This window comes from Oreochromis niloticus, linkage group LG16 (genome assembly GCF_001858045.2).
Source record: "Oreochromis niloticus isolate F11D_XX linkage group LG16, O_niloticus_UMD_NMBU, whole genome shotgun sequence".
Lineage (NCBI taxonomy): Eukaryota > Metazoa > Chordata > Actinopteri > Cichliformes > Cichlidae > Oreochromis > Oreochromis niloticus.
The window spans coordinates 16823412-16893988 of NC_031987.2; the positions used below are offsets into that span (position 1 = coordinate 16823412).

The window sequence follows — 70577 nt, forward strand, 5'->3', positions numbered from 1 at the left end:
ATAGATTTTGAGATGGTGGTCAATTAGGTGTGGACAATGATAACTACAGTATAAATCAGATAGCTGAAGGGCTATCCCAAGTATTGATTGTACTTAAATAGGCCTTCAATTTGCCACCCGATAAAAATCATCACACCACGCAAACGCTAGTACCAGCGTAACTGCAACACCTCTAAAGGCAAAGATGTTAAACAGTTGAGACCACAATTTTACTCTTCTCCCTGCGATCATTCATCTGTCTGTGAAAGTCTTCATGCATCAAAAACGACATAAGAAAAAACACAAAACTGAAAGCTGTTACGCAGATTTGATAACCCCACACACAATAATTTCACTGGCTGATATAATACAAACTGTCATGAAATGATTCAGTGCTTTGGAATTTAAAAAAAAAGTATATATACACACATGTAATTTTCAAACCACACAGCATCGAGATCTTTCATGAAATATTACTTGTGATGATTCACACACACACACACACACACACACGTGCAGGCTTTGTATACTGAACAACCTCCCAGTGGTGCGAAAACATCCAAACATCGTCCTATTGATGTCCCATTTTTTTTCCCCCGTTTGGCTCTTGTCAGAGGTCAACCTCAAACAGCATGCGGTGGAATCAGGCGTTACTGTTGGTGTCAGATTGATGCATTACAAGGCCCGGGAGGTCACGTCTCTGTAAACATACATTATCAAAACCCATAGAAAATGTGGGATGTTGAACTCACCAATAGTTTACGGTGTATCTTCAGGGGAAAAGGGTCATGTAACGGTAGAAAACAACTTTGTAGCCGCAATGACTTTGCTGTTGCAAATGAAGAGGGTCAAGCAATCAAGACTGGTCAGGCTCTGTGTCAGCACCATTATCTTACACTGTCTGAAATGATCAATGAGCTAAAATAAAATGATCACAAGCTAAAACTGGCCTGCTAATGAAAACGGACTGCTTAAATTTGGGCCTGATTGAGAAGACGGCCAAAGAAGAAAATGGGTACCCATTTAAAATACAACATATACAAGAAAAAAACACCAATACAGGTTAGAGAGATCCCGGGGAGTTGTTTCTCATGTTGTTGCTCAAATGTTAATTTAATGCTGATGTAGAATCACTTTTAAAATACAACAGAAATAAATGGTGCTTTCATAAATATAGCAATGAAGACAAAGTGGTTGTGATTGTGAACACAGAATAGATTTTCTCAAAAGTTTATTTAATATTATTTATACACACATACATACCGAGAACTTGTTTAGCAAACAGATGCTGCCGTTTAAGACTTAAAACAGCTGAATGACTTCACCATCTATATGTAAAAACATTTAATAGACAATTTTCTCAAATAGGGACTTGACATATAAAAAGGCACTTCCATCAGTATAACAGGACTGACAAACCTGTTTTCCTTCTTTAGCAAAAAATACATAGTGCATGTGCATTATTATTATTATTATTTTTATCATTCTGGTACCGTGGTAGTGTAAACATGTAAGCACCTCCAAGCTGCAAAGCATTCCATTCAACACTGTCAGAAAAAATATTTATAAATAATTTCCTATAAATAAATGTTTTCCACAAAATATTTCTGTTTCTGAAGTTGTACCTTGTTAGAATAAAGACAGAAATTCCTTCAAAATCCAGTTTAAAAAAAAAAAAAAGAGAGACTTTTCCTATGCAACACTGAGACACGCTTAACCCTCATAGCTCTGTTATTGACCTGTAAACATGTTAAAAATATAAGAGTGTTTGGCAGTTACTATCAAATGCTACTGCTATGCAAGTTCAATGTTTAATTAGAAAGAAAGAAAGAACACTCTGTAAGCTGAAGATTGCATTAACATCTGGGCTGTTATTGCGCTCTTCAAACTTACGGCATTTACTTGGAAGCTAACCATTTCTACATTTCCTCAATGAAAACAAAAATGTTCCAGTCTGACTTGTGGTGAAATTACCGCTCCGCTGTTTTATTCCACTTCCATGGCAGACAAATCTTGCTCTCCGTCAGATTTCTCAGAGGGCAGGTCTTGCGACTCTGGGGTGTTTTGGCCATCTGATGCAGAACTGGGCTCTGTGGCTGTTGGTATAGCCGGCTCTTGGGTATTTGAACCAGCAGGGACATCAGTAAGCTTCGTGTTCTCTGATAATTAGAAACAGTTATTTCTCTTTTTTTACGTTTAGATTTGAAATGCATATGAAACAAGTATTTATTTATTTTTTTTAAAGGGTTTAGATAAGAAAATGACTACTACTGTATGTGTAGAAAAGAATGCCATTTTATCCATTTTAGATCTGTATCTGTATTAGATTAATTAATTTAACATTTTAGAGTAATACACCTTAATAACTTGATTTACATTTCATTATTACCTAAAACATTTTGGTCATCATCTGCATCAGTACCAGTCGCCTCTGGTGACATCTTATGGTTACCAGCGACCTCGGTGAGCTTGGGTGCCTGAGGCCTCGTCTTTCTCGCAGGGTTCAAGAAATAACAATACGCACATCGAAAGGCTGAAAAGAAACAAATAAAACCCCACGCATATATTTTATGTACCCACGCTAATACATTGTGAAACAGACATAGATTAATATACATGAATATGAACCAATGGGAAAAAAATGCCTCAGATGCATAAACATTTCAGATTGATGTGTAGCACTACTTTGCATATTCAATCTTGCTTTCTTTTTGCTTACAGGAGTTGGTAGTGGCAGAGGCATTTAAGAGCCATATGATATACTATGCTGCCAAATGCTAGAGGGCAAATGAAGGCACAGTGTTTGATGGAGACTGACAAAGTGTGCTGTGATTCTCAAAGTCTCACCAATATATTCAAATTCTTCTTTTAATGCCATGCCGTTATGGGACAGACACTGCTGACATATGAGAGCGTATCTATGAGGAAGGGGAAAAAAACAAAACCAACAACAAACAAACAATCTAGTAAGACATTACATAGCATGTGAATAGGCACTGGATAACTCAGTATTACCACTCTTAACACAAATCTACAAAGTGGATTTAAAATTTCCAGATGAAGTAATGTGCAACATAAAAAAAAACAATGATTACAAACTGTAAAAAAGTTGTTTTAAAACGGAAACTATATGATTTTAGCTGATAAAGCTACAACTATTGCAGGCTACTACAAAAGAGTACTACTAGTACACATTATTTCAACACAGCTAGATTCCAATCATCTAATATTTATCAAATTAATGCACTTTAGATGTTTACAGCTTCTTCATGACATGATACACAGGTTGCATTTACTTTACTGCATTACTGAAGAGACTCATTTTCCCATTTTATTTACCTGTTCTGAGGGCCATCTCCAACAAGATACTCTATGACTCTGTCCAAAGCACCTCTCTCCCTTGGGATCACAGGTCTGGCCAGCGGTGGCCCTGGGGGGTGCATGCCTGTTAAAGCATAGCATCTTTGCCTGTTAGATGCACTCTGCAGCTTGGAATACATACTTCAGTAAACAGGTGCTTCTTACAGTAATAAATCTGTGAAATAGTTTGGTGGACAAACCATGATTAATTTTACAAAAAGCTGCCTCTTTTTCTTAATGACTTAACACCGGATCACACTTGCAAAGCACGTCCCGAATCCCTGCTGCGTTGGTGAGTAGTAATTAATATAATCTAACATCAAGAGCAATCATAGGAAGATGACTGGTCATTTCTGTGAGACTTGGCAGAGTCTCAGTATCCTGCTGGTTATTAATTTACCAACATATGGAAACTCTGTGGTGACTCTTTGTATCAAATTGCTTTTCACTTTCAATTTTCAGCAGAAGCAGGTGATAACATCAACTCATGTAAACCATTTGTGAGGTGTTCCCAATGCCAAAAGGCAATTTCACTAAGCATTAAAAGACATTTAGTGAGATTCCACCACCATTGCCCAGAGAACAAATGCCGGTCTGGCTAATTAATCATAGTTAATGTAATACTGCATCGTGCATACCTCACAGTTGGCATTCCACATGGCAATTACAGCATACAGCTTCCACTACTCTAGGAGCACATTTTCCTTTACCGTTTGCAGTTATTTGCATTTTTTTCTAGTGAGTGGTCAGTCCAGAAATTACTGATATTGAATATTCAATACCCCTATACCCCACAGATGTCTTCCATATAAAACAACTGCTTTATGAGAAATGTTTCATCTATTTTTCTGGTTGTTCCTTTTCAATCTTTAAAAGGAGCCAATGATGATAGATCATATCCTCTTGAGGTAAATATTATACAAAAATTATGCTCATAGTAACAAAAGTTATCAATTGCAATCTCAGGCCCAAGTAAGACACTTAGTGGAGAAAAGTTAGACCATATAGTTAGATATTGTTATCATACATTTTCACAATTATCCACTACCTTACTGTACAACATACTACAGCCTTTCTGACAACACACACCACAGAGCTTTGAACAACTGGGGACAAAGAGCCAGGAAAGAGTAAATCACACCTTAATCGACCACATTATGATCTGGTCCCCCTGTGTGCAGGTAACTCACCGACTCCTGGAACAGGTGTTCCAGGGGTCACAGGCTTCCTCATCAAGCTCTGCTGAGCAGCTATAGCTGACAAGCTCCTCTCTGGGGGTCCACCTGGAGCAGAGTGGGAAGATCTTCCAGGATAGGTGGGCCTGGAGGCAAGAGGAGGGCGGGCAGCAGCTTCGCTTGCAGGATTTACCACCACTGGGGGGGTCTTTGGGATGACATTCCGATGGCGGAGTTCTAACACAGAAAACATTGCATGATGCTTTAATAGCATAATAGGAAATGCCAGAGTCAAAGTAGGGCAAATAGTATTGTCTCGTGAGAACGTTCACAACTCACTGCTACCTTGTCCTGGTTTTGGAGTTATCTGTGGAGCAACTGGAGTAGATTCAAGCTCCTTCATACAGAACAGAGGAGTGTAAAAGAACATGCTTTAATATAAAAAAAATATATAAACCAAAGGCAATCAGACAATTTATACAGCAGAGAAAAACAAAAAAGAACTCACAATATTTTTCTTGCAATCAGGATCAAATCTCTCCAGAATCATTTTTGCATTTTTATATGTTTCAGTTTCCATAACTTCTTCAAGCTGGAAAAAAAATGCAAAAACATTATGGAATAAACTTAAATGATCTTTTAATTTGTTGCCTGAAAGTATTTATCACTGTTAACATACCGGAGTAATCATTTGCTGATCATGTGTGTCATAAACTGGCATTTATAAATACACACAAATATCTTAGAATCACCTTCAATAACATCGCATGTCAAAGTGACTGAGAAAAGAGCCCTTAAAGCAACTTCACTACATTGTACATCTTCATTTAGAATAAGTACAGAACATTTCTTAATGTTTACATATAATATGAGGAATAATTACATTCACTACTTCGATAATGGAGAGTGTGAAAATCCATCAGCCCTAATTATTGAAAGTTATTAGACTTGACAGAGGATGACAAGCAATTTCTCAGATTTATTTCTTTCCTGTAGTAAATGCAATTAATTAAAGTGACATTAGAAGAGTAGTTTACTGGATCAAGGTTTTGTACCAATCAAATGTTGTCTTCACAGAGCTTAGAGTATCTTACAGCAAATTGCTGAGAAGATAACCAAAACTAATTTTATAAGGCATTAAATGTCAATCCTGACTTTACGAGTGGACCGTTAAGAATCAAAATTACAATTTTTTTTTAAGTGGACTTCAGGCTACAAGTAAAAAAATGCCAAACTATATTTAACTCATTCATTGTTTATGTCATATCAAGGATGTAGCAGCACAAGACAAGACCAACTGAGCTGTTCTATTCAATTTCAACTCATATATTCATAGCAGACTTAAGTTTCTTAAGATTGACAAATACACCCATCAGCTACTTTACAAACTTGTTCAGCTGCTCTTTAACACAAGTATCTAATCAGCTAATCACATGGCAACAACCCAGTTTATTTAGCCATGTAGATATGAAAACCTGCTAAATTTCAAACTGAGCATTAGAATGAGGAAGAAAAGGGACTTTGAATGCAGCACAGAGGGGCTGGTCTGAGTAGGTCAGAAACTGCTGATGTATTGAAATGTTCCCATGCAATAACCTCTAGTTAATAACCTCTAATCTGCAGTGTGTGATGTTATCATATAAAAATGAATATAAATTTCTGAGAAATATCTCCAGCACCTTGTTGAATCTGTGCCATGAAGAAATGAAGTACTTCGAAAAGCAAAAGAGGGTCCAAACCAGTACTAACAAGATGTACCTAATGAAATGGTTGGTGGGTAAACACTAAGTGTAAGGAATGTAAAAGCCATTTCACTTATAGTTACAACTCTAAACCACTGCAAAGATTATAATTACCAATATAAATCACCATCCCCCTAAACAGAAAAAAACAAAACACTAACAACAAATACTTGATCACACTTTCTGTGGCTTTCAGTGATCAAGCCTTTGAAATCTTACATTACACACTTAGGTAAAGTCACAGACCATTGTGCAAAGATGCATGACAATATCTTTTTTCAAATGTGTTTTTGAATTTACATAACTGATTGCTGACACTTGTGTTAGATTTTTGGGATGTCACCCGTTTAAAAGAGGTTATTAACTTTGGCTGAATAGATACAATCTTAGAGGCTTTATAACTACTTGAAACAATCAAACACAAGAAGCAAATATAAAAATAAATCATCTTCAAAGACAAGCACAGGGAGCCTTGTAATAGATGGTGTAGCACAGGTTCTCTATTGTGCCAAGCCCATCTTCAAAAGCTCCCGAAGAAAAAAGGTCATATTCAACCTCCAAAACTTTTTATGAATCATCGACATTATGAAAGAATTCATGTTCAATTTGAGTCAAATAAGATTTAGCACAACAGCATCAGTAAACATAAATCATATCAGGCAAACTTATTATTTTCACTTCATAATTTTCTCCCCAGGCATCCAACAGTGTCTCAATTCTGCACAGCACTGCACATAAAAATATTTCTGTATTATAAATAAAAAACATCACTTACTATTTTCCTCTTTTGTGCTTTAAGATCCTCTAACTTTTCATCTGAAAAAAAGTTAGGAAATTCAACATTCATTTAAACATAAATTTATAAAACAACTTGTACAACAGAGAAAAAAAAACTTACTATTTTTTTCAGTTCTTCGGGAAAAAATTTTTATCAGCAATTTTCGAAGTAACCAAACTCTAAAAAGAAGAGAAAAAACAGCCATCTCAATAAATCACAATTACAGTTTAGTGAAAATATGATAGATTATCTCTTATACGTACAATAACGGAACTATTAGAAAGGGAAGGGACAATATGAGCCGTCCCATTAACTGTTCGGGCAGGTACCAGAAATACACAACTACACAAGTGATCAAGTAGAGAAGCGATGAGTAGAGAAGCAGTCGTCCAACCCATATCTTCAGCTGCCTTTGATTTTTCTCACTATATTCTTCAAGAACCTGTATGTCCTGTGGAGAAAAATGAAAAAAACAAAACAAACAAAAAAATGGAGTTTGAACTTCAAACTTCTATTAACATATTTATAAAAATAACCATTACTGTTTTAAACATATTTTAACCTTAGTCTCATGTAATGCAGGTCATTCAAGTGCAGTTCATATATTTATCAGGAAAACTATTCATATTTTGTTAACAGCATTTCACCTATTTTGGATCTTTACTAAAACTGGTTTTCTACATGCCATCAAGTTTAAGTTTAAGTTTTATTTGTCGCATACAGATAACATTGGCACACAATTACTGGCAATGAAATTCTTAGGCTCAGAGCCCCCTCAATGTTGTACACAAACTGCTGTTTTTTTACAACTTTTTACAGAGATGAATGTGAAGAAAAAAAAAAACTGTTGCTATTTGTGTGGTAATGTTATGACAATACAAGGACACTGTAAAGTCCACTTGTGTTCTAGGAAGGAAGTCATTGTAAATCAGTATCAAGTTATTCTGAGTTGTTGTTGTTGTTTTTTTTAAAGTGTGGTTTCATTTATGCAAAACATACATTTTGGTTTATTGTCAGCCAGAAATAACAGCATAATGCTCACTCTTCAGTTAGCTCATGTAACAGACTCTTTGACTAGAAACCCCTCAAAGGCCCACTATGAGCCAGCTATGGCCTTCATTATATATTAACTAGTTCACAACCCAATTTAACATGTACTGAACATTTGGAACCAAGCCCCATTGCCACCATACCAAATAAATCTTTTGGAAAACTTGTGCCAAGTTTCCAAGACTTTTAGAATCAATGCAAATACACACTGACTCTGTCTCTCTGTGGTCTGCTTTTCTCGTTTTGCTCACACCCCAACCAGTAGACGGATTGCCTCCCTGAGTCTGGTTTATCCTGTTAAAAGGTAGTCTTTTTCTTTTTTTTCCCTCTTCACTGCAGCCAAGTGCTTGCAAACAAGTGATCACTGCATTTCTGTCTTTATAATGATAAAATAAAAGGCCATAAATGCCCTTTTGGTTTGGTCTAATATAAATAAAATTGTATTGAAAATTTCACAACAGGCTTTTCCATTACGACTTGGGCATGATCCTGCATTATCTTAATTTAATTTAATAGAAGGTAATATAAATGCAGTAAGATGCTGTGGAAAAACAGCTAGATGCAATCATGCAGTGGGGAACCGTTAGGGTTATAAATACTGGAACAGTTCTATTTTTCTTAGACGCAAACTTTAAGTGCAGAATTTCATCCAACATTCAGCATTTGCATCACTCCCTTTACGATATTTCTCTCACTACATTTTAGCAAATGACCTAAGCTCACCAGACTAAAGAGATGTGTAATCTAACACAGGGATTAACTGGAAATGAATCATTTGGTCAGAACATGAGTTTTCTCTCACCCTCAACCATTATTACTTCACACATAAACAGGCACTTTATGCTTTTTTAAACTGAAATGTGACACCACTGCTTCAGGCTGCCTATTCTAAAAATAGCTACTGGACAAAAATGGGACCACTCTTGGCCACTATGGTTGCACTGTAACATGTGTGTGTGTCACTCTAAGCACAAGCTGGTCTCACATTTAACCTTACAGTGGTCTGTTTGTGTTTGCGTGTGTGCTGTGTGCTATAAGTCACACACACACACACACACACACACACATCTTTCACATGTGAAGAATTGAAGCTAAACAAAAAGCACCAACACCCATTGCATTGCAACTTCAATGTCACTGATGTCTTTGTGACAGGAAGATGTCATAATGTCCGTGCTCCAAGGACAGGATCTTTAAATAGTCTGACACTGGCTGCAATGCAGAAGAGCAGTAAAGCTCTATCACTTAGCAAATAAGGAGCTGCTATGGCAGTCACTGAAGGTCGGTGCTTATACAACACATTTAAGTAATTTTTTTCTACATCAAAAACTGGCTTGATTGATCATAAAAACCAATTGTGCATTCTCACTTGATTCCATATGTTGCCACGCTGTAGGGATACTTTTGATAACCAATATTTATCTTACATTTGCATTAATAAAAGACAGAAAGTTCATGATGTAGCTTGAAATTCAAAAAGAAAAAGCTGACAGTGCTGAAATTAAAATTTCACAGGCCTTAAAATGACTTCAGGTGTTTTTTTTTAAGGTTATGCGTACCTTGTCAATTCCTTCCAAAACCTCCACAGTGGATGGTTTCGCCTATAAGACAAACAGTTTGAATAAGAGGTATTGTACAATTACGATTTCCAAAACAATAGCGTTCTTTGTAAGGAACTTAAAAAAAAAAAAAGATCTGGAAACTTCCTTTTTCTTCTTCCTACTTTTTGTGTGTTCTTCTATTACTAACAGGCTACCCTGATCATGCAAACGTGCATTATGTCATGCCAACTGGAACACAGAGATACTGTTTAGACATACAAAATTTATGTAAATCGATCCAACCATGAGATCATTGCTTGTGTATTAAGTTTGGTGTGGTAGAAATGGTGCCTGCTAAAGTCATGCTTCCAAAGTAAAAGTTTACTGAAAATGATTCAAAAGTATCAAAAAGCAGAAGTAACACTAACTAACTGCAGTGTAATTTGTTTCACATGACATGGCTAATAAAGGTTTGAATACAAACCCTCCACCGTGAGACCACAGCCCCCATGTTGATGAAGAGGAAGGAGTGTAGGTGTAGGTTACTCTATTACTGGGACCCTCCTCTGATGCTGTTTCACAAATTACCTCTCCACCTGTTGACAGCAGTAATGAGTTGTGAATACACACTCGGTTGCCAATGCATTAGGTACATTAGGTAACAACTGCTGTAGTACAATACAGCATTTCTGAAATAAATCCAACAGTTTTAATAATACTGTTTCTGTGAGGCTCATTTGTAGTTAAACTGTAGAGCTATAGAGCATGTACTTCTGTACATGTACGTGCAACAGCAGCTCCAAACAATCACAGAGGAGCGTTCACAGCTTCAGCGGCTCGCTAACAGCTATAGGTACATGTTTTGACTGACGTTTAGAAAACGTACACCAATCCTCTTAAGTCACCTGTAAAACACACTTAAACGCTTTTTATTAAACTTCATCAGTGACTAAGCTGAAGTAGGTTGTCCTTGCTAGCTCAAATTAACAAACCTAAACAACTTTCCGGAGGCGTCAGCAAGATCCGAGCTGACGTTAATAGTTATCTCACAGGTTTCTTATATCGCTTTTTTCAGCCAACATGTACTAAATAGCCTATAATAAATGACTGCGCATATACATTAGCTTTGAGGTGTTGCAGCTAAGTTTGTGTAATCGCTAGCTTGCAGGGCTAACACTACTGCACCCTGCAGTTCACCGAAATAACTAAAACAAGGTCGCCAAGTTTCGCCAGAGTTTGTACACACAAGCAAGGCCAAATTATAGAAGTGGTAAGTGAATGAATAACAGCTCCGTGTTTTGACAGAGACGGGTGTATTTACCTTGAAAGTTGTGTTGTCCCGTTCCAACAGCCTGTGGCAGTCGCTCCTGTCTTTGCACGGAGGGTGTGTGAGCCAAGATGGGGGAGTGTCCATTCAAAGAGCCAGCATGGAGCATGACCACACCGGGGCCTTCACGGGAGTTTGGTCTGTGGCTCATGAAGCCTGGTACAAAGCTGTGAGAAACTAAAACTAATTTTAATTTTAGACAAATATAACACGAGTTAATACAAAAATTAAGTTCTTAAATAATGATTTCATTTATTAACAGGCGGGGGAGGGGGTTAGTAAAATCTACCTGCCTTATGGGAAAATGTAATTGCCCCCTAAACCTACATTAAGTTCCCCCATTAGCAAGAATTCCAGTCAAGTGTTTATGACAACTGGCAATGAGTCTTTCACATGGCTCTGGAGGAATTTTGGTTAACTATCTTTTGCATAATTTTTTTGTAATTCAGCCACATTACAGGGTTTTCGAACATCAACGACCTGTTTGAGGTCATGCCAAGCATCTCAATCTGACTTGAGCTAGGACTTCGACTAGGCCGCTCCAAAACCTTCATTTTGAGGCGGTTCAGATCATTGTCCTGCAGCATAACCAAAGGGTGCTTGGGATTCAGGGCTTTTTTCTTCAGGATTTTCTGGTGGAGAGCAGAAATCATGGTTCTGTCAATCACAGCAAGTCGTTTAGGTCCTGAAATAGCGAAGCAGCCCCAGACCATCACAAAACCATTACCATGTTTGATTGTTGGTGTGTTAGTTTTGGCCACATGTAACAGGACATAAACTTTCCAGAAAGTTAAAGTTTTGTCTCATCAGTCCAATAATTTCTCAAAAGTCTTAGTCTTATGTTGGTCATCTGGGAATTCCTGGGAAGGTTCCCCGCTGCTCCAAAAATTCTTCATTTGTGGATAATGGTTCTCGCTGTGGTTCTGTGGAGTCCCAAATCCTTAGAAATGGCTTTGTAATTACTTTTTCACATAGGACCAAGTAGGTTTAAATAAGTTTTCCCCTTAATAGATAACCATTTAAAAACTGCATTTTGTATTTATTCTGGTTATCTTTAGCTAATATAAAAAATATGTTTTTTTGTTGATCTGAGACATCTAAGTGTGAGAAGATCAAGCAAAAAAAGAAATTAGGAAGGGGACAAATAGTTTTTCATAGCACTGTACATTTTACTGTTACAATTAAGAAACTAAGCTATGTACACCCTGTAGACATATGCAAGAGAGAATTAATCCCCCTCTAACGATTTCTTGATTTCAGTGACAGACTGAATGGTAAAAACTGCACATGTGATCCAACAAATGAACTAACCAGTCTGACATGCACATGACATGAACATAATGCTGATACTGGATAGTGTATCGCCATTAGTAGTACTTGCTGGTCAGTAATTGAAACGTTAAATACAAAATGGTTATTGTGCATGCACTGTTACATTTTTATGCCGTAAATATATATCTCCAGGTAAAAGTGTCTGCCAAATTAATGAAATGTGCTAGTGGTTCTCATGCTATTATAAAGTACAGATTTTATAGTAGGTGTTAACAGGTTTTACAGTGTTTCACTGTGCAACAAATGATTTTACAAATGCAAAACAAGCATTATATTTATTTGGTTTGTGCAATATGTTCCCATATATCCTTCAACAAACATTACAAACTGCCAATAGCTGAAATTTCCCATGTTTATATTTTCATTTGTGGTTGCACATAAAATTACCAATATAGCTAACTATATAGCTGTGATATTCATTAGTAGGAATGTGAACACAGCACTAGCCTGAGGGTGCTCAATAAAAGCTAGAGTGGATAAAAAAATGCCCGTTATTTGCTGGAAACAAAGATGAAAAAGTGGAATTAATTAAAGAAAAAAAACATGTTCCAGTACTTCCAGTAAGTACATTATAAATTGCTTTGATGGCAGACACCATACCGTTTCTGTTTAATTCATGAAAAAAAAACTGCTTTGAAAATCATCTGTAATTCATTCATTGGGGGGAAAAAAGAGGTAAATATGTTTATGATTTCTCATTATTAAACTTTGTTTTTTCCATCCTTGGGCAGCCTGTACAGAGCATGTGAAAAAATATGAAAAGCATAAGTTTGCTTTCACTAATTGCTATATAAATACTAATTTAGTTCCAATGAAAGGAATGTGCACCCAAGTTTGTTTTAATGTCAAGTTTATCTTGAATGCAAGTTAGATTGCTGAAGCACCACAATTAATGCATGCAGAATTTATTGGAAAGCCATCCAAGAGTTTTTGAGACATTTCACTCAAAGTCAAGTGTATGGTGGTTTCAAAGAAAAGGCAAGTCAATTTTTACTGATATAAAGATTTATCTAAAAAAAAAATGTTGCCATCATTCAACAGTTGATGAGTTCACTTTGGAGTGAAGTAATGGACAGTAAGTAATCACGTGGCCAAGCTGTTGTCACTGGAGTTAATTATTTATTTGTTTGTATATATAGGTGCATGTTTGTGAGAGTGAAAAAGAAGAAAGAAAAGCTGGTGGCCGAAATGGCTGACAATCATTTACACATCTCCCAGGCCACTGCCTGACCAAAAAGACTTTCAGCATTGCATTTTGGGTCTTCGGTCTCTTTCCCTGCTGGAGATTCATTAGTTGTCCAAACTGTGGCATTCACTCATTCTGGATGATGTCCTTTTCACCTTTTGGACAAATGTGATAAAACTAACAGATATGTGCTTAGACTAACATGATGGAAGAGTTGATAACTACAATGGTGTCTTAAAATCAGCGTCTCGTACAGTGCTTTCAGAGATCTTTTGGGGGAGATAATAATGGTGCTGCATGTAGATGAGCTACAAAATGATGGAAATTAAATTTAAATGGCTCACGTTTTCCATTAACCGTGCTCTAATTAAACTTTGATGTGATGCACTGGTTTCCAACACAATGTGACCTGAAAGTTCTGTATACACTTGTATGCCCACTTTCCAATAAATGGATTAGGCACAGAGGCTTGTCATTTGTGGGGCTTCTAGGATCCTCTGTCTAGACTGAGGAACAAGTACACTGTATGCATGTTAGATTTATGTATTTATTTTAAATATATTGATTTTTTTAAATATTAATTTAGCTTTCCAGTCTTTAATGAGATTATATAGAATGTCTATAAAAAAAATGACATGCCACCATGTTTTCACCTGCTGGTTTGTGAGCTACCATTTTTGAAGCCTTGACCTGAGAAATTACATATAGACGCAATCTAAATTTAAAACTGAGGGACGTTAAACACTCATACGGTAGTGATTTGTCCGACGTAAAGTAGAACTTCTTCAGTAAAACCTGACATTGGTGACAGAGCCCTCATCAGGAGTGTTAGAATGGCCAATAGTGGCTGAATTAAAGTAGCAGGCCTGAGGCAGAGATAAGGTGCAGTCAAACCAAGTATTGGTCTGCACCAGTAAAGAACACACAAAATAATAACTAAATAAAATAAAGCGATGCTGTGCACAGGTGGCACTTGTTTTCTGCAGCTTCTGATGTTAACTGGCAGCCTTTAATAGACTGCTACTAATTGAACCCCAAGCCATACCACTGTTTAGTGTTACATGCTGAACTAAATCAATCAATTGGCCTAACCAAACTTGCCATGCTAATCTATATTTCAGTTCCTAGACTAGAACTTCACCAGTCCAAGCTGGGAAGCTACCAACAAGAAAACACGTACAGAAAATCTCAATCAATAGAACATAAAAAATTCCTTTGTGTGACTGTATTCTTTTTTACAAATAGTATCAAAGTCACCCATGTGTAAATATATGCTTTTTATCTAACTCATGAAACTTACCTTCATTACATGGAGAAAGACAAACAAAGGGTTGTTTTGTCATACACTTCTGTGCAGTCAGAGTTCCATTTGCAACTTTAGAGGTTACCCACTGTTAGCCATTAAAAGTAATTACAGTTCTTATAGGCATATTGTATACATGTACTTGTGATATAAAGTCTTGTCTGGTAGTAACTCTGAGGTACTTTCTATAGACCCTCTAGCCAAGACTGTGGCAAAATTTGACTTAAGACTTCTATATAGACTAGACTATATAGTCTAGACTTCTATAATGATGATGACAGCAGTCCAGAAACCTCACGTGGACCAGGGATACCGGGTCCTTACCCTGCAGCCAGTTCTGGGGCATGGGCTTGTTTGGGAGTGTCCGATGCTTTGTTGACTGGGCAGAAGTTGGAGGTGGGGGCCTTGGTGGTTCAACTCCCCTGCTGCTTAAACTGGTTTTGGTGACATTGAACATCACTTCTCTGTTGGAGAAGGATCAAGTAGACAGCGGGGTCACCTCAATGCACATCATGAGTTTCCTGCAGAGGGGTGGATTTCATTCTGCTCTGGAGTCCGCAATGGTTAAAGGTTCTGAGCAGGATGAGTATGCTTACATCCAGAAACACAGAGCAAACCCCTGTATGTTGAGGTTTTCCACAGTAGATGGAAAAGTTTTTTCCTTGTGCCTTCAAGTCAGAAAACAGTTCATGACTGTTGTTAGTGCTTGTTTCTATGTTCAGTTCAGTTGGATACTCAGTTGGAGTCCACTGGGGAGCTGGACAGTGCACCAGAAGGGATGCCATTGTTCTACTGGGGGACAACAATTTTATGACAATGAAACCTAGAGGGGTATGACTGGTAGGAATGGGCTGCTTGATAAGAACCTGAAAGCGTTCATATGTGCACTTGGCTGCAGGTTAATAACAGATTTTGCCATTTTTATCATCAGAACTGTGATCACATGTCTTGAATACTTGAGGTGGAGAGAGGAGCTGAGCTGTCAACTGATGAGAAGTATAAGGTGGTGGGGAAACTGGACAGGCCTAGTGTGCCAAAACGTGTAGTGAGGGTATGGGATCATCTTGAAGAGGCCCTGGTCAGGAGATCTTTAGTTCATATATCCAGTAGTGTTTTGACAGCATACTGAGAGGGAAGCTGTCAACACTGAGTGGACAATGTTCCATACCTCCTTTGCTGTAGTGGTGGAAAATAGTTGTGGCTATAAGGTGATTAATGTCAGCTGTCATGGTAAGACCTGGATTAAATAGTGAACACCAGAAGTGAAAGGAACTATTATTGTGAATGAGGAGTCTCATCAGGTTCAGGTTTGTGTTACTCTGGAGGAACCTGACAGTTGCCAAATCGAGTCTCAAGGATCTCCTTAGTTCCTCTGACATACCTTCAGTAGAGGAAGCATCGTTCAAGAGTGAGGGGGAGACTTACTTATAACTGAGGCTGAGGTCAACAAAGTAGTAAAAAAAAAAAAAACTATCTGAAGACCTGGTCCCTCAGGTGGATGATGTTCACACTGAGTTCTTCAAGGTTCTGGATGCTGTGGAGCTGTTCTGGTTGACATCTTAAACTTTGCCTACAAGGCTTGGACTGGCAAACTGGCAATTTAGGATCATCAGTTAACCTAACCCCACTAATTACAGGTCTTCGGACTGTGGGAGGATGCTGTAGTACTCTGAGATAACAAACTTAGGTGGCATCGAACTCAGGAACCTTCTTGCTGGGAGGCAACAGTGCTAACCACTAAATCACAGTGATGCTCTGCACTGGCACTGAATTGTAAAACATTTAATGCTCTGAGGAGGCATAAATAGTATATTGATATCAATCTGGTTTGGGTTTCAAAGTAAAAATCTCCTAACTCCAACATTAACGATGGATTTGAAAACTGAGTTCCTTTTCATTTATTTTACATTTAGTCAGGAATATCCTTTCCACTCTAGTTTGTCATACATTTGTGGTGCATTCCATTTACCTTGGAAGTTGGCTGCCAGAGCTGGGAATAATGTCACCCTAGAGTTGATCATGTTCCAGTAGTAGTAGTAAGAAAAGCAAGCAAAATTGGATTTACTTTGGTCTTTAACCAGGTACCATTCCTCTATCACTATCAATACAACGCAATGTCTGTTTTTCTGCAGTAACTTCATAGATAGAGCCTGGTCAGTGCCCTGTGCATGGCTTGGTTTGGGAAATCAGCTATGCAGGCCAAAGAAAACTTTTTGCTAGCAGTAAAAATGTTAATTTCTGACTGGTAGGCATGTTAACATGCAATTCTTAAACACTGTTATTCTTTTGGACTTTTTTGGCCTTAAATGTCATTTTGGCTAATTACAGATTTTGACACTTCTGTGCTGGCCTCAGATTTCAATCTTAGCTACTGCACTTATAATATACTAGCTAAAGTAACTGTAATTTAAATTCACGACATAATCATAGCTGTAACACACACTTTTAATTGATGTAGCATTAAGTGTATTTATTGCCATATTAAGGTAAGATAATTTGTTCTGGGCAGTGTTTCACGATTATCTTAGGTATTGCATCACATAGGCAAATAGTTTGTTATATTCAGAAGTCACAGTAGTAACCAGAGCCACAGTTACAGCTAAAACTACAACTGTTGTTAGAGCAGCAAGTTGTGTTTTTGTGCCAGATGCTCAGCAAGCTATAAGTTAATAATAAGTCCTGACAGAGTGACAAGAAGTGTCCCTTTTAAGACTTTTTCCATTTGCAAGCCACAAATGGTGTATTCTTTGCAACCATTGGCACCTGTAGCTGAATTAGTGGCAGACATCCATTAACTGAATGGTCAAGAGAGATATCATATGCCATAGCTGCAAATGACCAAACTGTGCATCAAAAGAAAAGTTGACATTTTGTCTATAGCTTTTATATCAGGTTATCTTTCCTTAAGTTAATGTTGTGTAAAACTTACCTTCCCTTACATAATTTCAATATTTAATTCCCAATAAGATATTGTATCTCTGTCTTTATATCAGCTTATTGTCTCTCTATATCAGTCAGTATTTTATTTATCAGAACAACAGCTAAAATAACATGTAAGCAACTAACAACAAAGGCTCAGTATCCTGATATGCCAGCAACTCTTATTATCTTCACTTCATCGGTCTCTTGTCTCCTCCACTCTGTGTGTGCATTTTTATCAGATTGTATTTTTTCATTATTTAAATCAAGTCTGACGTCGTCCACAAATAAGAATGATCTGCTGTCTTTTGGTCACAGTAAACAATATAGCTTATAATTTTTCCAGTGGTATTGGATTGGTACTTACTACTTGGCTTATAGCCAAAGACAAGGTGACTGTATTGATATCTGGACTAAAATGTTGGATCTATGCTTCCCTGATAGTGGGATTTAGTGCATCACAGTGTATTTTGTATTTTGAGGGTACCAGTAACATGTTCCTTTTTAATAGGTCACAAAAGAGCAGGTGTCGGGATCAAATGTGAGATGAAGTTAATCAGATCTGTGACTAGCATAGACATACTGTATATACTGGACCTGGCTAAGTGTGAGCAAAATCCATTCTGTGTTTTTATATGAATATCTGAACAGGACCTCATTATATCTCCGACCCATCCTTAACCTTTCTAATATGGAAGAGTATAGACACTGCTATACGTCTTGAAAGGTTTGTTCCACTTGCCATTTATTCAGTTCATTTCTTCAGACATGGTCAGTGTGATGACTATTCATTTAAAGAGTAAGCATTTGGCTGGCATATAATGATGTGAAGGAAACAATTAAGGAATCGTCAGAAATATTATTATTTGTGTAACTAATTTCATTGCAATCTGTGAAAGATGCAACATGTACATGTCACACAGAGCCTCAGATTTTTTATGGTACTCTATATGATAATGGGATTACCAAGGACATAACATATTTAGCTTGACACACTGGTTTAATGTTACTCGTTGTTAAAGATAATTGTAGGGGTAAATCCTGGATTATCTAAATGTGATGGCACAATCCACACTAAAACCAGTTGTATTGGGCCAATAGTTAATAAGAACATTAATCAGAAATAAATACAGTGTTGAAAATTATCTTAGATAACATTGGCCAGAATTTTTGAGCATTTAGTCAGTGGCTTGTGCTTTATACAGAGGGAATTATGTGCAAAGTTTTACTTCACAAGTCCAAAAATAACTGCGTATTTGAAAAACAAAACAAAAAACTTCTGCATACTGATTGAAAATCCATGTAGATCCAGTTCTTATTCAAAAGTAGCAATTCTACAGTGTAATAATAATCTTCTAGAAAGTTTCCATTTAACAAAATCATAAATACAATAGTATGAGCGTTGAAAATGATGAAAATATAGGTATTTACAGTAAAAACACTCGTTATGCAGAACAGCTTTATATAAATAATTTATATGATATTATTAAGTCATCTACTAATACATTACATATACATTAATGCCCTTTTGTTCCACTTTTATGTTGAAACTGGAGCAATTTTGTATTACTTTATGCATTTTTGTGTTTAATCTTTAGTAACATTGCTTAAGTTATATACAGCAAAAAAATATAAGTAACACTTTTTACAGCAAAGTATAGTGGAGTATCAGAATATTTATACACTTAAAAATGGAAAAACGTTCACTGATTCAGTGGCTTTGGGATGGAGGGAGCACTCTATATTCCTGGAAGTGTGGGCTGGGTGGGGGTGAAAGGGCACCCCCAGCCCCTTTTAAGACACGCCCCTGGAGAAAGCTATCAATTTACAGACGTTTAATGACTACATGTATATGACACTATAACCACTGTGGGTAAAGTATCTCCCCAAATACACTTTCTCTGGTGCTGACTCTTCATTGTTGTGTTAAACAACAGCTAATCCCGTCTTTTACTGAAAACGGTTTGAGGTTTTTATCTTCCATTTACTTTTTCTGTGGCACTCTTTAAAATTGTAGCCAATTCATTTAAATTTCTGCTTTGTATTCCTGCCTCTAAGTAAGTACAAACTGACGGGTCACTCTGTAATCAACTCAAAAAATAAAATAATACAGTGTATTTTATACATTCACGCAGAATGTTTGTAGAATACGCGTGTCCTCTTTCGCCTTTTATTTTGGCTTTAACGTGCTCAGGTTCTGGGGAGAAGTTATCAGCGCAGAGAGCAATTTTCCCATGCAAAAAACGCCCAAAAAATTAAATGTACACTTTTTCGGATTATCTTCGTGTATAGATGTTCCAGTGATGGAACTATACCGCCAGTCAATGGTTTCAGGACGTTTTTTTGTTTGTTTTTTAAAATATTTGTTGCATACTGTTCTATCCCCGGAGGCTTTCAATATATCTTGTTGCTTCATGTTTGGTCACTCAAAAAAGTAAGTTTTGGAGAAGCATACTGCAGCAGAAACAAGTCTACAACACGCTGTCTATACTGAAAACACTGCTGAAAATAACTGGTCTGCTCAAAAGAATATTTATAATCTGACTCCGGTCAAATAGACCTGAAACTAGTCTAGATTAGCTAGGGAACCAATATTGGTACCAAGGCAGCAATTTCAGTGAGTGGAAATTCCGTTGTGTGCTACTTAAAACACTGGGACACTTTCCCACAGAACATTACAAAAACAGGGGGGCAGTGTAAATCTCAGTGAGGCTAAGATGGAACAATTTGAAAATCGTGGAAATGATGTTAACTCTATTTACTCTTAGAAGCATATTTTGAACAGTATTTAATATCATTTTTAATACAACATTCGCTTGATTTTATGAACTACTTTGAGACTCCTGACAACAATGTAACCATTTTAGGTCGCTAACAATTTTAATCCATTGTAATTTTATCTTAACCTGTCTATTTCTTGGTCTTTACGTTGACCTTGCCCCACCTTAACCCAGCTCCTTTACCCAGATAAACAAATAAATAAGTGATGAATTTGTGACTGATTTGATGAGATGTCATACTTTTTCAGTACCAGGAAAAAGGGGTTAAAATAAAACACCGAATTTCTTTTCCTAATAAATTGTGTTTTCCAGACATGGTTTAAAATAAAAAGCCACACTACAGGCTTAACAGACGTTTCAGAAAAAAAGACTGGCAATTTGGAGTACCACCTTAACTAGAACCAGAGTGAAGAACCACTGAAAGAATCACTCTAAAACCTATAAAAGCAATTTCCAAAAATAATTGAGAACATGTTTCAATACATATGCATGAAAAGGGGATTTTCCATACGACCGACTCATATGCTCATGTAATTGATTGAGGGGATGACCCGCTATATTAAATGTTATTTGAGAACCATCAAAACGCGCAAAATTGCAAATTACCCAGCTTGTATCTGAATTAATACCCCATTCATCATCATTATGAGTTGATAAGTTAATTTAACCATTTCATTCTGTCTTAATGAGCTATAGTTGAATTAATGTCATGTAATATATGAAAGTAACATTTGAACAGAGGCAATGATTTGAGACAAACAGAGCAGAGACTACTTTAGAAGCATAATGGTGGCATAAATCTCATCAGGCTCCCGTTTGTGGTGTGCGTTTAATCCAACAGTTTGCAGAAATATTTTAGCCAAATATGAAAACGTCTACCTCAAAGATGCTTTTTTGTTGCTGGGAAGTCACTTTTACTGTATCATATATGTTTTATATACGCTCAGCTGGAGTGCATGCTACAATGGACTCCGGTTTATGCTTTTAAACCTACAATAGTAACAAAATAGCTGTTTTAGTTCCCAGTTGGCTCACTGAAGACCCAGCTGAGCTGCCAGTCCGTCAAGTGGCGTTGAACGACTATTTGACCACAGGGCCGTGTGTTGTCTTCTAGTTCCACCTTAAATGCGTTTTGGCCCCGCTTGCTCCCTGTAGTTTAGGTTTTTTGTCCTCCCGCAGCAGCTGTCACCCTGCATTACTCGCAGTCAGCTAAATGAAACATTATTCTAAACATATGCATCGTAATCAGTCCGGTCACACTTACAAGAACACGCGTTAATAAGGCAATCAATCACTCTGGAACAAGCAAGTTGTTCTGTAACAGCTCATAAACAGTGTGTAATGAAGAATTGGAGGTTAGCATGACACGGCGCTGATCAGATAATCAATGTCAAAGATGCGATGAATGTCAGTAAATGTAGTTTTCATGTCGTTTCTATAAAATCCTCAATTTACAACAAGCAGTTCAATTACCCTGAAAATACAGTCAATTAAATAGGGGTGATTGGACAGTAGCTGCAGGATCATCGATCTTTGCATTTCTATTTCGCTGGTGGACATTTTAATTTGGTTTTTCTATTAGCACTGAAATAAAGAAAATATAAAATATATTAAACAACCCAAAAGATTTATTTTCTTGTCAAAAACCATTCAGTGAAGGTGACAGACAGTCCTCTGCATTATGATGAATTCTCTTTTTCTGTCTTGCACATTGGATACAAAACTAATCGTGTTATTGTGGGCAGTGTTTTTCTGGCCTCTGTCTTTTCCTTTTTACACCTCCATCTATCTCAGTGCCTTTGTTGCATGGGTTGCAGCCCTCTCTTTAGTAAAGAGCAAGTAAACCTGGTGATATATCACGCCCATATTTGCTCCCCTAATCCTATTTCTTTAATGGGGACGTTCAAAAAAGCAACTTATCTTGAAGTCCCCTGGGGGCATTCTGGTGTAGGCTATATTTAACCAAGTGCAATTAACGACAGTATCAGCTTGTATCATTTAGAGGTAATGTAAAAATAATGGTAAATTATAGGGCCGGAATGACCCGTGATGGCAGGCCTCATATTCCCTGTAGCTTTCCACGTATTTTTAATTAATGTTAGACTGGGTGTAGATATGGTGCAGCGGCACCTAAATAAGCCTGTGCCTTCAATGTCGCTATAAGCATACGCAGAATTTTTTTTTACATTATTTTAAGCAGTTAAATTCAAAATTAATCATAATAATTTGTAGCATATAGGGTTGAATTTATTTTTTAAAATGTGTCATTCATGTGAAGAAACGGAAATGTGTAAAGACTTTTTTTATTTACTTTCCAAGAACAAACACGATCAATAAATAACATGATTTACATTTCATATTGCACATTTTTTTCAAGTTAAAATATTTAAATTCATACAGTCATTGATATTTTAAATACAGAGATATAGAGTTATAACAGAGACCATGGGGACAAAGGCCAGTAGATTTTTCCATTTAATTTCAGTGCCCGTTTATCAGCCCTTCCAAGCCTCTTTTGAGTGGATCATAAGAATTTTTCTCCATCTCTATAGTAAATGTATAAATTTGCACGAAAAAACAAACAAACAAACCCCCAAAACAGGTCATGAGTTTGGACCATTGGTGAATTTACAAGCCAGTTTGTTGGCTATGGGATCCAGTGTTTTAACATTTAAAAAAAAAACATTCAACAAGTCACAAAATAAATTAAAAAAAAGTTTTAAAAATAGCCTACCATCCACATTTCGTGGTACATTTTTCCGGATCAATATTTCAGTTTTAAGCTATCGGTAGGACTATTTGGAAAATATTTAACGATTTACAGTTCACATGTTTTATAATTAACATATTGGTGATGTCCCAACAGGAACAACTAAAATGCACATAGCCATTTTACAGGCGCAGACAGATTGTAAAGCCAGGCTATTTTATCTGAACTCTCGCCTTGCTCAGTCCCGTCATTGTGGGTGAAGAGGTCCTATAGGGATTAGATAGCCCACGTATGAAAATACTGGATTGATATAATGAGGTGCAGCAATGCAAATAAAAGAGACTGATATATCGAGGTATCTGCCATTATCAGAAAAAAAAAAAAATCAAAGGGTCCTGGAAAGCTACTTGGTGTGTAATATTTTATAACCGTCCATGTGTCAGATACAGCATCCTCATACAGTGCGTTCTGTGTGCCAGGACTGTCGCTTTGTTCCAGGTCTTTTGTATGTCTAATGACTTCCCTCCGCGGGTTGTTAGCACTTGACAGCGGGTCTCAAAACGAGGAACTTTCTTACAGTCATGTATTCAAAGGAGCTCCATCTAGGTACATGATTGGCAATTTTTGTCATGATCCTCTCATTATTAACATAAAACTTGACGCGAAAGACGCGGTGCAAAATTATATGCACCTTCTAGCTGATTAGAGGTGTCCCCATAGAGCCGAGGCTGGGTGTTGGAGAAGCTATTGCTGCCAAAATCTCAGTCTATTAGACCTATAGTGAAGAAAGATATGCTGCTGAGCAGAAAAGTAGACCGTCTGCTATATCTAAATTTAGATAAGCATAATTAGTTCACATTTTTATCTGAAAACTAAAGGAGCCGAGATAGCCAAGGCTGGGTTTGTCACACAGAGTATTGGACATTTAAGTTGAAGTTTATGTTTTCATTTGGGGAAAAAAAATATAAATAAATTATTTGAAATGGTACATTTATTGAGGCAGTGGGACATTATTAAATAAAAAAGCTAAAATGTTTTTTTTTCTCCCCTCAAATGTGTAAATTAATCCAGTAGCTCCCGTAAAAATGGTTCAACACACGACCATGAGCCTTTAAAAAAGTTACTAGCTGCAAAATTTTCAGTGTTGGGTATCAGTGTTTGTTTTAATAAAAACAGTCTCTTCCAGTTGAATCACTTTTAGACTTTTAATCTTCGAGTTTCGGTGTGTTTATGATACCGCCTAATGCATCGCCCAGGTGAGACTCCCCATTTAAAGTAGTAGGCCTAATCCCCCACCCCACCCCTAAAAGTAGGACTGGAGCAAAATAGGAAACGGTCGCGTTGGCTGCGTGATCAGTTATCTGTTAAGTGAAGTTTCTTCTCGCTGGTCTGGTGACGGGACTGAAGTCTTGCTTAGAACCGCAGCAGAATACGGCAAAAATCCACTCTCGGATCTTTGCCCGGAAGCTGTGCAGGTAAAGTCAGCGCTGGCGCTCCTGGAGCCCAATGCGCTTGCCGCCTGGCTGCTGTGGCAGCTCAGGCACGAACAGGGCCCGGTGGCTGACGGAGCGCTGACCGCAGCCGCCGCTGCAGCGGCCGCCGCCGCCGCGGATGCAGCGGCCGAGCTATTCAGGCCTGCAGGCGACTGGTAGAGTCCCGGGTGCCTGAAGCTGCACAGGAGCTCTGGCCGTGAGTATGGGTGGGAGAGCGCTCGGAAGGTATCGAGGGGGCGGATGGAAGTGGCGAAAGGTGACGAGGCGGCACCGGTGGCGGCGGCGGCCGCTGCTGCTGCCGTGACACCAACGTGCGGGTAGTAATGTAGAGGCATGTGCGAGTGGAAAGGGTAAGGTAGACTTCCTGTAGCTGCCGCGTGCGTCATCATGTAAGTGTAGAAGCTAGGGTCTGCTGGATGGGGCCAGGACATCGCCAAACGCTGCCTTTTATCCTTCATCCGCCTGTTCTGGAACCACACCTGCACACAGAGTCAAAACAAGCCCCATATTGAAGCTGCCATGTTGTTTTCAAGCTCAGACCTCTGAAGAGCTGAGCTGGACAGACACGTTACCTGCGCTGATTTCAAATGGTTCCTGCAAATGTTCTCGTGCTGCTTTGAAGTAATCATTGCCTTATTGCAGTATTATCAGTCCGTTAAAGTAAAGGGGGGTATATTGTTTTGCAGTTATTTTTGTTTTAATGGATTAATGTACAAATTACTTGTATCCATAACGTAAAATTTGTCACTATCCACATCTTTAGCTGTTTAGTAAAATCGCATTTTGTGTGAGTGTGGGCAAGATAAAATAAATTTAAAAAATGTCTGCACCATTTTATGCGAACGAATAAAGATAACACGGCCTCTGTTTTTAACTGCAGAGTATTTTCACTATTGCTATTAATGTGTTTGCTTTTAAATAGTCACATCATTGCTTTCCATGCACAAAAAAACACATTTAAGTCACACACAGCACACGCGCGCACACACACAGGAATATTTATTCAAGCTTAATTTTGCAACCTACCTTAATTGTAGTTTCGGGCAAATTTAGCGTCGCCGCTAACTCACATCTTCTCGGTCTCGAAACATAATTTTCCCTGTAAAACTCTTTTTCCAGTCTTGCGATTTGTTCTCTGGTGAAAGCAGTCCGATACCTTCTGACTTGATCGGTATTTGAATTGTTTGATCCCCCCGTTGAATTACCGTTCATGTTCTGGAGGGAGTTTGAGCTTGTGTTGGAAGATCCAGAGCTACTGTCTGAAAAACCTGAAAATTAAAAAACAATAAAAATAAACATTTCGCAGTAATAATAATAAGATTAATACTAATACTAAAAATAGTAATTCAGCTTTACTTGTGAGTGGGCCTACCGGATTTGACAGTGTAGTAGAAAAACAAGACGTTTGTGTAACAAAATAGTACAATTAATAATAATAATAATAATAATAACAATAATAATAATAATAATACATTAGAATTTAGGGTTTTGGTTTGGAATTTTTTGTCCTTGGATAAAATAAATAGTCGACAATAACAACAATATTAGTAATGTTCATGTCCAGATAAAAACAATTGCCGAGAGAAAAACTGATGAAAATAAAATCTTACCTTTATTGTTTTCCTTGTGCTGGCTCGGGGAGCGATGCGCAGGGCATCCCACTTCCACATCACTGTTAATATCTGATTCTTGCGAAACTTCGGAATAAAGACTCATTTTCTTCCTGCTTTCTGACGAGGAAATTTCCGCCGAGGAAGAATTTTCACTGCCGTGGTGTGTACCGAAAAGACTGTCAATTTCAAATTTGCTTTTCGTCGGGATGTCCCCAAGATTTCCATGGAGGGAAGCGGAAGTTATTCTCGGGCTTAGTCGTCCGCCGTGCTGGGAGTTTTCCAGGGCCTCCAGCACTGAATTTCCAGGCGTGTCTGCGAGCCTCTTCCCGGCGACAGGACTGTGGAGACCTCTCTCCATCAATATCATCTCTTTTCTTATCCTCTCCATCATTAAGCCGTGGAAGACGACGACGACGACGAAGAAAAAAAAAAAACACACAGACACACACACAGACACACACAACACTTGTCCAGGGGGCTGGAGCACCAATGAGTTGTGTCGGAGCTAAATCCGCATGCAACTCCTGCAACTGTGTCTAAATAACTGTCTCTAAACCTTTTTATAAGCAAGACGCAAAAATGAAAGAATCTAAACGCAATCGACGAGCGACTGCTCAAAATGAGCCGTGCATCCTCCCCACAGCAGCAAAATGTCATTCATCAAAAGTGGCTGCTGTTCGTTGTTAAAATGCTGGGCTGACGTTGCTCCAATGATCATTTATTGTAACAGGTTTATAAGCAAATAAATAGGAGAGGGCTGTCACTTGATGATGGAGGCGGCCTTCGGTCAGACGAATAATATCCAAGTGGAGAGGAAGAGAGAAGTGAGGAGCGAGGTGCTTGTCCCTGGGTTGATCTCTGAGTCTGTTGTAGATCGCTCTTGGGTTTGGCCTCTTGGGTGAAATTGACAGTCTGATTAATAAAATGAGCGGAGCAACATTTCCCTCTTCATTTAGGAATATTATTATGCTTTGATTCTCCATTGTTTGCCTCCTCTCTTTCCGCCCTCCCCCTCCCTAATCATTGTTCTTTTATTTATTCCTTTTATTCCCCTTTTTTCTTTTATATTTTTTAGCCATTTTTGCGACTTAATCAGAATGCGAAATGCAATCAGATTAAGGTGGAAAGCGGTGACGTTAGACTAAGAGTGTTATTCTTCAGATATAGTGTTACGTTGATGATTTGTTTTATTTTATTATTATTATTTTATTTTGTGTTTTTCTCCGGTTTTGGGGGGACTTGCACCAGCTCTTTAATCGTGAACGACACATTTCGTTGCGATGATCGCACCTGGACTTTTTATTTATTTATTTTTTACAGCAGCACACACAAATAGTCATCAGTACACATAGTATAAAGCCTGCTTGTTAACACAAGGCCACTTTTAAAATTAATTTAGCCAAATTGGGTCTATATAAGCTTTTATGATTTGACGATCGAAACGTCGCTGTTGTAATAACAACAGTTTCGTTACAGCTAATTTCTCGTTACGTTTCCCTCTTTCGTTTTGATTGGCTTATGCATTAAATTCATCTGAATTACTCAGATTTCATATCTTACACAGCCATTTCTGGCATTTTAGGATGTCTTATCTAATTGAAGTATTATATCCAGTTTTTAGTCCGTTTCAATCGTTTCTGTTGAAAGGTAGTTAGGATGTATTCACAAGACAATTACAGAAAAGTATTTAACATATTAACTCGGTATGTGAGCACATAACACCCGTGCTTGGACTAGTTTGTCGACGTGAAAACACTATAAAGGCGCCCTCAGATAATCCTATGTGCGTCCTCTGGCGCCTCCTGCAGGTTTTAATTTTAATTGCATTGAAATGAGACGTTGAATGGATGTGTTTGGTTGTAGTTTAAGTCCTGACTTGTGTCTGGTCAGCCAATACTAGTGTCTATGACAATGGTTTAATAGATCAATACTGTAATGAGGCTACCACAAAAGTATTATAAAACAGCTGCAAGCAGCTGGAAATTGAAAGAGCTTTATTCCTAATTTACAGTGTCCTCTCTATCATCAAGAATATAATGGAGTTAATCAGCTGAAATGTATGTGTATTCCCTGCATTGTGTTGCAGTTTGAAAAAGAAATCATTCACCCAACCCATGTTTTATTTTATTATTATTACTTTTCAGTTGCTAACAGTGAAAACGTGACTAAGTGTCAACATGGCAGCATCAGCACCCCCCCCTTTTTTTGTTTTATCCACACAAATCATAATCATTTAATCAGGGACCCATCCCACTGTTTAACTGCTGTTGATTTCATTTTTATTTTTATGTTTTACAACCTGCAGTAAAAGACCAACTAATTAAATTTACACAAATCTAAAGCAAGTTACATGCATTTGTTATACTGTCTGGGAACACAATATGTTTTAAAAAAAAAATACAAATATTGTTAAACTGAAATAAGACACTGAAATGCATTGTTCCCCCAGAGCTTTGGGAATTTACATGTAATATAATTAGATAATTTGCATATGCACTGCTTTAATTCTGCAGCTGATGGATCTTTTTATGAATTTTTTTTTAAGTGTGTGTGTTGGTTGGAGGTTGGGCATAAAAAATGATATGCTTAATATGTGCATGAATACAAATGACATGTAGAAGACAGGAAATGTTTGGATGTGCAGGACTGCAGTGCGGCTCTTCCACAGGCACCATCCAACAAAAGAGAGCTAGTCCTACAGTGCAAAAGTTTATGTACTATAAAATGTAATCTGTTTTTGGCAAATTTCAGAGTAATAGACAGAATCTTTTTTCTTCTGTACATAAAAAAAAAAAACCTGCTACAGAAAATAAATCTCGCCACTGATTTGTTTGATTAAATCTTCCTTCCAAGTTCAATCTTATTAAGTCACAGTCATCTTGTTGCGAGAGCGCAAGTACATATATAATTCTTTTTTAAAGTTATACACCTTTACCTTCTTTTATGACAGGAGTTAGTGTTAATACCATCCAACCATGCACAGTGTGGAGGGATAAGCATTCCCTCACTCTTCTGCTACATTTACACTCGGACATGAAGGCTTTAATGTGGATGACTTGAAGTGACTCTGAAGGTTTTCCTCAGCAGTTGATGCATTGCACAGATGCATATGTGTTGAGTTACCACATTTCATGACTTAAAGTGTGCAGCTGCACTGAGAACCAGAGCTGTTCACACAGAATTTACCTATGTACATATGTTGGGAACATTTGGAGCCTATAAATATAAACCTGCAGCTTTCATAGTATTAGCCAAATCACTGGGTGGAAAGCAAGGCCGCAGTTGTGCTGATGAAAGATTATATGTGGTTTCTCCCCTTTTTTTGTATTTAACAGTTACGTTTCTCTGTCATGTGGAGTACCGGGCGCAAAATTTCTGTGTTTTTATGTGCAAGGGACAGCTGGAGTTTGTTTGGACAAAGAGTTTCTTCAGGTATTTATCAATTACTTCTCTCTTCATTGATAGATAATTAGGGAAGTGAAGGTGACGTCTGGTAGAAAATATGTGTAATCAAAGATTTTGCTATCATTGTGTGCGACTATATCTACTCGCAATTTCATTGTAATAACAAAGGTGTCCTTTGTTCTTATGTGAATGAAATTTTCAGACATTGTGATTGCTAAGAAGATTTTCCATTTGTGAACATAATTAACTTTTTTTTACTGTATAGTAAGGTAAAAACAGATAATCTGGAATCTGGAAAAAGTATAAGAAACAGTAGCTTATAAATGGGATAAAATGCAGTCAGGTAAATAAAAAAAGTTCATATTGCTTGACTTGAATAAGTTATTTATTTATTCCGGAAACATTGATTAAATGTGCCATTTTTTTTTTGCCTATTACAGTAAACAGAGATGACATTGATGCAATAACATCATATCAAAGTATGCATTGTGGGGTGTGAAGCAATAAAATCACAAATGAGTTTAACAGCTAATAAATTGTTCACATGTTTAGTGTTAATGAGTCACAAGACACAGAAAAAGCATACGATCAGATTTAATGCATATACAGTTAAACTCAAATAAACTAGGGAGTCGGGACTGGTGACCATCCTGCACTGGGGTCACACAGTGGCAGTGGTGCTCAAGAGCTGTACAACATCAGTCTTCAGACTTTACACCTGCAAAGGTTGCTACACTACGCAATGCACAATTGGAGTGTTAACACATTAGAAACCTGTTCCCAAAGAGATGGACAGATATATAAACACCTGCCCAAGCACACAAAACCACCTTTGTCGTAGTTACTCTTCAGTGGTGTCACCACACAAACATACAAAGATAAACAGACATTAGAAACACAAAACCGAACCTTTACTTTCACATTGTGCTAAGACTTTAGAAAAACGTGTCTGTTTTAATAAGTCAGAAAATACAAGTGTGGGCAGAGAGGAAGAGTCTGGTGGAACGGACATGGGACAAGCTGTCATTTCTTAACTAAGACACCTGCCAATTAAGCAAACATGCCTTGAATATTTCCCTGTAGTCTCTAATATCAATTTTGTGAGATGATGGCTTTCAAACTGGATAATGAATCACAGACGATAAAACATGGGAGAAGTTTGGGGAGTTTCCCAGTTAACCTCAGTAGATTTGTGTGTATTAGTATTCCTCTAGTGACCATTAGTGGAACTGCAGTTTTACGGCTCTTGAGTGGCTTCAGTTGGCCCCCTGATCAGTGGACATTACCTTCTAATGTCCACTTATCTAATGTCCAGTCTTCTTATACCTCGAGCATACCTCGAAAAATAAATACATGAAGACACACACATAAAGTGTAAAAAATTTACACAACAAACCTAAAAAACAAAGGTTAGTTGGTTATTAAAATACGATCCACAGTGACAAAACTTAAATTTCACATCTGCAGTTTAATAGGTAAAATGCAATAGATGAAGAATGAGTATTTTTTCCATTACACTCAGACTGAGCAAATGTACTCGGAATTGGAAAATTATTGATCCATCCTGGCACCACAGTCTAGGTAGTTATCTTGATCCATGGTAAAACAATGTCTAGGTGAAGAATGCAAAAAGAGCACCCAGGTTACTGTTGCTATGAACAATTCCCACAACTGAGTAAATGTTAACAAATGCTAGCAAAGATTTACTGGTACTTGTTTTCTCCTCATCACATCTCTAGCTCTTGCACAAAATATGTGAAACACACAAATGTGATAGTAAAATATTAAGTTAATAAATCCTAGACATCGTTTTGATAACCAGGGAGTAAATCTGAGCCAGCTGTAGGATTACTAATAGCCTATATTAGACGTGAACAATAACACAAGGCTGTAAAATAATGTACCTCCATCAATGATCAAAGCATGGGCGTAACTTTGTGCTGAACATTGGGGGGGTCAAGATCTCTGTCTAAATAAATAAATAAATCTGGGTAAATTCCCAGATGATTAAACATGCAACTATTTTGCTGGTAATACCTGAAATGAGTAAAGAAAATCAACAGCCTATTTATGCAAGATAATTCATAATTTTATTGGGTGGGTTATATTGGCTGGGTCTGATTATTGGGGGGTCACAACCCCCCTAACCCCCCTGGAAATTACGCCCCTGGATCAAAGATGCTGAACTTACTTGAAATAATAATCAAAGTGACAAATATGCTGAGCTATATGGGACATCAAATCATCATGTATGTGTAATATTGTGTGTGATATTAGTCATTCATAAAATCAAGAGAGTTAAAGTGTGACATTGTAAAAGAGTGATAACTCACTTGTGTAGGCAATTCTCTCAGCTTTAACTTCCTGAGTCCTTATTGCTTTATTTTTTTTCAACACTTAAAGTACAATAACATGAGGCTGGGGCTAATTTTGCAGACAGGGTCAGTGATAGATAAAGTTGTTTCACATGATCTTACTCCTGTTAAAAATGTGCAGAAGAGAGAACCACTTACAGCATCAGTGCTTCTGATATTGCTAAAACAATCCATGTACACTGTTAAAACGACTTTGTAGACTTCTTTCTTGAAGTGAGAGGTCCATCTAGTGGCGTTATCTTGTGAATGCAGATGTATAACAAAGGGGAGCAAATTGGGTTGTCCTAATCGACCATGTTTGAAAGCCACATTGTCCCATAAGTCGAGTTATGATGCATTATTGCAAGTAATCCGATGCTTTCTTACTTATTATTATTATTATTATTATTTGCTTTAACCAGTCAACCAGGTTAAGATTACACAGGACGTTTTGAGTGAGAGGTGAAAGCCATGGTGAAACATTCACATTTAAACCCTCTGCGTCATTGATACAAAACACGAGCATTTTCCGGTGCTTTATTTATACTTTTAAAAGCCATTAAAAGGAAACACTGTACCGGAATCATGTAAATATGTTTTTTTTTATCTAAATTGTTGAGAATTTTCGTCTTTTCCTGATGTCATTAAAGCAATACCTACTTTTACCACGCCCCACCTCTACACTCACAAAAAAAAGTCCAAAGACAAAAAGAAACAATCTACTTGTCAGTCTGGTGAGAAAATACTTGACTGCAATCTAAACAATGTGGCGAACTAAATGTTAGGTCACACAGGAGCAACTGTTTTCCACAACTTACAGCTTTTGTGATGCATGCTGGAAACTACCCCCACACTTGTTTTGTGACCACTTTTTGAAATGTTAACTGTGACATGTCTTTGCAGTGCTTTCAGGGCACGTTTATACAAAATCATGACTGCACTGGAGATGAAGTTATAATGCAGCATCAGCACCGTCCTTATAATATAGGGTAGCTTTTATAGCCCATAGCATATGAGACATTTTAACGATTTTTCACCATCAGTAAATTAATTGTGACGCAGGATATTTGCGAAGAAACTGTGACTCCAAGCTCCAGAAATACACGCTACTGTATTTAAGCCACTGATGTATTTGAGTCAGCACACCTCATTTTTACAGAAAGTGATCCTCTTCGGTATCCCCATTAAAATACAAAAAACAGAAAAAAAAAATGCATATTTGTGGGAGTACTATCCTCGAAGGAACTCTTGGTTCAGGTCCATTACTTCAGATAATTCTATTGAAAGGCACCAAGGTGTCAACTGTTCCCAAATGAACGCGACAGTTTCTCAGAATGTAATCTGCTTTTTCTCCCATGCAACATCTCACGTTATTTCTGTTAAGGTGACCTGACCTTTTTATTTTACTTGATAGAAATTTAAGCTGAATGTAAGAGTACAGTCTCTTAAATTTGCTATATTTTTATGTTTATTATTTATTTATTTATGTATTTATTTTTACTTCCAGTGACTAAATAGCTGGGATTTTAACTGCGAAAATTCGGTGTAGCATTTCTCAGCCATGAGAACTTGAACGAGGGAAGCAGCAAGTTTATTACCAAGGACAATAGACGGCGGATAGCCCTCAAAGGAAAACAGCCAGACTGGAAACAGCTAGACTGAATATCCTCAATTTGGCTCCTGACACCCTAAACACGAAGGGCGAAGAGCAGTAAATGACACTAAAACTAGACACTAAAACTATTTTGAAATTGTCTGCGTAATTTTGTGACTCGTGTGTGTCCTGCAGCCGAAAGCTCACTTTTATAAAGCAAAACATTAAACTTGTATATCCTAAATATAGTCAGGACACACACGTTTCATGTGCGTTATCATATTAATTTTCTCGCATTAAAGCTAACATTCCTGATGACTGCTGTCCATTTGGCCTCGATAGAAGCTGTGAACACCAGATTTTGGGCAACACTCGTAGGAAACACGAACAATTCATGGGCGCAGGTAAAACCGTTCATCTGCACAACAGCAACACACATTAACCACCAACTACTTTCTCCTAATTGTTCCCAATCCTAATATTTTCTTCTCATTTAGTTTTAGTCATAAACTATATATATAGTTTTAATGATGATGTAATAAACGACAATACAATTTTCAGATTTTTCTTTTTGGCTTTTTCGTTGCTGAAGTTTCATTGTAGTGTCTCATGAGTTACTCTGAATACTGAAAACACATGGTGCATGAGTCGTGCCAAAAAGTGGTTGCCGATTTTTGTGTGTCTTTTATTTCTAACATCGATAAAGAAGGGGTTATATATAAATTAAAGAATCTGTTTTGTAAGTATCTATAACTATCTACTCTGTGTTCCACATTACAATCAATCGGAACCTTGTTGATAACTTCAAATATATTTATATAACTCTGTTTATGTTGCATTTTGCGCTGCCGTCTTGGTCAGATGTCTCGTGAAAAAGACATTTTTAATGTCATTTTTTCAAGTTTTGAGCTGGGTGAAAAAAGTTTGTAATGAAGGTTTGAGATGGATTAAAGTCACTTTGCCAAAAACCGATTGCAGCGCCTAAATTGTGACAGGAAGGTTCATTCCGGCTCAAAATGACTTCGAATCATTCATGATATATGCGATATGTTTGAGATTTGACAGATTATAGGCCAACAAATTATTTACGACAGTTTAAATCTAAAGGCTCGCATAGTCTATATTTTAAAAGTTTTTAAACTAAGAAATTTAAAACAGAAAAAGTATAAACTGCAAACCCTCCCCCCGAAAACGTCTGATTTCATAACGTTTCCCTCTTTGGATGAAATAAATGTAACAGCGTCACTGGACTTTTAAATAATTGAAAAAACGTTGTTTTCAGTCTAACACATATAATTTTAATCCCTTATTAAAATCGGCTGTGTAAAACATCAGTTGATGTGATTGTTATATTTAGCATACCTATACTGGTGACGATGTAGACGCTGGAGACATTATCTCATGGTTCCTTTCCTGATAATCTTTTTTTTTCTTCTTGCACAGGAAACCAAACACGACTCAAATGGTTACTGGAGATAAGCAAAGCTCCTACCACAGTAAAAACATTACAATGGTCAGAGTAAGGACATAATGACAAGATACAAAGGCTATGTATGCATAATGTTATGCTGCCACCTATTGGATTAAAGCCGAAACATCTCACATAATCAAAACACTACAGGTTTATTAAAGCTTTTGCCTTTTACCTTGTATCAGATTAATCCATTCAGAAGCTTTGGCTTTAATCCTAAACATTTCCAGACATTTCCAAAAAACCTGAAAGAAAATAAAATTTAAAAAAATCACAGCGGCAGGTTCAGCATGATTAAATGTTTATTTTACATTTTAGGGATGTTTTGTTTATTTATTCATAACCATAAAATCCTCCATGTCGTCAGTGTCACTTTTTTTTTAAAATCAACTTCAACTAAAAAATGCAGTAATACCAAAGAAAATAGTGCAATGTACTCCCCATGAATTACAAGCGTCCTTTCGAAAACAATATGGTATGGAGATATCATGGGTGTATTAGGAAAGCTGGTATAACGCACAATTACACAGTGTAGCTGAAGTATCCCACAACAGTATGATTATAAATAAATACGGAAAACTACAAACAAAACTGACGCTGTTCTAAATTTAGCCAAGCACCAGAACAAATGTGCTACAAAATGATAGCAGACGGGAGTATTTTCCATTTTATGTAAAAGTGCTAACATTTTACAAGAATCTCAGTGTTATTTTGGTACAGCTGGGTTACAGCGCAGCACATTTAACACAGAGATGAAGGCAGCAATAGTCTCTAGTGAGTTTCATATGTGGCTTTATGGTGATCTTTAACTGGTGTGTTGAGATCTACCTACCTCAAGTTTCTTGAGCAAGTTTTGTCAAATAAATAAATAAATAGATAGATAGATAGATAGATAGATAGATAGATAGATAGATAGATAGATAGATAGATAGATAGATAAAAATAATAAAAATAATAGACAAAAATAGTTCTCTAAAAGTCAGTGGGAATTTTCAATCATGCGGTTGTAACCGTGTTTCTGTGCTTAGACCTTGGCTCTTTACCAGCGCAAATAAAGGGTATTTTACAGGCTATAAGGAAACCAGGGCTACAATCAAATATCAAATACAATGCCCTGCTTGCGTGCACTGAAGGTATGTGACCCTTTATGTCCGTGTATCCTGATATAGTGGCATTGTGTATAAATACAGCACGCCAGGCAGGACGAATTCGTATTTCTTGTATGCACAATTTAAGGTTTTTGCGTGTAATTTCAATGAAAGGGTAGTTAGAATTATGGTCAGGGTTACTGGGCCTTTCATTGTGTCACATGAAAGGCAAAACGCAAAGTTACTTATCTATCTATCTATCTATCTATCTATCTATCTATCTATCTATCTATCTATCTATCTATCTATCTATCTATCTTGCATTTCAGTGCTTCCATGTGCACATGTAGGCTACTGTATGAGTCAGCCCACACAGTCAACTTGTTATCCTTGATATCTGCTTCACGGTGGCATCCCAAGTGCTCATGTTCTGTTCAGCAGCCGCTCGTGGCACTGAAATCATCGTGTAAAATCATATTTCTAAGTTGGTTTTTTTTCTGAGTAATTGCAAAGATTAAATGGTTGGTTGGAACCATTTCATTGCCCACCCGCCCAATACCAAAACATTTCCTCAAGGAGTATTTTGCTTTGCTGTATTGGAAGCAAGGGTGGGGGCGGAACAACATAGTTTACATATCACGTGACACTGTATTAACAAATCAACAATTACCTTCCCTTTATTCTTCAGGAGTTGCTAAAAGGCTTGCAAGAAGCGTTTGAGGAAAGCTCCATGGAAATGTGTGAGCGGAATCCTTTAAATCCCGGCTATGTTGGTTCTCTGTTAAATTTTGCTCCCCCTGAGTCGTTGTATTTCTCCAACTTGCGCGGTAATGGAGCCCATATACCCGGGCTGCATCAGCTCCCTTACAATAGGAGAGAGGTGTGCACGCTCCCGTGGACTTCCTCAAGTTCGTGCGCGTCTGGGCCAGCGGCACCACCACAGAGCCGCGCCTTTGGAGGCTACTGTCCGCCGTTTTTGTCCAATTCAGTGTCTTTAAACACAAACTCCTCGAGCGGCCACGTCAAGACGCATTTGGAGGAGTCTCCTCGATGCTTTCAGGACACAAGCCAAAAGACAGAGGAGTCTGGCAGGCAAGATGAAGTTTACGCCGGGGATCACGGCGTCCGTTACTCAGATCTGGACACCCGGTCTCACGGTTCTGCGGCACAGCTTGATCCGGATTCAGCAGGTCCACTGAACGTGAGCGGCCCCAAACAGGAGGAGAATCCCATTCACACGTTATCCAGTAACCCATGCTCCAGGACGACTTTTGCTCAAGGTTAAGTAGTTACATAATTCTTTAGGCCAGATTCCTTATTTTATCAGCAGTGCTTGCTATTTTACTATAAAACCACAAATATGCAACAATATGGGCATGATCTATGCTTCTGTGTGGCCACTGTGTCGTTATGTGGTTATAACTAATCTCCTATAACGTTATTACTACAGGAATGTGTACATGTGGCTATTATTATTTTTTTGGTTCCATGTATACTATTTAAAATGTCCCATAATAACCTTGCAGAGTCCTTTGTATGTGTGAGTCATTCTAATTTCAGGTCTTTTTTCTATAAGCGCAGCAGATGTGGCTTCTTTTTCTTATGATCTTAATAAAATATGTAAGACGTTAGCCACGCTATAAGCAGCGCCTTTGGGACCACTTATTTCCCTTCACCTTATTTAACTGTGGCTGAAGGTGCTGTTAAAGTTTAAATCTTGTTTGCGCCTCTACTCCCTTCAGGTGCCCCGTGGTGCTCGTCGCAAGTGAAAACAAGAAAAAAGAGAAAGCCCTACTCGAAGCCGCAACTAGCTGAACTTGAGAATGAATTTATGATGAACGAGTTCATTAACAGACAGAAACGCAAGGAGCTGTCAGACAGACTTGACCTGAGCGACCAGCAGGTGAAAATCTGGTTTCAGAATCGGAGGATGAAGAAGAAACGACTGATGATGCGCGAGCAAGCTTTCTCTGCATACTGATGACCTTTGGACTTGATCCTGAGCATCGCATCAATAATGTAACGTTCTGCGTCCGCACTCATCTTAGAAATTACTCCGTGTTGCTAAATTGATTCCTCCAGTTGTGTTGTGGCAGCAAAAGGAATCACTGACTGGAATATATTCCGATGTTTTTTTTTTCTTTTCTCGAATGAATGAATCTCAACATTTATCAGCTGCACAGGTGGGAAATGTGGGTGGACGGAATTGGTGGGCCGGGTTTCGCGTCTATAGTCGCGTCTATCGTTAGGTTTGGGCGACTAAAGCACTTTGGTGAAGGTCATGGAAATACATTCGTTTTAGTTTAATGTAAATGTGCAGCTTCTGTTACGTTATATATCATACTTTTATCAAAAGGTTCCAGCATATTTGAAGTATAGTCTAATAAATACAAAAAAAATAATAATAAATTTGCATTGGTGACTGAGACTGAGTAGATTTTTGCGCATGCTGGGTCACTTTTGGCTGTAAGATTTTCCAAATGCGCCGTAGGCCACAGCTTCCAAACTGGCCTTAGCCGGCGGATGATAATCAGTCTATAAGCCCACTTGTTTCTCATCCAGCGCAAATATGAAACCAGCTTAAACGGAAATGTGGAGCCATTTGTTTTTGTGTCTTTTGTATGACGGCCTTTGCATGTAGTGCAGCCTTATTGTAGAAGGCAACAGTCAAGTTCACGTTTACGATGTGTAAAACATGAGCAACAGTCAACACTGCAAAATATATCTCATGATTGCATGCCCTTCCCCCAATTGCTGTTATTTAATCAACTGTCTGAATTACCCCCTTTTTTTGTGTAAATCTGTTTAAAGAAGTAATGCGAAACTACTTTTCGCAGCGTATTTGGCGCTAGGAGGTGTTTACGTTTGAAGCCCGCAAAAAAGAAAAAGAAAAGAAAAAAAAAGTTTGTGGATGTGAAACAGTCTGATGGTGTCAAAACGCATAATATCTGTTGTAAATTAAATGTGTATCTTTTTTTTTTGTTGCTAGACCTCTGTATTGTCACAAAAAACGCGCATATACTGTGTGATCTCAAGGTCGCATCAAAGTCACTGTAAAGCGGAAGATTTACATTTTTTTTTTTAATAAATACGCAGTTAAAGTTTATTCCAAGCTGGATTTGACTTATTTAATAGCAATTTCAGAACGCATGGTGTTGGTAAGTATAATATGAAATTATACCAGCTTTTTTTTTTTTTTTTAAATCAAGGTAAATTGGTTTTGTACTGTGGATGCACCTGGGGATGAATGCATTTGTAAATAAAGATCCTTTAAAAAAGACTTGTGACCAAGTCATTTTGCATCATGATAGATATTTCATATTTTTAGGAATGATATTGGAAAGAAAATGTAACTAAAGACTTCACGCTTGTGCCATTCACCCTTATTCATATAGCTTCGCTCCAGAGCTGATATTTAGCGTATAACCGAGCACTGATCTGCACCTCTTCCACGCAGTGTCACATAGATTTTAAAACTAAAGTCAGCCTCGTTTGTTTAGGAAATCTCAAAGCCTGCAGAGGTAAAAGAACCATGAGAGGGCTGCCTTATGCGAGCGTAAGCTTTCTCTAAAAATAAATTGTATCTCTATAAAATGCCTGTAGCATGGAGGAATATTTTTCTTTTATATTTGCACCTTTAACGGGCTATTATCTCTCTGCTCTCCAGCACCCACTTTAAATTGAAACCCCTCCATTCTACATTTGGCTTTGGCATTTTATATGCGTAATTCCTTTGCACAGTGGATAACCCAGCAGCATTTCTCACCCACAAGAAAATCTCTGCATGCCAGTTGGAGGTTATTGCGGCTGTAACTAAATGAAATGGATGTAAATCAATATCTCAGCGATATCATGTGAACTTTTTGCACCAGACAAGTCCATCCGTGCTCATTAGTGGTGCATGTGATTTGGCCAAATCTAGCTCTGTCACTGTTTTCATTCACCAAAACTCTTCGCTGGTGTTTCCACGGCGGACCTGCAGGTCACAAGTGGTCAGGGTAATTTTAAACGAAGAGAGACCGCGACTCTGGAGGAACGGCCAGCCATCAGCAGAGCAGCACACGCGACATTACGGGAGAGTGAATCTATAAATGGTTCCCCTCGTTACATCATTATCACGTCATCATCACCGCATCACTGCAACTATTATGTTTCTGTTAAACTGCAGTCATAAGTTCAAGGAAGTCTGAATAACATTTTAGAGCTATAGTAATTTGTAATGAAACATAAAGATTTTTTCCCTCTCCTTACAGAGTTTCTGGGACTTTGGCATACTTTCAAACCACGCGGGTTTGCTATTCATTCTTTTTGCCCTCACTGTTTTGCGGGCCTGTTGTGTGGTGCTTAGAAGCTTAACAGCCAGTTCTCCTTCCACAGAGTATTTCGGACGCCTGCAGTGGGTTTTCTGTGCGTCCCAGACATTGTTTGCTGCTTTATTGGTTTACTGCCTGACTGCGTCACATAGCTAAGGCTCCTTTTAGATAGTGGGGGTGCCAAAAACAAAGTTAAGGTCAAGTTAGTAGACTGTGGGTTTCTATTTCTCACAATATCAGAAAAAAGTCTTATGGAAGTTAGTTTTCGTGTGTCTATTTCAGCAATTATGTTTCAAGTGGAACCTTTTAATGTTTTGCTTAATGTCACACGAAACAAGCTGGACAACACGACGTTTAACCTTTCTGTAAATGCTTGGAACTTCAAAGCATCTCGTCTGCAGCCTGATTTGATATCTGAAATTTTAAGCTTAATACAGTCTTACACATTGTAACCTTTCCATGTAAATGCATGCATGAATTTCAAAGTTAAAACCTATAGAACTCGATATGACACAACACTTGCAGAATATAACCGCTAATGAATAATATATGAATAGTAATACTAGCGATAGAAACACCAGAAGGATATTTTAAGATGTCTCACAGCAAACAAATAATAGAAGACGGCCAAAAAAGACACACAAAACAGCAAATTATGGCAACAACTCGTCTTAACTTAAAGTAAGCTATTAGTCTCATGCCGCTATTAACATTTCGTTGCAATTTTTTAAAATTAACTAATTAAGTTATTTATTCACGTGATAGTTACATAGATACAGATGTTTTGCCCTCCTAACGCTGTGGGATGGAAGTAGTTTACTTTGGAACATATTGGCCTAATTTTGGAAAATATCTTCTAACTGGCTAAAAAGGGTTTATTATGAAATGTAGTTAGGTTGGAAACAGAACGGGACCAACGAGCTTGACTTTACCCTCAGTTATATTAAAGTTGTCTTTAAGCGAACACCACATTATGTTTGAAGCCCGCCAATCGATTAATCTTTAAAAACAATATAAGCCCACAGAGAAATATGAACTACATTTATCCTGCTTTTTCCAACAGCTTGAAGTATATATATATATATATATATATATATATATATATATATATATATATTTGTGTGTGTGTGTGTGTACATATATATTTTACCTAGCCCATGCAGTGCCTGATGTGGTATCACAACTACAGAAAAAAAAAAAAAAAAAAAAAACTACATTAAGTGCTGGATTCATTTAAAATAATAATAATTTTTAAAAAACGCTATAGGTAATAAGTTAAAAATATAGAAAGAGATGAAACAATCATTTTTTAAATACTTACATAGACAATAAATGATTGGAGGAAACTTCATTTATATGAGAGATCCGTTCATCAGTGGTATAAGTTCGTTTTCTCCACCAAGAAGGAGGAAAACACTGCAAGCATGGCTGCCCACGGGCAGTAAAATGATTTGGCTGCAGGCTTGTTGGTGAAAAAGGCTTGGTGGACATCAACTGCACCACAGACGGTCAAAGTCAGTTGTTTTGGACTTGGCAATGCTGGATGTGCTTGCCGATTCGTGCTTGCGCTTGACTTATGTTTCTGTGGAAACCAAAATCAACATTTCTGTGTTTACAGTAACATTCCATGGGGTTGTTTACTTGTCTGTTTTCAAGTGCATCCATCTGTACTTAATATTGGGTTTTTAAAAAAAAAAATCTACAGGACCATTTAATGGGCAGATATTTCTAATCAGCAAGTCTTAAAAACGGACTCTGCTATGTAACTGGGGTGTAATATATACAATAATCTATTGCAGCCCAGTCCTGTCGTGGTCTTTTATTTCTTTGTGAAGCCTCCGCTTTTTGTCACCATGCTGAAGGCCAAGAAGCTTGTCAGTGAAACTGAATTCAAATGATTTCCTTCTGGCGTTTCTGTATGTATTTAACTCTACTCAAACCACCATGGTGCACAGTGATTATGCGCAATGAGCCTTAAATGTATTTGCATAAAATCTGACTTGGTGAATCACATATAATTCGACAGGCTTCTTCTTCGTCTTTTTCTTTTTTCACGCAGCGCGAGTAGGTACGGTAGCCTTGTTGCCATGCCATTTAAGCTTTGCATTGAGGTTAACGTTAATATTTCCGCTTAACTAACTGTTGCCACAAACATATAACGCCTCCTCAAAATTTACTGACGCCATCATTGCGTATGACCGTCATTACACATCATTACAAGATGAGGATGATGTTGCAGCAAGGCTTTTAATTAAATATTCCAGCGATGGTTCACACATTTCTTTTTTTTTTTTTCGTGAGCTATAGGGCAAGAAGGCTGGAGAGGAGTTGCCTCTGCAGCCAGAGAGCCAATGGAGTCTCTTGCATGCGCTCACATGAGTTTTTCCGGACAGTTTTTAATGACTGATATTGATGTATGGTAATTTCTTAGCTGGATCACATGACACAATTACCTCAAGAATCGATCAAGATGTATTGCAGGTCTGCCTACGTTTCCGATTTTTTCTCCCTGGCGGGGTCTTTCCACACGCCTGTGGTGCTATAGATGGACAAAGTTTAACACAGCAAAGCTGCCAATTCTTTTCCTCTGTTGCAGAGAGGAAAACTGAAGAGGAGATATGACGGAATATGATGATCGCAGCTGTGCGTCAAATATGTTTTTACCGAGCTGCACTTATTACGTTTCGTCGCCCGATTTTACATCAGTCTCCTCCTTTCTACCCCAGACGACTTCGTGTCAGATTAATTTCCCCTATTCTTCCAACATAGCTCAAGTCCAACCTGTTCGAGAAGTCGCTTTCAGGGATTACGGACTGGACCATCCCAAATGGCACTACAGGGGCAATTACGCGTCTTACTACTCAACGGACGAGATAATGCACCGGGACTTAATCCAGTCCTCCAGCAGCAGGGCGGATGTGATATTCAAAAACGAGTCCTTGTATGGCCACCACGGAGGGACAGGCTCGCCTTGCAATTTCTTTACCAGCGTGGGTCGAAATGGGGTTCTTCCCCAGGGCTTCGACCAGTTTTTTGACACTCCTAACTTGGACAAGCCCAACGCGGAGCTCCCCAAACAAAAGACAGACTCTAACGTTCCGGGTGATGCTGCGAATAACAATCAGGCTTTGACCAAAGTAGAGCAACACAAAGCTGATCAGACCGGGAACGTCGACGAGGACTCTTCCTCCAACTGTGGCGACAAGATCAACCAGCAAAGTAAGTCAGTAAGGATATACGTGTGTTATGTGTGTTAGACATAAGATGAACAGTCCAGACTTTAGAGGGTCTGGACTGCGCCATTTCCATCGTGCAGGGTTATGTGCTTCTTTATAAGCATGCAAAAGCTTTTATATCCCAATAAGATTTACTTTACGGTTGTAAAGGTATTTACAATGGGAAACCGTTAAGTAACCATACTCAAAGGCCTCCTTGTGTCCAATAATAATACCTTGTTGCCAGGTTTGATTTGTTTTGATAGGACATTAGAGGAAATTTTTTGTGACTCTATATTTTATACTTTAGTGCTGTGCAGATATAGAAACACAGTGAGGAAATGCAGACTGGGATGTAGTTGAAAGTAACCAAACACCAACATGTAGATGATCATTTGCGCAATATTGACTAATTTTCATGGGAATACCTGTGTTGGTTATTTCAGTCTACGCTCATGTGTGTGTGAGTGTGTGTGTGAGTGTGTGTGAGAGTGTGTGTGTGTGAATGAGGAAGTTTTTTTTCAGAAATAAAGAAATAAATCTATCAATCTGCTCTCTTTGCTATATTTCAAATTTGGGAATTTTGGCATTTGATGTAAAATCTGGGAAAACTCTTTTTTATTTCGTCTTCCACAGGTTCATCAACCAAGTCCAGGAAGAAGAGGTGTCCCTACTCCAAATACCAAATCCGAGAACTTGAACGAGAGTTTTTCTTCAATGTGTACATTAACAAAGAGAAGCGGCTCCAGCTGTCCAGGATGTTAAACCTGACAGATCGGCAAGTGAAGATTTGGTTTCAGAACAGAAGAATGAAAGAGAAAAAGCTAAACCGCGACCGTCTACAGTATTTCACTGGGAATCCTTTGTTCTGATACCTGGCATATCACACACAGACACACTCACACACGGGGGGGAAAATCGCAAACACTTTCCCAAGTGGCTTCGTTGTCAGCTGTGATTAACAGTTGATTTCACAAAAATCTGGCTTTAAAAAAATTAAGTTGCCAATATTTTTTATTATTAATATTTTTGCACCAACTCTTGCATTTAACCTGTTTATTTGTATTCTCATATTTTCGCGTTATCGGTAGCAGAAATTTCCGCAAATTGCGAGCTGTGCTTTGAAATAATTTATATTAAATATATGTAGGCTTTCTTCTTCTCTGAATGTATATTTGTAAGGCGCATGCAATGCAAATTGTGGTGTGAATAAAAGTACGAAAATAAATATGCTGTCACGAAACCGATCACATGGAGTCAACGAAGTTTTGCAAAAAACAAAACAACACAAAACAACACAAAAAAAATCTTTACATCGGGAAAGATTTCGGAATAATTTAGGCGCTTGCAGTACTGTATGGTCCCGTTATTTCCTTTGCTTTGAAACACTTGATTGTTTACTAAACCTTGAACCGTCTAGACACTATAATAAAAGTAGCTGTAAATGTCTAAATAGGGGGCTATTGGACTTTGGCGTCCCAACCCCCAGACCACATGAGGACTGATTCTCCTTCCTGTCTTAAAATACTTTAACTCCAGGCTAGAAATGCTTAGAGAATTTCTGCGCATCGTTTCCATATTTAGCTCATGCTGGCATATTGGGGCACTTGCAACTAAAGAAATGGAAGACAATGGGAAATATTCTAACCAGGGCGGTCTTCTAGAAGGATAAGTATGTTTTTTTTTTCATGTTTCTCTCCTTTTGCAGTATTATAAATTGGATATATGTTTCTTTGATGGCTCTGAATCTGCGAAGAAGAAAGAAGCGCAAAGTGAGCTTATAGCGTGAAATTTGTAAGCTCTTCTTTATGTAGGTGAAGCATTCCATCTTTGTGTAGCTTCACCATACACGAACCATCAAGCTGCCTCTGCAAAAAGTGAAAAAAATTTGAATGCCATAAAAATATAAGGTGCTGTATATCCTTCTCTCCCTTTTTTTTGTAACCAGTAAGGGGGACGAACTAAGTAAATGCACCAATTTCGGACAAAACAGCCGCTTTATTGATAATTCATTTGTTAAAAGATATGCGATCGCTCATTTATGCAACAAAAATTACTCCCATTTTTTTAGTGTCAGAAAAAGAAAACCTCCATAGAGTGATATTTGCTAATTTAGTACCACCTGGATTACATTTACCGTTTTCTTCCCCAAAAGGATATTAGAAAACTGAGGTTTCATTAAGCATTTAGAAGGGTGCTCAGCTTGTCCTGCAGTGCAATTGCATTACCAACTGTGAGGGGCGTTTCACTTTAATTCTCAGTGTAGCCACAAGAGGGCACTCTCATTTTTTACAGCCATGCAGTCAATTTAACATCAACCCCACATGAAAGCCTGTCAGTGAGGGAATAATCAGTTCAGCAAGCTGTTTGTTTACATTTCTATTTTAATTATTACTTCTTCCAGTCCACTAAATTCAGCAGGGTTTGCATGTTGTTGTTGTTTCTTTTTATTTAAAGACTCATTCCCTCCAAAGTGTTTCATCCTCTTTTTTAATGAACTGATAAAGAACACCCAGAAACACAGCCTTGAGTTTCCTTAAAGAAAACAAGAACACAGTTAATCAGAGAGCGCATTACGTCTGTACTAACTGCTTCTCTGAAGGGATGAAATTCCTCATGAGAGTCTTGAAAACAACAAACACAATTTCAAATAATTTTCATGCGTATCGAAATGACACCAGGAATATAATTCTGTTCCGTTTCTTTGTTTGTGATCCGCATCATAAAGGCTTAGACCTTTACCTGAGGGCCGCATGAGCCTGAAGGCCAGTAATATCTCATGTTTATGCTAAAAGGAGCTGTGAATATTGACCCACATTTGCTATATATGTATTTCCGTTCAAATATATATATATATATGTAACATATATATGTAACGTTTGATTTTTTTTCATTGTCATATTCTCGTCTATTTGAGTCTAGTTATTTACTTTACAAACAGGTACAGGTACTCCGAATAAAGACCGAGTATTGTCGCAGTTTTTATCTTTCTTGTTTTGCTTGTAACTAAAATCAGCCAGTAATTTTTTTTCTTGTTTTTAGATTTTTTTCTTTGTTTTTTAATTTTACGCGCTCTACTCCAAGGTTTTAAATACAAGTGAATCTCTTGTTATTTTCTTTAAATTATCACTGTTAATATTTCCACTGTTAACAAGACTAATAATGTCAGCAATGATGTCAACGATCGTACGCATCCTTCGGACCATTTGACTTAAAAATATATTTTGGATCAATGTGATGTATGAATTGTTGATTTTGCCTGAAGAGCATACTGGCTTCCAAATGAGTTTTTTTTTTCATTGTATGTTAAAATGTTATCTTTGCAACATTATTGGAAACATGATAATTAAAAAAGAGAAAAAATATATATATCCGTGTTATCATTTGCCTCATTTGACTGTAAAGCTTTATTTAAATAGCTATAACTGCTGAATATGTTTTTTTTTTTTTTTACAATCCCGTTTGCATAACACACGTGTTTGTTTACAGCCAACTATAAATATCGAAGAGCCTTAAAGACAGCCGAACGGACGTTACACATCTTCTCTTACACACTGTATAATTATTTAAAGCTTGTGCCATTACTATCAAACACAAAAAGTATTCCCAGTATTACACTTTTTTGTAAAGGCCGTTAGAGTCAGTGGCAATTACTGGCATGACCTCTGATTTGTGATCATGAATAATTTCGTGGACAGTGTTTTTTTCCTCTCTAGTTTAACAGGCAGGACACGTTTGCCTTCCTTAAGAGCGAAAACACTGAGGTGTTTAGAGAATACTGTGACTGTGAGCACAGCCACGGTCAAGCAAGTCATTTTGAACTCTGCTTCTGAGCGTCAAATACGCGCCTGCAGTTAAACGAAAACACAGATATGCTAATCCTGGTTTTGACTAAATAATAAAGGAGAAATGGCTTCATGGATTAAGTGTGAAGTATGTAATAACGACTGGGAAAGCTATAACGTTGACCTTCACGTTTTTACCAGTCTGTGAGTTAAATTTGTTAAAGGTGTGTGTCCACGTTTCACATCATCTTATGGATCTTCTGGGTATTTTAAAAGCTGATATCTTTTAGGAAACGGGGAAATCGTTTCCTCTTTAATGGAGAGATTCTGTGCCCCTTAATTAAAAACAAATCATCAACAATAAGCCTTTCATAAATTGGGAAATCATAATGAAAAAAGACCAAAAATTAAATAGATGAAAAGAGAAAGCGTTACATTTATACTTAGTTTATTCTTTTGTTACAGTTTTATTTAAAATATAATTGAGACATATGCTGCATAAGTTTAAAAATATATGCAGGGAAAGCACTCTTAGTGGTTACAGCGGGTGACGTGTGAAGGGTTAAATAAAAATAGCCTTGCATTATAATCAGCAGAGCTGCTACATTTTTTCCAAATAGTCTGCAGTTGTCGCCTATGCGCCATGCGGGCACCCCCACCCCCCTCCCCACACACCTACCCACACGCACACCTACACACACACACTCGGGAATGTCTTCCACACAAAGAGACACGCATATGCTTCAGGTTGGTGCACGGATAAACACTTAAACACTTCACAGCACGTCTGTCTTTATAAATCTGAGACTCGATTGAAGGCGAGCAGTTTTTGTTGGGATTCAAACTGTCCTTTCGACGCATTTCTTTCAATTTCACGAATAAGTCTCCAAGTCCCGCGATGCCCGGTGGAAACGTGCGCGACTCTCTGCAAAAACCAATTTCAAGTCCGTGTTGTAGGTGTCGCTGTTGACCACGTCTGCATCCGCAGTGCGAGTGTGTGCAGAGAGAGGAGGCTGCGTCTCAAGGCCATTTTCAAATCTCATTGGTGGGCTTGTCATGTGGTTGGGAGGCATCCTGACTTACAGATTGTTTTTCCTAGATATGTCAGCTTACAAAGGACATCTCTCTCCTCCTAAGAACTTAAATTCAAAAAATGTCCTTCCCCAGTAGCTCTCCTGTGGCAAATACATTTTTAGTGGACTCTTTAATTGGTGCTTGCAGGACGGACAGCTTTTACTCCAACAGCAACATGTACATGCCGTCTGGCTCAGAAATGGGAACTTACGGAATGCAAACCTGTGGACTCCTGCCGTCTTTCGGCAAAAGAGGGGAGGTCAACCACCAAAATATGGGCATGAACGTCCACTCGTACATACCTCAAATAGATAACTGGACTGATCCGAGCAGACCCTGCAGAATAGAGCCGCCCAATCAGATGTCAAACTGTACATTTTCACAGAGCATAAAGGAAGAGAGTAACTGCTGCATGTACTCCGATAAGAGAGTACAAAAAGTCAACTCTTCAGAAGTCCCCGCATATTCTAACGTTATTCCTGAATCGTGTCCGGTCGATGGTCCCGAGATCCCGGTTCCCGGCTATTTCAGACTGAGCCAAACTTATGCGAACGGGAAGCATCAGGAAAACTACTGCCATGAACCACCGAGTCCAAACGCGACACTGATGCAGCTCAGCCGGGTCACCCCGAAACCGCAGCCCTCCTCGGCTCCTTCTAATTTCTCGGAGGTGGATAAAAAAATTGAGGACGCTTCGCAAAACCCGGAAACCGCAAGAACGCCGGTCCCCGTAGAAAGCCCGGATCCCAAGTCCGGCTCGGAGGAGAAAAACTGCTCAGTGGAAGCGCCTGTGTCCAGTCCTGAGCTGCTACAGAAGGAAGGGAAAGGTGGGTTGGCTGTAATGAAAGCTTTTATCTCGTGGCGCGGTGCTGAGAAGGCTCCAGCATCATAAAACCAAGTATAAAACACAAACAACCCTAAAGTCGTAATGTTTAATGAGAGTCTTTCTCAGGTTGCACTGATAGGCAACAGAGAATGGTTTTACCATGCAGCATGAAGCCTATGTCCCCCTGTTCTTTGGATATTTAAAGTATATGCATTTTTTTTATATAATCTTGTGTTATGTGAGCATATTGCACAGTTTTCATAAATTGAAACGTTAAATCAAGCTCCACTGATTAATTCTACCATCTGTTTGGCAAATGTGTGAACTTTTAAGTTTTAGAAAAAGATTAAAAAAAAATGATGATGAGAAATCTCAGCCTAACCCCAATCCAGTTTTGACAATTTGCAAAATTAGTCAAATATGTCAAATTGCTTATGAAATCACTAATATTAGTGGTTTAGTAAAAATCTTACACGATTCATATTATTCACCATTTAAATCAGGTTTTACTGAAAAAAAAAAAAAAAGATCAGGCCAGATACACACGTATTCCTCGTGTGCGGGTTGATCATTTGGGGTTTCATTTCATTTTTGTTTTATTAGCGATGGCATGTGAGTGACTAATAACAACCCATGCATTTTATTTATTCAGGGAAATGTTGTGCGTTATTTCCCAGAGGTGAAATCCAAAGCAACTGATGAGCTTTTTGTTCGAGAGGACGCTCAGTGCGTCGCTAAAAGAATTAAAAAAAAAAAAAAAAAAAAAAAAAATTAAACTCTGATCTCTCTGATTTGAATCCCTGCAGACTGCAAGAGTGACACTCTCACAAACAACTGGCTGACAGCAAAAAGTGGGAGAAAGAAAAGGTGCCCCTACACAAAGCACCAAACCCTGGAGCTGGAGAAAGAGTTTCTCTTCAATATGTACCTGACCCGAGAGCGCCGCCTAGAGATCAGCAGGAGCGTTAACCTGACCGACAGGCAGGTCAAGATCTGGTTTCAGAACCGCAGGATGAAGCTGAAGAAAATGAACAGGGAAAACCGCATCCGTGAACTGACCTCAAATCTCACCTTTTCGTGAGGCTGCATGTGTTAGCTGTCTTTCCTCCTCCTCGTCCTTCACATATTAGTTTGATGCTTCGCTGGCATTGGACATTTATCTCAAAATCAACAAAACTGTGACTGTATTTGCCAATCTTAGTATTTTTTTATTTGTATTATTATTATTATTATTTTGCGTGGCGTCCTGTATTTGTTTTGTTTCATCACAGGGTAACACTTTGTGGTCTTAAATTATTGGAGGGTGCTTCTCTTCTGCTAAAAAGACATGGGTATCCGGCCGAGCTGTGGAAAGGGTTACTCTATTTCAGTCATGAAAGCACATTTATTGTCGTATTGTGCAACATTTGTTTAAGAGTAAGTGCAAGCCGTGTGCTCGATAGTGAAATGTTTCTATGGGCTTTAAAGTGATGGAAAAAATACAGAACAAAACAATGTCAATCTGTGAATTTATTGCATGTTTGTGGCATGTATCTTGCAATAAATATATTGTCAAAGGATCTTGTTTTAGATTTGTCCGTGCTACACGGTCTCTGCTCGGCAAATAGCCTGCTTCAGTTTTTAGCAGCACTGTGAGTATCCGAAATTAATTTGCACTGACGCAAGCATTGTTTTCCTTAAAAAAACAGTCCCATTCCGAGCAGGAAAAGGCAAGAAAAAGAACAATTTCCTCCAAGCTTGTTGCACATAACAGCAGGCAAAACAGTGTGAATGCGTCCCTCATTTGTGTTTCCAGTTTCGCCAAACGTTTGTAATTATGCTGCAACTTCATCTGAAGACGAGCCGAAATAGTTTGTTTGTAGACTTCCAACACTTTTAATCTAATCTTCTTAAATTCAGAAAATATATTCTCGCGCTCATTTACGCGTAGGCTACTGGAGGAAGGCTAATTTAGGCTAAAAATGACTTAAAAATAAAATCTAAGCGAAATTAGTATGAAAAACAAGATAGAATTCCTTTAACGTCTATTTGGATGCAAAAGAAAAAGCTCAGCAAAAGCATGCGAAGATGGCTGATTGTGTAATGGAATAAAGTTGGTTTTGCTTTTGCGTGCAGGCCTGTTTATAATTAAACTCACTGCCTATAAGGATTAGAGGACGGAGTAAATTACGTTCGGCTCTCCCTTTCTTCGTGGCGAAATCAGCCTTCATTTTCATCTCTACAAAATAACTTCATGTGGCCTTCTTAGCTCGCCACAAATCTTTTTCAAGCCTCTGATAATGTAGCACAATTTCTGATCCCCTCCTCAGATTTGACCTAGTTCTTATCTCCAAGTGTTCACTGAAGGTCGAGACATTCTGCCTTACACAGTGCGAGAAAATGACATACTGAAAAAAGTAGGTAAAAAAGAAGAAGAAGAAGAAAAATGGCAAGATGTACAAGCTATTAGTGCTAAATTACACCTTTCAGAGAGCAATACACACATGGACTCCTCCAAGTCTTTTTTTTATTGACGGCATGTATAATCACACGCACCTCGTAAAACATTTATTGATACATTATTACTCTCCTTTCAATGAATATAATAATTTCACGACTGCTGCTGTTTCCGCCTCAACTTAAAATATTAAACCAACTCAGAAAATACGTTTCCTTGCCAAAATATTAACAATGGATACACCGCACTGTGAGCTGAAATGGCGTCTTTTTTTATTTTACAACATGTTATTACATCTATTTTACGAGGGCTCTGTAAGTCCATAAACCATTTTACTGGGATTGAGGGTATCGGGACAGGACGATATTAGAAGAGCTTTTTCCCCCTTGAAGGATTAAGACAGAAGGAATCCGTGTTTTTGGACGGCGTGTGTGCTTTTTGGTGGAAATGTGTCTTATTCCTTTAAAAAACAGAACAACAGACTGTAGGTTTTGTTGAAACATCCTCACATCTTCATTAAAAAGGGGCATTTTATTTGAGCGTTAGTTTTCTCCCTCTAGTCACATCAGAATGGGCTTTTTATTATTTGAGAAATGAAAAGCTAAATTAAACCTGACGAAAAAGGGGGGAGTGCGGGGGTGGGGGGGTGAGCAAGGGCAGGATTGATTTACTCGCTGTATTGGTAAATATGACCACGTGATCCATGTAACCAATCCCTGTAGATGCGGGCCAGCAAAAATACTATGATTGTTCATAAAGGGAAGCTTCCCGTAACAGTGCAACCCTTATTATATGAGTAGGAAGCCATCAAAAATGTCTTCCAGTGGCACTCTCAGTAACTGCTATGTGGACGCTATAATGGGGCAGGAGCCGGAGGATGTGTACGGTGCTCGCTTTATTCAGGCTCCACACGCGATGACCCCGAGGCCGTCAGGTGCTGGGGACAACGCAGACTTTTCCTCGTGTAATTTTGCACCGAAATCCGCCGTTTTCTCGCCGTCCTGGTCCTCAGTTCATCCTCAGGGGATTTATCATCCATATGTGCACCACCACCACCACCACCAGTCCCATCTGCCTGCGTCGGACGGGAGATACGTTAGCGTCCGACCGTGGATGGACCCCATTTCGAACCACGTTTCGTTCGCCGGATTCCCCTCCAGCAGTCGGTCGTACGGAACAAAGCCAGAGGTCTTGCCAGCTAAATCTTCAGATTGTGACACGTTGGAAGCGGAGGCTCGGCCGCTCGCTGGCGAATTCACGTGTGGAGTATCGGAGTGTCCAGAAAAAGCAACCAAAGAGCACAGTGGAAGTGAGCTTTCGAGCCACAGCGAACCCAAAGAGGAAAAACAAAAACTTGACCCAAGTAAGTAAACGAAATAGCCGGTGCTGATTTACAACCTTAAGAACTGTATGAGCCTGGTGTGTAAAACTGGAGGTTTTACTAACCTATAAAAGTGTCTCGTACTATACTGTTGCTCCGAAAGGGGAGAACCCGCCCTACAAGGGTTATTGCAGGGATCCTAATGTTTTTCATGTCACGGGACACCCCAGATAGATACACAACTTACTATTTCGATAAGATTGCATCTAAGGAGACTTTATACCTAAGTACAGATCTGATTTATTCCCCTCTGTTGGTGCACGGGGGCAATCAGTACAAACAGGAAATCATGTAATCGAAATGGTCCTCTTTGGACATAACAAGCAACAGTTCTCATTTTCTTTTGCTTCAATGAAACCGACCGCAAGTCTCTGAGCCCCATTTAGGGAAAAACAATGGCTACAGTTTATTAAAGTTTACAATAAAAAAGAGAAAAAAAACCAAACAACTAATCACATGTGTATTTACTTTATGTGCTTTTAGGTAACCCTGCAGCAAATTGGATTCATGCACGCTCGACGAGAAAGAAGCGATGTCCCTACACAAAATATCAGACTTTAGAGCTAGAGAAGGAGTTCCTCTACAACATGTATTTGACAAGAGACCGGCGCTATGAAGTCGCTCGCATACTCAGTTTAACGGAGAGACAAGTGAAGATCTGGTTCCAGAACAGGAGGATGAAAATGAAGAAGATGAACAGAGAGAGGAACGGCAAGGACCAGCTATAAGTCCGGTGCTGGTGCCGTTTCACACATTCTGACGTTTGTACCAAGGAAGCCATGTGAACAATTATAATGATTTTTGATAGGAGCCTCCTTAGCCATTTACATTTTTTTTATTTTATTTTTTTTGCAACATTTATTAAGTGTCAGCGTTCTGAGGTTATTTGGCCAAATATGCATCACACGTGCAAAAAAATTGTCTCGATGAGACCCACAGAGGATCTGTCGAACAATGTTTCAAGCCAACTGAAAGTTTTACGCAACAAAGTGGGATGTTTACGCAGCAGGAAACATGTATGTGTATTGCTGTTATTTGAAGTTGTATATATATATATATCTAAATATAAATATAAAAAGAATTCAGAGCAACTACTTCGACTGCTGTATATGTCACTACACACACGGGACGCAGTTTCAGTAAAGCGAGAATTTACCCAGTTTTAACGACTTTTTGCTTAAAATCTTTGTTTTTATTTTTGAAGCTTTCATACAGTTCATGACAAGGTGCCATGTTTGGGAAAGGAAAAATCTCTCTTTAGTCTAAATCAAAAATAAAAACATAAAGATTTTTTCCTTTATTCGTATTTTTGACATGTTGACGTAAGCACTTTGTTCTTTAATTTATTTGTATTAGACCAAAACATATCCCCTAAGGCCTTACTTATCCAAATGCGGTTTATCGAGGCTATGTAATCTAATAGATAACCGCACTATTTAACCTAATATTCAATATGTAATAGCTGGATGTTCTTATTAGCAGCCCACATATTAAAATTGTATTAAACCCCCACTAAATATTATTTAAAACATCTTTAAAATAACTTTAAAAACGGAAGATTTTAGTGTTTTTTGAAAAGTAGTGCTCCAAGTCATAAAATGTTTGCTATTGGAGAGGTGTTGCGGCGAATTTCCAATTTATGGTCCAACTTGTACGAACAATTACTTTAAAGCAGGAAGAACCGCGGTCCAATAAAGCTATAGAAATGGCTAGACGTCTGGCCTAAATTACTTTATGGGCCTGGCCAGTAATTACGCTCTCCTTTGTAAAGCCCTTTTTTCCTGGGTGTTTGCGTCTGTTGCTGACAAACAGAGTGTAGACACTTTTCCATGGGGTGTCTGGTCGATGAATTGTTTTAGAGGAAATCACCCCCACCTTAATGGTCACGTGTATTCATCAATTGCACTTCCCACCGATGGGAAAAAAACTTAACTTTGACTGCTGTGTGGTGCAGTCTTATCTTCTGATGGACTGTGTACTGAAATGGTCAAGAAGAGCATGTGTCTTAATTGTACTTCACGGGCAGGATCTAACACGCTTTGTTTGTCTTTGTTCTTAAACTTGAAAACACCTTCAGTGGAACTTGTTGATTAAAACAGGAATCCAGAAAGTTGCAGATCTAAAAGCAACCTGTTTACCTTTACTGGAGCTTCAGGGCCCCTGGAAAGAATACCGGGAGCGCTAGAGGGCGATGTTGTCCTTTAAGTCTCAGCTAAAGCAGCCTATTCACAGCTGGAACACGTAGCCAAGGCAAGGGCCATACCATTGTCCATGTTTTTACTGATTTATATCATAAACGTCTTATGTCCTGATGAACGTGTGTTAAGAAGAGCGCGCTACTTTTAACAGTTGCAAACCCGAAAGCCCCATTTTTCTAATCGGTTATTGCAGCACCCTTATACTGATTTTGAAATCTCCTGACAGCTCCCAGGCCCCATATTTCAGCAATATGTCACACATTTGCACAAAGGAGAAGCCAAATTTAATCGTTAGAGAGAAGGCTTTCTGAAGGCAGAAGCAGACTCAGCCCACCGTGTAAATGCAGAGAAAATAACAACAGAGACACTGAACTTTCACAGATGGTTTTTTTCCTTTAAAGGGCATGTCTCTGAGCCTCGTCGTTTTATTATTATTAGACTGCTATTGTTATTGTTAAATAGCCAGCGAAGTAGTCTGTCGTTTTTAGACTGTCCCGCAATGTCCTGCTTGTTGTGATACTATTAATAATATTACTAATACTTAAAATGTAAACTGTAGTGCTGTCTGTTTCATTAAAGCTTCACAAAGCTCACATTAAAACAAATAATTACAGTTTAAAAATGGCATCAATTCACTGACAATAAAACACATCAAGTACACTCAGATTTAGCTTTCTTTTTTATAGATAAATCCAAGTTGTTTTGTTTTATTTTTACAGCTTTTACACTCAGTTCATGAAATAAAATGCAGCTTATCCTTCTTCTGCTGGTTGTGCGTTTTAGCGCAGTTATGGAGCCAGAAAGAGATGTGGCAGCACATACTGCTGTGAGCAGATAGAGTAAACATCACTTTAGGAATCACTATTGAAACGGCTGAATACACGTTCAACTTGGTTGTTTTTGCTTTTTTTGTTTTTTTTGAGACTACACTGTTTACACACACGAGGACTGGATCGAACTGTTTCTGTGCAATGGAAGCTGCTTACCCTTTAAATAATACGAACAGTTAGTGACTGTACTGGCTCAACTACTGGTTCAAAGGAGAATAATAGACCTAGAAGGAACATGGGAGTAACATTTTAGTACATCTGACCGTCTGACGTTATTGTGTACAATCACTACAGCAGGACAAAAACAGCAGAACAGGCCTGCTTCCATCAGATTATATCTATCTATCTATCTATCTATCTATCTATCTATCTATCTATCTATCTATCTATCTATCTGTGTGTGTGTGTGTGTGTGTGTGTGTGTGTGTGTGTGTGTGTGTGTGTGTGTGTGGTGGTTTACATACTGTGAACAGGGCCAGCTTTTTAGTGAGCACTGCACTGCATGCATACTTTTCCCGTATTAATGTTATGCATTTAGGCCACGATAATCACGGCAATTTAAAAAAAAATGTAAAAAGAAATGTGATAACTTTATTAGAAAAAAACGACGTAAGACACATAATACACCTTTTTTTATTTTATTTTATTTTATTTTATTGTTGGGAGAACTGTGTGCACATTAAAAAAAACGAAGAAAATAGAAGACGAAAAGAGAAGAAAACACCAAATGTGATGTATGAATTTTAAAGTTCGCTTGGCAGGAATGCATTTTAATGTCTTTTCTCCCCCACTCGTCCCAATATAATTTTAGATTTTTAAAATATTTTTCTATTGATTTATTCTTATAAATACGCTTATGAATTTAACCGCTTTTGTTTTCCATTAGTATATTTTCATAATGACTGCAACGAAACAAGCTTGAAATATGACTATATATTCTAGATCCTATTCAACAGAGCCTGAACGTTACACGGTGTTTCTATGAGAATAGAGCTGCGGAGGAATATTGAATGACAATGCGGAGGAACACGAAATGACACTTCTCCAAAAGCGCAAGAAAAACTGCGGTTTGATTAAAGTGTGGCTAGGCAGCCTCTGGCTGATCAGGAGTAATGTGACGAGGAATTTGTAGTTCAGAATGGGTCACAAAGACAGATACAGTCAGTGTGCTTGGCAAATAATAACACAAATTTGCCTGTAAGCATTAACTTAGTCCACCCCCCTTTTTAATCTTTAGTTTCTTGAAGGCAGACTTTGACATGATTCCAGGATCTGAATTTATGTCTCTGAGAAAATCAGTGTCGGCCTATCAATAAGCATGCAGCACTAAAACTGTCAGTGAAACCCACTTGGCAAAAGAAGGAGAGAAAGAAGAAGAAGAAAACGATTTTTAAACTTTGCAAAGGCCTATTTGTCGTTTGCAGAATGTGATTGATTCATTTATATAAATGTACATTATGTGGCATGCCGAAATGCTTAAAGTCGTGCAACAAGATATTTGTTGGGCGCAAACAAAGAGGCGCCGACATACAGTGAAAAAATGACATTGATATGCCCCATATATGTGTGTGTGTGTGTGTGTGTGTGTGTGTGTGTGATAGATAGATAGATAGATAGATAGATAGATAGATAGATAGATTAAAAGTAAAGTAAAACTGCATCAGTCTATTTCCCTCCAAAAGAAAGGCCTTCAATCATAGTCTACATTACAATAACGTCATAGTCGCAATGCAATGTGATTCAACAAATCCTAAGGTCTTGCATCTTTCTCCCTCTTTCACTGGGACACACACGGGGAGAGAGAAAGGAGAGGGAGCTATAAGACAGGAAACCAGAGCCATAGCTCGGGCTAGCCTAACTATAAATCGCACAGTGCTTTCTCTGGCGTGCCACCAGATGAACGAGAATGAAATACGTGAAATTCCTCTTTGGTGCAGTCGTAGACACATGTGCAAAGACTGCATGCAGTTGCAGTATTTAGGTCTTTAAGTGTCGAGTTTCAATTACACGAAAAAACTTTCACACTATAGTGTATCTCTGTCTCTAATAATAAACAACAGCTGGCCTGTAAGAGCGTGGAAAAAAGACGCTGATATGCAATATCATTTGGAAACACAAAAGTCCCGCATCCGTTTAAAATCTGTCCTCCAGGACAATGACTGCACATCCACGGGAAAAGGCCGGCGACAAAGCATTAGACTTTTAATGAGGAAAAAAAGGTGTAAATTATACTTGCTGGTTTTATTGTGTGGCGTTTTACTAGCATCTGCTGCACAGGCCGTGAACTCACAGATGAAAAATAAAATAAAGGCACAAAGTTGTTTGCTATTTTATACAAGAAATATTTGGTTTCTCAAAAGATTTTGTTTCATAAAATGTCCAGTTTCTACAAAACGTTAAACATCAACGTGTTCTATGGCACTTTATGCATTTTAACACTGTAATATCCAAACCTCGGATCAGTTTGAGTTTTCCATATATTTTATAAAAACAGATTAATCTGAGATACTTAATCTCAGTTTTTCTGCACATTTTGCATGAAGTTTTAGATTTTTGAGTGATACAAACAACAACAGGAAAAAAAAGCAGGGGGAAAAGCTCTTGCTTAGGGGACCTGGTGGGGCTTCTGCTATTATGCGCAAAGATGGGGAGAATTGCTGCAGTCCAAATTCCTTTTTGTGAGGGGACAATTTACAACTTGGTAATAGACCTTTTTATGTGCCTCCATCGCCTGTCATTGGATGCCACTGGTCATGTGCGAGAGGCAAACGTCTTCATGGCCCTTTTCCTGATTTCCCTGGCGATTTCCCCCCACTGCATTCTGTATCACGTTGTCTATGGTGTTAAACCGATACACTACGGTCTGCTCTCTTAAAAATCGCCTGCCATTCGTTTCAAAATTGTCCGATCAGCGCATATTTTCGTGGCGCTGCGTCTTTTGTTTAATTAATTATTTTTTTTTACTGGATGACAAGAGAAGCGTTTCAACTTTATCCACATCCCACCTTCTTCATTCACAGAGCTGTGCTGGCTCTTTCACGCAAAATGCACTGCCTGAGCAAACTTCAAAGAGCAAGCATGGAGTACCTCACCGCCATAGGTAAGATTTCTTGTGCGATAATGGCGTTTATTAGTTGGGCATGTGTGGGAGCATGTAAAGTTTGACAGCTTCCTGTTTCATTGGTCATGTAAATGAGCTGCAAGGTAATGGCACTCAGGTAATTTGGTGAAGTCACATGTTGCTGGGTGTGTTGGGATTAATTGTTTTTGTTTTTAGACATGTTCAGTAACAGAAGGCTGGCCATTATATTATAATGATTAACAAACGTCCGTTTAGCCGGCAAGTTGCCTTTTATAATGCAACAACCACAGAGAAATATTTAAGAAAATATCATATGGATTTCAAGCCGTTTCATCATGTTTATTGATGCCTTTTTAAAACCTTAAATGCACAAATAGAAGTTGTTTCTGAGGTCACAGATGGTGATGTGTGAGCTGTGTTTTTGATGCAGAGAAGTTTTTTTCCACTGTGCACTGCAAAAGAGCTTTGTCTTTAACCCATCATTCCTTATTTTGCTTTCAGTGTTAAGCTATTGGTTGTAGACAGATCCCAATTCCATTAGCCTCTACGAATAATTGTAGCTATATTATCCCACATCTCTCAACCTGCTAGGAATATGGTGGCGTATTCAGGCCACCATATTCCATCACACTGTTTCGCTTTATATGAATATAAATGCGGGATTATACTCGAGACAAAATTCAGTTCATTTGCTTTATTGAACGTATACAAAGCCTGGCAGCAAAAGTTCAGTTTTCCTACTTGTTTTCAGCTGCCTGGAGATGAGGCCAACTGAACAAAGACAGTATTTCACTGTTGCCTGACAGGCAGCTGCGAAAGTATTTACAGCCTTACTGCAATGCGGCAAAATGGACCCTGAAAGACAGGCACAAGCAGAAGCCTGAGCGAATTACATAGTACTGTTAGGATTTCTTAAATTTTCACAGTGCAAAAAAAGATCACACGTTTTTAAGCGGTTTTTTTGTAATGCACATAATTATTTAGTATATGTGTGACCGCAGGCCCTGCACTAATATTTTTATTAGTTTCCATAAATGGATTTCCTCCCTTCACTCCTACTCAGCTCCTCTCAGACATCCAGACTGTCTAGACCCTTTAGCAACAGACTTAGTAGCTATATCATATAATATATTTTGTGAGATTTCCTTTTTAATTTTTTTTGCACAAGCCAAGCTATGTGAACCTAATTGTGCTATCATTTGCCTTCTATTTACTAGTTTTGGTTGTTTTTTCGTTTCCACTTAGATAAATGATGCTTTCATTAACAATGTTAAGTATGAGTCATCACCACAACATCAGCATTTTCTATTTCAACAACTACTCTGCAGTTTATTACTATAAATATTCCCATTATAGTCTTTTTTAAATGTTCAGTCTACAAATACAGGAAAATAATTTTAAATATTTAGATATAAATATGCTTTGGTAATTATTCTGAATTCATATAATTTGTTTAAAGAGCTTGACTAAACCCAGTTTTGAATTAGCTTGCATTAGGCTACTTGCTTTAGAAGGAGTCATTTAGAAGAGTAATTGAGCAAATTCTGAAATCATTGGTCTGCATAGCAACAGTAAATCTCCTCTCCCATCCTTCAAAACTTCATCGACAGTTTGATGAAACACAGGATTGGGTGAAATAACTGGTTTGTGTATGTTTTATATATTTATTTATTTTTGTTTTTATTACAGTGGAACTGTGGAGAGGCCTTTATCATGCCAGCAGAAGGCGCTGTTGCCCAACAGTCAGATTCTCTGGTCCCATTTAGCAATCCTTTTACTAGCATGCTCTTTGGTGCTGTAAGTAGCTGAGGCGGGAATCACGTGATCCAGTTCTTTTTTTTTCCTGAAAGTTGTTTTGGTGCCAGAAAAGTCACCCATGTGGCACGCATGGGCACTAGATACGTTAAAGGCCTTTTATCAAATGAGATCAGTCATTAAGATTGTACAATGGTGCATTTTGTGCTGGTTTGGACATCCTCCAAATATTCATGTCTGTCATCTTTCCCCAGCAAACAGTCATTCAATAATCGTAAACTGTGTCCTCGTGATAAACAGGATGATTCAATTAAAACGACTTTATTTACAAGTTCAAAACAGTTCGTGGAAACATGCAAACTAAAAGCAGGGATTATGTGTAGGCAGAATTTGTATCTCCAAGGAAGGAAAAGCTTTTATGAGGACATCCATGTAAGAAAATTACAAGTCTCTGATCTGCTGCCCTCACATTTATTATACCTGCCGCACTGTGGCAGCCACCCAAACCTCAACATGGTCTGCTCTCTCCGGTTAGGTCAGAGCAGGGGGAGGAGGAGGAGCAAAAGGCATTGCACTCTGGGATTGGCCCGGAAGAATGAATGACATCAGTCCTATTGTGACAGGTTCACTGGACAGAAAAAAAAATGTATTCGGGCACCAATCAGTGACGCGTAGTGGTGCATTTGTTAACACTTTAGAGGTCAAAAGGCGTCAGATTTCAGGAGATTTAAATATTGAAATTCTCGATTACATCACACCTCAATATTAAAATTATTAAAATTAATATTTAAGATGACCAGGATACTTTGGTGTTTGTTCATGTAACTTTAACATATTTTTCCGCCCAGTTTTCACGGTGGGAATAAAACATGTTATTCTGTCACGGCTCGCTCTTCTACCACTTTCTGTTGTGACTGTTACAAAATCCCTTCCGCTTCCCTGCTTCCTCATTTCCACGACTTTTCCTCAGTGCACATCAGTGCAATCGCTATTATTGAGTAAGTGCAACTTTCAGGGTTATTTATGGGCCTGCGCCCTGTTGTGAATGGCTGTGAGGAAACACGTGATGCCATTAAACTTTGTTTTATGGCCTGGGACTTGACAAGCCAAAATATAATTCTCATTGTGTATTAGTAAGACAGTCCAGATGGAATAGAGCCTCAATTGACATGGAACTCTACCGGACTGACTTTTCCCCTTCAGCATGGATGCGTTTGTTGGACTGCGTGTCATCTGTTGCGGTTTCCGCGGTAAGCTGCGTTTTATCATTATGCTCGTGGTATGGGCGTGTGATGTCACATGCGTAATGCTCAGGCTAAACTGTTTCCTGCCTGTAAAGCTGCAGTGCATGCTCGGTAACTTTTAGACGGTGTGCTCTTCTGATGAAGTTGTATTCAAGCTTATTGGTCTGATTTGCTCCACATCATCTTCTTCTTCCTCTTCTTTTGGTTCTGCTTCTTTGTTTGGTCTTTTTAAAGCTGTTTGATGATCTTGTGCAGTTAACTTGAGATTTTAATCAAAGGAATTTTATTTTAAATTGCAGAGAATTTTTTTTTAATTTCCTGCTGTGTCCATCTGTTAAGCTGCACATTTCTTCACCCACAATTCGTTTGCTAGATAACGTCATCTTTTCTTTGGGTTTCAATCACACAGAAATGTTTTTTTTTTTTTTTAACAGCACTGATTTCACAAGAAAATCAGTTTTAAGTCTTTACATGATGTGGTTTTTCTTTTTTCTTAATTCACCCCAGGCCTGGCGCGTTTCTAACTGCAGGCCTTTAAATTATTAATATCGTCACCTTTTGTTAGAAATCTAGTCTTGTAATGGTTGCATGTTTGATCCAAGCTTCAAAGGGAATTTAGCCTTTATTTTGTATTACTATCAGACAAAAAAAACACTTTATTACGTTGTGTGAAAAATAAGCAGGCCTGGTGTTTTTTGCAGCTTTCAAATCCACAGCTGATGGTTTACAAAATCGAAAACAAATATCTGTGAATGAAATTAAGAAAGAGTCGAGCTGGAGACCAGTTGGCCATTGGTTTAACACGAGCTGCCAGGAAACGCTGACTTTATCATTCTTTTGTTGGGAAACTCGGCTTTGACCCGTCACAAGGACCGTCAGGGTCAGGTGAAAGGCAGGTCAGGCTGTCTAATAAATACTGAAACGTGAAGTGCAAGGACAATTTAAAATAAATAAATAATGCACTGATTATTTAATTGAGGCCATAACGAATATTTTGAGTTTTTTGTTGGTATTTTAGCGGAAATTTTCCAGCTCACTTCACAGCACATATATGTACACATGCATACTACACGCAGGCCTACATATTCGTTAAAGGAGCTCCAGCACAAAGCGTCACACTGATTTTACATTTTACTGTTTTATGTTTGATTCCTATTTATTAAAGGCCTGTTTTACAAGGTTGGTGCGAGCCAATAATATTCCCTATTATATTACACTAAACCGTTTACATCATCTGTCAAATAATTAGCCACGAATTTGTTTCTTTATCCATTTAATTTTTCTTATTAAAGAAGAAAACATGGCCTGTGTGTCAGGCACAGTTGCTTTTAAGCCCTTTCAGAGCTGAGCTGCAATTATTGTGTCACATTTTGGACAAGAAGGAAACCTGTCATAAATTCAAATTACTGTCTCGTTGCTTAAATACTGACTCAAAGTTTTCAGGGTTTGCTATATTTTCTCCCCATCAGCGTTATTTTTCTCCATATAGACGCACTGATATGAAATTAGCTCACTCGCATGGTGATTTAGTGTCCTTGAAAAAAAAAGTGTATTATTTTTGCTAGACCCTCTCAGTTTCTCTCAGTTTTGGGGAATCTGTCTTGATCACGCCCAGCTTTAACTAATTTAATTTGTAGAGGAAGCTCGGTGTAGGGCTTGAGGTGGTCTCCATGGCAGTTAGTTAAGGTCTGACGACTTGGTAAACTTTTGCACCCTTTGAGCTGTCAGCAGCAGTAAAAATAATTGAACTTTTTGATAAGTTTGTAAATGATTTGGGTTGACCTCCATGGCCTCCAGCCCGTAGCATCTTTTGGACAGCGGAGGTAGGAAACCCCTGTATAAGCCGGCATGTGTTCAGGGGTTTATAACGTTGCTCGGTTGTTTGACGGAGGCTTAACTTTAAATCTGAGCTGACAATTTTAAAAAGTGGAAGGTCATTTATGGATTTATGGTGTTTGAAGAAGTCTATTGTCTTGCTGTGAACTTGGGCTGTAGCCTGATGAAGAGAAGAAGATCTGCGATGAAAGCTGGGCTGACCTCAGTTGGTAGCTGTTTTTTCATTTACTTTACGCTTGTCATTTTCTTACGATTGACAGGAGCACCCAGGGCAGAGGTAGCCTGTAGCCTATAGGTTTTTGCTTTTCTCTTTCTTTACGTCTTTTTTCTTCTTCTTTTTTTGGAAGCCTTGTCAGCCAGCAACTGACAAAGCTTAGTGGGCTTCGTGTGTCCTATTGACGAGATTTCCTTCAAATAAGACCACGAAAAAAGCCTACTTTATACTGTAGGGAAGGGAAATAAATTAAAAAGGAAATGCCGTGACTTAAACAAAGGAAATAGGGCACTCCGGAGTGATTATAGCTTATAAAAGTATGTGTGTGTCCCTGGGTTTTTAATTCATGCCTCTTATTTTCTTATGCAACCTCAGCTTCTTTGATGGTTTTGGTTTATTCTGATTGTGAGCCACTATGTTAATTTTATTAGTCTAGAGTGCTGCACAAAGAAAACGTGATGTGGTTTAGGGGGTAAAATTGGGCAGCATCGCTTCCCGTCGTCTATATATACCCTGTAGAACCGAATTTGTGTGATGAAACCAGATTCACAGATTCGATTCTAGGGGAGTATATGGTCGATGAAAAAACTTCGATTTATTGACTTTACTGCCATCGTTATCAGGCATTTGAAGCCTAATGTGCTTCCAGTTGTTACATTAACAGCGTTGGTTTATGACTGAGAGTAAATCTGACAACACCACATTCCTCATAAGAGGTCGTGCTGGAACTCTGTAGGCTTAAAGGAAATCTAATATGAAATGTTGCACGTGGAAATAAACATTGTTAGGTGTCTCTATTCCTGTTTGGCTCGCTGTGCTTTGCATGAAATACCAAATGAATTTACTAAATGAAACCAAGCCACAGACACTCCAGCTGTAGCTCTTTTTTCTCTCTTGTGGGCAGTTTCTGTCTCTACATTATTGATTCCCAGAGACTGCTGCTGCTGGCCAATAGGCTCCTGAGACAGATTTTTTTTTCAAAGGGATGGGAGCAGATGAAGTGATGAGATTCGTGTAACTTTTGGATGACCCCTTCTTGACAAAGACAGTGTCCATCAATTGTCCTCACTCTTTATTCGCTGTCTTTATGCCAAGGGGCTTTTTGTATCTTTTGTTGGTTTCTCTGTTGAACACCATGCTTTTAAGTTAGACTTTACAAACCAGAAATCAGCTTTGATGAAACATCAGCATGCACAGAAGACAAATCCCCATTTGTAATATTCTGTTTTGTTTTTCCACAAGTTTCGTAAGTTCAATATTGTGCATATTTTCCCCCAATTTTGTCTATTTATTTATTTTAAAATCATCATTTTCTGTCTTCCAAACACGTACGCAGATGTTTCAAGATAATATTTGGGTTTTTTCCCCATCAGGGTCTAATTTCGGTGTATCTTAACTCGGATAAAAATGCATTTAGTTGTATGTTTACCCGTGTTTGGACCCGCATCACCTCTATTGGCCGATCTGGTCACATGGTTCGCTAACTTTATTCAGTTGACACCAAGTAGGAGGGCTTTATGGAGGGAGGAAAAAAGACAACTCGAGAAAAATTAGTATTTTCTACCTTCAGAAATTAATGGCCATGAGTTCGTATATGGTGAACTCTAAGTATGTGGATCCCAAATTTCCTCCCTGCGAGGAATATTCACAGAATAACTATATACCTGAGCAGGGCTCCGACTACTACAGTCCATCGCAGGACACAGACTTTCAGCATCCAGGGATCTACCCACGGTCAAACTACACGGAGCAACCCTTCAGCTGCAACACTGTGCAGGACTCCACAGTGCAACCACGGGGTCATGTGCACGAGAGAGCCAGCCACCCGAGCCATTTTAGCGCACAGACTGAGCAGGGGACTCCGGTCCAAGTGGCCGGACCCCGGACTTGTGGACAGCAGCAAAACACAAAGAGCCAAAATGGGATACAAGCCAAGCAGCCAGCAGTAGTTTACCCCTGGATGAAGAAAGTTCACGTAACTACTGGTAAGATTTCCTCTTCTTCTTCCTCTTCTTCCTCTACTGAGGGCTATAATCCAGAAATCATTCAGTATACTATTTATAGGAGTCTTTGAAAGGCCTCGCCAATTACACAAGTCATAAATTTTTATAGCTCAGGAAATAGGCCGCTAGGTGAGCGCCTAAAAGCTTCTCAAACACACAGACTGGCCGGTGGAAATTGGGATGAAATCTAGAGCAAATCTGGTTTAATTTAGCTAAAATAATCCAGTGTTTCCTGGTGACAGTTCCGTTTAAATTTCCTTAAAGTTTGAACTTTGATAGAGAAGCTAATTTTCTTGTCCTGTATATGTTCTACCTGCATGCTGCATCGACCACATTTAGTGATTTTGTTTGTTTCGTTTTGTTTTTCTTTTGTGTTCTTTCTCCCAGTGAACCCGGATTACACGGGATCTGAACCCAAGCGGTCCAGAACAGCTTACACCCGGCAGCAGGTTCTGGAGCTAGAAAAGGAGTTTCATTTTAACAGGTATCTGACCAGGCGGCGGCGGATTGAGATTGCCCACACTCTTTGTCTCTCCGAAAGGCAGATTAAAATCTGGTTTCAAAACAGACGGATGAAATGGAAGAAAGATCACAAACTACCCAACACCAAGGGCAGATCTGCACCAGTCTCCAACCATCTGCAGAGCATTCAGAAGGATAACCAGACTGATATCACAGCATTATAAGAAAGGAAAGTGGTCCTGTCCTTAGAGACTAACTGTATATAAAAAAGACAAAAGTTGCATCTGACTTTTGCATGGACTGATGTCGTTTCTAGCCATTTTGTTTTTAATTTAACAAACATGACCCTCCAGCATTGTTGCCTCGAGTCTGAGTGAGAAAATCAATCGGTCTTTAAAACCGAGAGGTTTGCAAGCTGAGCCTCTTCTGTGTTCAAATTTCCTCAAAGAGACAGAAAAAACGTCGAAATAAACTTTTCCTCCCCTCTTTTTCCGACGTTGCCCCCTCTGAGGAGACATTTAACAAGCAGCCTCGGCCGATTCAGTGGATTTAAACAAAGTGTCTCTGCTCTTCTCACGTGGATTCAGCTGATTTAAACAATGAAATATCTTTGCTTAAAAACAAAACAATGAGATCATTTGAAATTACACACACATACACAAAAGTTATTACAGCTTTCAGCACAGAAATTATTTTAGCCAATTGAAAAATTCACATTAAACGCACAATATATATATATATATATATATAAATGTATACTTGAAGGAAATATTATTTGCATATAGAGCACGCCAAACACTCCTCAACCTTTTTCAAAAATCCCCGCTGAATCTTTTGTGACTTGTATGTTTTAACTTATTTTGTACAAAAAAAGCTTTGAAATTTTAAAATGTTATTTCCCAAACACAAGACATTCCTGTGTGCATACTATTCAGAGTGCCCTTATAAATCTTTCCTGACATCTTTGTAAACAGTGTACATTTTCAGAGGCTCTCTTGTGCCATTTAAAACTCTCCTATGAAAGATCATTTGTTCTTGCATGGCATCAAATTGATACTAGATGTTTCCAATCGGAAATAATCAAATCCTGGAGATTTAGCAGTATTTTATTTTTTATTTTTCAGACGATTTCTGCGTCATTATTTATTTGTTTAAAAACGTGTAAATTTTTTCGTATAGCACACAATTTAATTAAAAGTATTCGTTAAACCTTTATTATTCCGAAATATGTTTGAACTCTTGTGCGTTATTAGCATGGCCTTATGCAAAGTTTTAGTCTTAGTTAAAATGGGAATCTTCTAGTTTTTTTTTTTTTTCCATTCACAACCAAGCTATCCGTGGGGCTCTTTCAGGTCATGTTTCAAGACAGATATTTCTTGTTTTATACCGTCTTTGTCCTCGGACAAAAAGCCAAGAAGCTCTCCCAGTATGTGGAGGTCTCCTTTCTGAAGTCTTCTTGACGAGAGAGTTGAAAAGGTATTTCAACCGAAGGTCGACAAAGCAGCAGTGGCAGGTTCATCCAGGGGACACATTTCAGCCGCAAGGACTGACCCCAGCACCCCTGACCCGCCGGACAGGCAGCATTTTCTCTCCCAGGCGCTGTTCGCTTTGCTTTGGAGGACTGTTCCACCCTTAAAAAAAGAAAAAAAAGGCTAAAGCTGATTCAAAGTAAGAGCCGCTGAATTCCTCGTTTTACACGTGTTTAAACAGTATTTATACCAGGCGAAGCCCCCGAAAAGGTTCTGATTTGTGCGTTTGTCTCCTCATGTCTATATGCAATCTTTTCGTTTTTATTTTTGTACATGCTTTTTACCTTGTACGGTGCATTGAGATGTGAGAAGTATATTGAATAAAAAAATAAAGATTTCTACTGATTATGCATTTAAGTATTTGGGAGACTGTGTGTGTTCTGGGATGTTTATTTCCTGCACTCAAGATCGATTTTTATATAGAAGAAATACATATATTTTTTCGACCCCGGGGTTATTTATTATTTCCCCGATAGCTTGAAATTTTGGAGTAACTTTTCTTTGTTTGCGTTATTTGGTGCCATTTGGTTTAGGCTAGACGCAAAGGACAGCTTTGCTCCAAGTGTTTTTTCACCTAAGGGTTACAAGCGTGTGGAACCATATGGAACTAAAGGCCGCTTTTACAAAACATCTACAAATGGACCAAATGGCCAGTGGATACACAAATTCAGCCTGTTGTCGTGGCAGGTCCTAAATTTAAGTACGCAAGTGTATTTTTATTATTTAAAAAAATAAAATGAAATATAAGAGGTTTTTTACTTTGCCGTTTCATTTTACTCACGAGTTCGTAACAAAGCGAGAGCAAGCACTGCGCAAAAACCTCCCCTTAGAAAAAAAACCTCTTAGTGGAGATTATTTAATTAATTTATTATTATTTTTTGTGCCATAAAAACCACATTCAATGCGTAAAAGTTATTTAGACGATTCTTTACTGTGCAGTGGAAGCACAAATTATCTCTAGTGGCCTCATAATACTCAAATTGACAGGGAAAACTTGTTAAGAGGAGTTGGTCCTTCTCCAAGACTAATTCACGCCACATTTGTTAGAGCTGTATTAGAACGAAGGAACAAACACCCAATAGCACCGTGTACTACTTTAGGGTATTAAAGCATGCCTATATTCTGCTTATGGTTTATATTAATCCCCCCAAAACCCCCATGATCCACAAGCTGAGACTTTATTGAGGATGAGTCGCAGCAATACCGACCTTCGACCCCTTCACGTTACAGGATCAGCTCGGATACAAACAAAGTGACCATATGTATGCATTTGTAAAGGCAACCTGCACCCAAACACTTTTCATCCCCAGTGACCACGGGCTGATGCCCACTGAGCACGTGCGTGCACCGCGCATAAACGTTTGTGTATACATAAAATGTAAGTTTGTCACACGGATGTGGAGAGAAGCAGAGACAAAGTGATGCTACCAATCCACCATCCTGCCAAAAATGATCTCCATATAGATGCTGAGGAGAAGATGAGAGAGAGAGAGAGAGAGAGAGAGAGAGGGGTGGGGGGGTGGGGGGGGGACTGGGGAGAAGCGACTAGAAGGGGGGTGAGGGGGGAGAACCTACCTAAAATACATTACAAGCTCTAACTTAACCAAAGGTTGCTTTTTTTATTATTATTATTTTTAGCTACTTAATATAAAACCTGGGTGTTTTGAGCGTCTAATCTATAATGCATGAATTGAACTAATGCCAATATCATAGTTTCCTTGGCAGTTATCAGGTCAGAGCAGCCTACTACGACGTGCAGTGTGTAGCCACACTGACCTACATGTCTGAACAGCAATAAATGGGAGCCAAAGGCAGTGCCATTTTCAATGACACTGCACCCAGTGCAGGAATACAACGTCGTTGCTCTCCATCCGGCCATATTTGATTTCCAGCTGTTTTCGCAAGAAGCCTCTCCGAGCCAGACAACCCCCCTAAGATATATTAAAGTGCGCTGTCTGCATTCAGAGATATAATCCAGAGACTATACCACTCCGCTCTCTATTCTCGACCACGTGATTGTCTAAATAATTAATGCAGCACGTCCCCCTAGAAACACGGCGTCGTCATTAATCGCAAGGACTCTATCAGACTTGAAAACTGAAGAGATCCCCCAAGAAAATAATATCCGATTCCCGGCGCAACTGTAGTCCCGCACTTTAGCAACACATCTGAACCGATGGATGCTTGGGTAGG

At 38.4% G+C, this 70577-nt stretch overlaps 8 protein-coding genes across 14 annotated transcripts in view; 6 read left to right on the forward strand and 2 right to left on the reverse strand.

Moving 5' to 3' along the window:
* Nucleotides 1-1193: 1193 nt before the first annotated feature.
* Nucleotides 1194-11084, reverse strand: lnpa (limb and neural patterns a). 4 transcript variants are annotated; one of them, XM_003447303.4, is made up of 13 exons: nt 10947-11074; nt 10110-10221; nt 9644-9685; nt 7298-7485; nt 7155-7213; nt 7032-7072; nt 5023-5106; nt 4860-4911; nt 4530-4751; nt 3319-3424; nt 2827-2897; nt 2369-2512; nt 1194-2138 (listed from the first exon to the last, which is right to left on the reverse strand). In XM_003447303.4, exons 2-13 carry the CDS (start codon nt 10134-10136, stop codon nt 1966-1968), a joined length of 1209 nt encoding a protein of 402 aa, XP_003447351.1. In that variant the 5' UTR covers nt 10137-10221; nt 10947-11074; the 3' UTR covers nt 1194-1965. The 4 variants fall into 4 exon arrangements, with proteins under 4 accessions (XP_003447351.1, XP_005452965.1, XP_005452963.1 ...); XM_005452908.3 differs by having other exon boundaries at nt 4854-4911; XM_005452906.4 differs by lacking the exon at nt 10110-10221 and having other exon boundaries at nt 4854-4911; nt 10947-11084.
* Nucleotides 11085-22766: 11682 nt separating this feature from the next.
* Nucleotides 22767-27250, reverse strand: evx2 (even-skipped homeobox 2). Its single transcript, XM_003447302.5, has 3 exons — nt 26286-27250; nt 25702-25943; nt 22767-25154 (listed from the first exon to the last, which is right to left on the reverse strand). Exons 1-3 carry the CDS (start codon nt 26677-26679, stop codon nt 24540-24542), a joined length of 1251 nt encoding a protein of 416 aa, XP_003447350.1. The 5' UTR covers nt 26680-27250; the 3' UTR covers nt 22767-24539.
* A 9670-nt stretch (nt 27251-36920) lies between these two features.
* Nucleotides 36921-39435, forward strand: hoxd12a (homeobox D12a). Its single transcript, XM_003447301.5, has 2 exons — nt 36921-37480; nt 37943-39435. Exons 1-2 carry the CDS (start codon nt 36931-36933, stop codon nt 38179-38181), a joined length of 789 nt encoding a protein of 262 aa, XP_003447349.1. The 5' UTR covers nt 36921-36930; the 3' UTR covers nt 38182-39435.
* Nucleotides 39436-43016: 3581 nt separating this feature from the next.
* Nucleotides 43017-47074, forward strand: hoxd11a (homeobox D11a). Its single transcript, XM_005452905.3, has 2 exons — nt 43017-43732; nt 44365-47074. The coding sequence occupies exons 1-2, from the start codon at nt 43132-43134 to the stop codon at nt 44598-44600; spliced, it is 837 nt and encodes a 278-aa protein (XP_005452962.2). The 5' UTR covers nt 43017-43131; the 3' UTR covers nt 44601-47074.
* Nucleotides 47075-48053: 979 nt separating this feature from the next.
* On the forward strand, nt 48054-50964 carry hoxd10a (homeobox D10a). Its single transcript, XM_003447300.5, has 2 exons — nt 48054-49414; nt 50220-50964. Exons 1-2 carry the CDS (start codon nt 48667-48669, stop codon nt 50492-50494), a joined length of 1023 nt encoding a protein of 340 aa, XP_003447348.1. The 5' UTR covers nt 48054-48666; the 3' UTR covers nt 50495-50964.
* A 1615-nt stretch (nt 50965-52579) lies between these two features.
* On the forward strand, nt 52580-56069 carry hoxd9a (homeobox D9a). Its single transcript, XM_003447299.5, has 2 exons — nt 52580-53213; nt 53715-56069. Exons 1-2 carry the CDS (start codon nt 52643-52645, stop codon nt 53957-53959), a joined length of 816 nt encoding a protein of 271 aa, XP_003447347.1. The 5' UTR covers nt 52580-52642; the 3' UTR covers nt 53960-56069.
* A 2995-nt stretch (nt 56070-59064) lies between these two features.
* Nucleotides 59065-70577, forward strand: part of hoxd3a (homeobox D3a) — a 19345-nt gene continuing 7832 nt past the window's right edge. The window contains exon 1 of one of the 4 annotated variants that reach the window (XM_003447298.5): nt 59065-59359. The gene's annotated coding sequence lies outside the window, so the exon portion shown is untranslated. Of the gene's footprint in view, nt 59360-61065; nt 62347-70047; nt 70577 lie in introns of those variants that run through there. The other 3 variants (XM_013272604.3, XM_019353442.2, XM_005452903.4) reach the window with 3 other exon arrangements.
* On the forward strand, nt 64978-68734 carry hoxd4a (homeobox D4a). The gene is made up of 2 exons (XM_005452901.4): nt 64978-66375; nt 66781-68734. Exons 1-2 carry the CDS (start codon nt 65967-65969, stop codon nt 67077-67079), a joined length of 708 nt encoding a protein of 235 aa, XP_005452958.1. The 5' UTR covers nt 64978-65966; the 3' UTR covers nt 67080-68734.

Bases quoted from the DNA above. Each gene is read 5' to 3' on its own strand.
- hoxd4a (XM_005452901.4), top strand. From the start codon at position 65,967: ATGGCCATGAGTTCGTATATGGTGAACTCTAAGTATGTGGATCCCAAA. The intron at 66,376-66,780 runs GTAAGATTTCCT...TCTTTCTCCCAG, and splicing joins GAAAGTTCACGTAACTACTG to TGAACCCGGATTACACGGGA.
- evx2 (XM_003447302.5), bottom strand. From the start codon at position 26,679: ATGATGGAGAGGATAAGAAAAGAGATGATATTGATGGAGAGAGGTCTC. The intron at 25,944-26,285 runs GTAAGATTTTAT...TTTAATTTTCAG, and splicing joins GCACAAGGAAAACAATAAAG to GTTTTTCAGACAGTAGCTCT. The intron at 25,155-25,701 runs GTAGGTTGCAAA...CTCTGTGTGCAG, and splicing joins TGCCCGAAACTACAATTAAG to GTGTGGTTCCAGAACAGGCG.
- hoxd11a (XM_005452905.3), top strand. From the start codon at position 43,132: ATGACGGAATATGATGATCGCAGCTGTGCGTCAAATATGTTTTTACCG. The intron at 43,733-44,364 runs GTAAGTCAGTAA...CGTCTTCCACAG, and splicing joins CGACAAGATCAACCAGCAAA to GTTCATCAACCAAGTCCAGG.
- hoxd9a (XM_003447299.5), top strand. From the start codon at position 52,643: ATGAGTAGGAAGCCATCAAAAATGTCTTCCAGTGGCACTCTCAGTAAC. The intron at 53,214-53,714 runs GTAAGTAAACGA...ATGTGCTTTTAG, and splicing joins AAAACAAAAACTTGACCCAA to GTAACCCTGCAGCAAATTGG.
- hoxd12a (XM_003447301.5), top strand. From the start codon at position 36,931: ATGGAAATGTGTGAGCGGAATCCTTTAAATCCCGGCTATGTTGGTTCT. The intron at 37,481-37,942 runs GTTAAGTAGTTA...TACTCCCTTCAG, and splicing joins CAGGACGACTTTTGCTCAAG to GTGCCCCGTGGTGCTCGTCG.
- lnpa (XM_005452906.4), bottom strand. From the start codon at position 11,039: ATGGACACTCCCCCATCTTGGCTCACACACCCTCCGTGCAAAGACAGG. The intron at 3,425-4,529 runs GTGAGTTACCTG...ATGCTTTAACAG, and splicing joins AACACCTGTTCCAGGAGTCG to GCATGCACCCCCCAGGGCCA. The intron at 2,898-3,318 runs GTAAATAAAATG...CCTTCCTCATAG, and splicing joins GGAGATGGCCCTCAGAACAG to ATACGCTCTCATATGTCAGC.
- hoxd10a (XM_003447300.5), top strand. From the start codon at position 48,667: ATGTCCTTCCCCAGTAGCTCTCCTGTGGCAAATACATTTTTAGTGGAC. The intron at 49,415-50,219 runs GTGGGTTGGCTG...GAATCCCTGCAG, and splicing joins GCTACAGAAGGAAGGGAAAG to ACTGCAAGAGTGACACTCTC.